Source organism: Salvia splendens, chromosome 8 (genome assembly GCF_004379255.2).
Source record: "Salvia splendens isolate huo1 chromosome 8, SspV2, whole genome shotgun sequence".
NCBI classification, from domain to species: Eukaryota; Viridiplantae; Streptophyta; class Magnoliopsida; order Lamiales; family Lamiaceae; genus Salvia; species Salvia splendens.
Window position 1 is genome coordinate 13,574,075 of NC_056039.1, and position 72,089 is coordinate 13,646,163.

Sequence of the window (72,089 nt, forward strand, 5' to 3'; positions counted from 1 at the left end):
TCGGTCTCGATGTCGCGGAAAACCTTCCACGGGAAGTTCTCGCCGTACATCTGCTTCTCGACGACGCCTTCCCACTGGATCTTCTGTCCCTTCTCCCACGGCAACAGGTAGCCTTCCATCGGTTTGAACCCAATTCCGATAGGAAACATGTTTGCGCTCTCATCCATAACCGTGGCTCTTTCTTCTCTTTCTCTATCAATGTTTTGTTATACATATATTTATATATAACTTAGTTTTAATATTTTTAAAATTATAGACTCTCTGTACTTCCTTCCTCTTGTCCCTTATTACAATTTTCGTTCATCCCAATAAATTTCGTTCATTCGAGTAACTTATTCGTACTCGCATTTTATTACTTCCTTCGAATCCCACTAATTGACGCCGATTCACTTGGCACAGGTTTTAACGCATAATTGGAAAAGGAAGAGAGACATAACAAGAAAAAGTACTCAAAGTATTAATATATTATACTTTAATTAAATTTTTAGTCAACTTTGTTTTTGTTTCAAAATATCCTTTAAAAGAAATCGACGAAAGGAAGGAAATCCAATAACAATAGAGCACCATCACAAGAAATCATTCAAACATTATATCGAACACGTCTGAATCGTAGTTTCATGAGTGCCATAAAAAGCTTTCATTCAGTCAATTCATCAAACACTTCTATTTTATTGGGATTTGGAGTTTGGACAATAAAGGGGTTTTGCTGAGATTTAACAAATTTAATATGATAAAGAATAGAATTATAAGATAACTTAAAACATACAATATGTATAATTAAATAGACATTAGAGACGATCAAGAATTTGTTAATTTAAAATATACAGAGTTTCCAAAATTGTGAAATCACCCTTGAAAAGAGGTTGGGAGATTGTAATAAGAAAATATATGTATATTTAAAGAGGATCGATAATGGTTCCCCATTTCCCCCTTGGTGACTCAAAGCCGATGCTCTTCATCGTCACAAAAATTTCTGGTCTACAGTTACACGTACTACATAATTGTTTTTCAGTGCGAATGCTTTAATTAAAACTAAATAGCAGGACCCGGGTGTAAGTCGAAGTCGATGTCAAGGTCGATGTCGAAGTCGACGTCAAGGCCATCAAAACTCAAAGGCGTCGGTTCACCGGCTTCATAACCATCGCATTTCTGTCTTTTCAAATCTTGTCCATTTCGAAGAAGATCGACCTCCGCCGCCCTCATCATCGGGGAAGCCAGAACCGGAACCGGAGCTTCGTAACCTCCGCAGTACGGCTGAACAATCGAAGAAAGCGAACCATCGCTAATCCTCGGATAACTCATCTCCGGCTGAACAACTGGAACTTCATAACCACCGTAGTATGGCTCCGAAATCGAAACAATGCCGGGGTTTGCGAATTGAACTTCATTTGCCGGAAACATCAACTGCACGGCAGACGCAGGAAAAAAATATTAGAAATAATTTACGTTAAATTTTGGATAAAAAAAATTGAAAACCCTTAAAAATAAAATTATGAACAAAATTTAAACACCTTATATGCGTCCGGCTGTAGCGGCGCACCGGATTGCTGCACAGTCGAAACAACACCGGGTTGCACAATTGGAACTTCGTATGCCGGTAACAAAAACTGCAGGAAAAAAATAAATTAGATAACAATTTACGTAGTATAAATTTGAAAAACTCTCAAAGAAAATACTACCTCCGTCCCTGAAAGTTTGACACAGTTTACCATTTCGGTCCATCCCTGAAAGTTTGACACACCACTTTTTACCATTTTTGGTAGTGGACCCCATATTTCACTAACTCATTCCTACTCACATTTTATTATAAAAGTTACTTTAAAAGTAGGACCCACATTCCACCAACTTTTTCAACTCACTTTCCATTACATTTCTTAAAACACGTGCCGGGTCAAAGTGTGCCAATATTTGGGATGTGAGATGGAAGCTCCTCCTTGTTCAATTCCTAACCAAGTAAGACAAAATACAACGGCAAGTGTGAAATGGAGAAAGCAATTTCTGCAGAGTTTAAATGCACGTACCAGCTCCACGGATTATGTATAGACCACACCACAGGGGGATATCGCAATAAAGCTGGCCTACAATAGCACGCTCACACGCGGACAGCATGAGATATCAAGATTAGTTAGAGACGGCTTAATCATAACAAATTGCAGGCAGATTCTATGGTGAATTCACAGCCGTACCAAACTGGTCAAAGGAGCGAGGATCCCTAATAGAAGTAATACAACAAGTTTCTCTGTGGAAAGAAAAATTTCAAGTCAAAAGGTAAGATTAATCTAAACAAGCGTGACATTATACCTTTCTTTTACCATTAGACAGATAATATAGCTAAGGATTTCCGTACTCAATGAGAAATCATGAATTATCGGACTATATATATCACAAGGACTGTTATGAAAATGAAATCAATGTAAAACATGGCATATACAAACTCATGTATATGATTTTCACAACTTGGTAAGTGACACAGCTTGTTAGTTGTTTTTAGCTATAAAATAACCTCTCACAGACTCACATGTTTTCCAACCTATCACACACTTGCCTTTTCAATCTCATTATATTCTGAGTCTTCGAAAATACTTACTACTTAAATCAAACATTGTAATTGCATATACTCATAAATCAAACTGCTTTCTCTGTACATTCGAAAGAACTAGCACTACTATCTTTCGTCTTCAGGCATTGCATATTTCAAGTTCTCGTGCACCAACCAATTCCGCTAAATGCTAGTAACTACGTTCACAGGGGCAAATTACCTAAGAAACCGTTCGTTGACACGTGGGAACACACCAGGGATCCTCCGTTCCCCACATAGACCCGAAACCGGCGAATTGGTGTCAGTGACAGCCGAAGGCGTTCCGCTATGCGCGGGTGGAGGAAGTCGTGTGTGCTTCCCGTGTCGATTAATATCATGACCTCCGTCGACCCGATATCCCCCATTACTTGGAAAGGTTTAGAACGGCTATTCCCACTCAAAGCATGTAGATGTGATATATCTGCAGTAATCACCTCATCAACTTGCTGGTGTAAGTCGAGGTGACCCTCCTCTTCGTCGTCCCCCACATAACAGAGGAGCTTCACTGCACAAACGTGGCCAGGAGCGTATTTTTCAGGGCAGTGCCAGCACAACCCTTTACGTGAACGCTCTGATTTTTCCGCATTAGAGACCCGAATCGGAGTAACTTTAGGGCGCTCCAGATCGCGGCCATGCTGTCCCCCCGCAGGTTGCTGTGTAACGCCGGTAATTTGGCTGGGAGTGGTTAGTAGTGGTGGTCGAGATTCACGGCCTGACCACTGCTTCTTCGAGAATGATGAAGCTTGCTGATTTCTGTGTTCCTGATTAGCCCCCAATCTTAGTGCAAGTGCCATCGCCTCAGCTAAAGATCGAGGCTGTTGCAATTATATTTTCTCTTGAAGTGGCTGTTTCAGACCTTCAATAAATATCGGAATTAGAGCATAATCTGACAGACCTTCCACCCGATTCAAGTATTTTTCAAAAGTATCGTGATAGTCTGCCACGGAACCCGTCTGGACCAGCTTGGCAAGAGGGCCAATGTAGTTTCGAAAACTCTGCAGGTCGAAACGGTGGCGAACATCCTCCATAAACTCCGGCCACGTAACGAACCTGTTATTATTCCGATAGTTAAAAATCCACTCCACAACCGGTGGTTCGAACAACATCACCGCATAATGAAGGCGGTCTTCCTCTGGGATCATGACATGGTCGAAGTAGTATTCGACACGGGAGATCCAGTTAGTAGCGTCCGACCAGTCAAAGTGAGGAGCATGCATCTTCACTCCATGACGTTTATCGTCTTGATGTTGATAAGAGAAACGATCACGAGACGGTGGGGGGTCCCAACAGGACGCACGGCGGCGGTCACGCCCTCCACGTTGGCGGGCCGCTAGTGGGTCCCAACTGGAAACCCTGCGCGATTTACGAAGCGCCAATCTATGATCGGGGGCATCATCTTGTTGCCAGCCCCCATCCCGACAGTAATCACCGCGAGCAGTATAAACGCCACCACGCCGGCCTCGCCTCGGTGGTCGGCTATCTTGAAACCCTAATTGGCGTTGTCGAGGGATCGAGTTACTCCGGAGAGGGGCGGAATCACGATACTCCTCAAACGCCGCTTCATCCGATTCATAATCGTCATCCAGAGGATCTGTATCCGGGTTTTCCAACGCCTCCACCCTCCGATCGGAATTATCCATCCGAAACTCTAACTGATCAAATCGGGTCATGATTCGATCAAAACTGTGTCAAAGGATTGGTAGATGTACCCTTCTGACGACTGGGGATCACCCCGCGGCGGTGGTCGCGGCTGCCCGCTAGGGTCCCGACGATTTCCCCCTTGGTTGCGACGGGTAGACCCCAACACCAATTCTTGAGCGTTGCCTCCAGTCAACACCACTGGAGGGTTATTCGATTCAGGCTGAATATCCATGAGTTCAAGGATGAAAAAGCACCAGTTGTTAAGAGGCACCTATCTTAACGAAGAATTCCTGTCACGAAATGAACAACACACGAATCCGGCGTCCCTGAGTTTGGGATCGGCGGCTGATAAGCGGAAGGCTGGCGCGGAAGAGATTTCCGTCGGCAGCGAGTAGTTTAGTTTGTGTATTGCACAAGTAATGTTGGCAAAATATTTCTTCCTTAATTTCGTACGAAATTAATGAGAAGCCCTATTTATATTATCTAGGACCTAGGGTTGGTTCGACCAAATCCTATATATCGGGAAAAAATCAACAAAGAAAACCCGACGGAGCTTATAAACCGGTCGATACAATAACCGTTCATAAAAATAAAATAAACAAAAGAAAATAAACTAAAGAAAAAATAAAGTCATTTAGACAATTCATCAAACAGCTGGCGTCGGCTATTTGGCGACGAAGTCCTGGTAGCAATCCGGCGGTTTGAGCTGCGTCCTCGGCCTTAGCATCCTTGCAATGATCGCCTCTAAATCCTCCTTTGATCGTTCCACCTGTTCATCATCGCTCGGCGCCGATTCTTCCCCGCTCCAGCCGGCGTCGACGTGGGACTTGCTTCTGCCGTATCTCCACTTGTTGACTCTGCCACCAGCGAGTTTGTTGGGGTCGTAACACAATTCTTCCCAACCAATCACCTCTTAAACTGTGGAAAATAATGCCACTATATTTACATACAAAATCTACAACCTTTAAATTAGAGATAAACTACATTAATGCAAATCAATCTCTTATATCTCCCAAGATTTCACACACTATTTACAACTCAAATTTCATAGAATAATGCTACAAAGAATCTCCTCAACTATTCCATTACAAAACAGAAAATTCAAGAGCTCAACCAATACAAAAATAAACCCAAATTCAGATTCAAACAAGTCACACAATTTCACTCGAATTAAAACACAGTTAACCCATAAATCACACTACATTCAAACCATCAAATTCCCAATTAAATATTTTTCTGAAAAACAAAAGCAAAAGAAGAAAACTCACTGTCAAGATAGCTAGCTAGGGAAGTCGAGAGCCCAAGACATTGATAAAAGCTTGAGTCTTTTCGGTATTAACAAAAGAAACCACCGAAAAAACCCAAGAATCCCGACGAAATAAATCGCATTGGTCACTCGAATTACTCTCTTCACCACCCTCAATTGAGTGAAAATCCCAAATTTGACAGCTGCGATGAACCCTAATTCAAGAAATTTGACAAAAGAGGGGGAAGATTTGAAATTGAAGCGGTGTAAAGTTGGCTATTTGTTGAAGATCGGATATGGGTAGGGGTGCTTAAACGGTTCTCCGGTTCTCGGTTAACCGAAATCGGAACCGGAACTGGCCGGTTAATTGAGAAACCGGAATCTGAAAAATCGGTTCCGGTTCCGGTACCGGTTCCAACTTTTTAAATAAAGTCGGTTCCGGTTCGGAATCGAAACCGACCGGTTCCTAATCGGGAACCGAATTATAATTCAATTTTATTTTTTATAATATAATATACTAATAAGTATATTTTAATTGAATTAATTTTGAATTAAATTAAAATAATTTGAAACAATGAGTGATTTTTAGATATAAACAGAGTTAGATTTGTGAGCTCTGTTTTCTGAAGCATTTATAATGTTTCAATCGTGACTTTGAATCTATAATTATTTTTCCAATCCATTTTTTACGAACTAATTACAATGAGTATGACATCATAAGTTTGTTTTTAATTTCCAAAAGAACTTATACAAATACAATATCATTTCATATGACATGAAATTAACTTTATAACAAAGATATGTAACAATTGATTTAATATACATTAACCGTTTGTGAATAATCTATTAACTATTCCATTATAAACAAAAAAGTCACAACATGATCAATTAGTATTGGAAATTCCATTGAATATTTGTTCCATCATAATGCTCACAAATATGCTAGCAGACACCGAGCAAAAACGACCCATTTATGAAGTTGGTACAGTACGAAGGGTTTTGCGAGCACAAATATAATGTTCGAAAATTTGCTAGCAAAAAGTGCTAGCAAAATGGTGCAAAAATACATGTGCTCGCAAATCAGCTAGTAGGAATAAGTGCCAGCAAATTACGGCGCAGAAGTAGGTGCTAGGAAATACTTTATTTCTTATCCAAATGATAACTACAGTTAATTATTGTTAATCAAATTATAAAATGTAAAATATAGACTTAATTGTATTGGGAGAAGTAATTGTGAAGTCCAATTGTATTGAAAATGAATTAGAGTTAAATTCTTTCATAAATTCCTTGTTAATCAGTATTGAAAATGAAATATAGTTAAATGAATAAGACTTAGATACTCATAATTCTCTCGATATAATTCTCACCGATTCTCCTCCCCCAATTCTCACCGCCTCCCCCTAATTCTCACCGATTCTCTGCAGTTTTCCAGCAGATTTTCCAGCATATTTTCCAACAGTTTTTACAGCAGATTTCACTGACCTCGTTTCCCTGCTCGAGCGTCTGCAATAGGCGATTCCTGACGACGCGGTTTTTCCAGCAGAAGACAAATTTTCCAGCAGTTTTTCCTCTCACTGACTTCGTTTCCCTGCTCGATCATCTGCAATAGGTGATTCCTCTCTTCCTTTTCACGGCTTGCTTACAAAATTCTTCACATTTTTCTGCTTTAATTGTTACAATTTCCGGCAAAATGTTGGTCGGCATTTGCTTGCTTATTTTCTATGTGCAACTGTTTTACTTAAAAGAGGTTATTGATTCTCTCACCGATTCTCACCAATACATAATGGTTGCTGAATTTGATGTTTCACTTCATTGATTATGTGTTCCTGATTCTATGATCATCATTGTTTAGAGACAATTTTGGTATTTTCAAGCTCGATTTCACCTCTTATTTCTGCATATGAGTTCCAGATTTTGGGAACTTTTATTCTTATCTGTATTCATCAACTTGAATTTCAATGTGTTGGTTATATGTGAGTGTGCTATACAAATTTGGTTCTTGATTACTCTTGAAATAAGAGGTGTTGTGGTTTGGAAATCTCAGCATCTTCTCATTTCATGTATTAAACTGTGTTCTTGGCTCTTTTGATTTATGAGAGTAGCAGATAAAATCCTTTAGCACCCTTTCAGATTGGGGTTCTGTATATAAATATGCATAATATCTGTATCTTTTAGCTCGGAGAGGAGAATATGCATTGGGGTTCTAATGCCTTCTGTTTTCTTCTTTTAGTTCTGATGCTTACTGTTCTCATGATGCAAACTGTTATCTTTTAGTTACTGCATTGGTTTGAAGTCTTATTATACATGTTTATAGGAGCAAGTTAAAGGCAAGAGCCAATGAATTACGGGCTGCAGGGGAAGTAGATCCAGATTTTGATCGCATTTTCCTTGACCTTTTTTGTGAAGAATATGAAGAGAAAGCAAATTCTCGGAGCTGGACAGGCAACAAACATTTATTTCCCTAATGCTGCTAGCAGTTCGTCCATTAGGGGCTTAGCCATTAGCACGGAAGAGTTACAAGCAATGCGAGAGCAAATCACTATTGAGATGCACGCGGAGCTGGAGCAGCAAAATGCGGCATCCGCGCAGAGCAACATGCCGAGCTGGAGATGCAAAATGCAGCGTTGCACGAGGAGCTGGGGAGTCAAAGTGCGCGGCAAAAAATGGAGTTACGCGAGGAATTTGAGAAGAAAAATGAGAGGATATTAGCACAATTGTTGAATTTTAGTGAAAAGGTTAACCGAATGAGTAATAACTAAAAGTGTAAAACAATCTTATTAATTTTATGTAAGCTTTGAATTTTGTTCTTTTTTAATTGTCATTTCATTATAATTGTTTTGAATTTTGTTGTTTTTTAATTGTCATTTCATTATAATTTTTATTTAATAAATTATCCAAATAATAATTAGTAAAATAATATTAATATTTTGTTCTTTCTGCTAGCACAATGTTGCTAGCAGAAATAGCTGAATTCGATAACGTGCACAATGGAGGTGCTAGAAAAATTGCGAGCAAAATGGAGTTGCTAGGAATATTGCGAGCACATACATAGTTTGGTCGACACCGTCGATTAGCGAGCAAAAAGGTGGTCGCAAAAGAACTTCTGCTCGCAAAACTGCTATCAAATTTGCTACAAGCGCTATAGCTAGCAGAGTTGGTGCTCGTAATCTGCTAGCAAAACATACCTATGTGAGCACTTTCATTACAGTTTTGCTAGCACCATTGTGCTCACAAATGGCCGCTTTTTTGTAGTGTTTCTCTCTCAGTCTTTTCTCTCTCTTCCAATCGGTAACACGTTTATATAGGTTTTATGTGTTAGTTTTAAATTATAGATTTTCGTGCGTAACTGATAGGAACTCGCCAACGGAGGAAGAGGATCATACCGCCGAGGATGAATCCGCACCAACTCGCAGGGACCAAACCCAGCAGCCCAAGCCCAGAACCGTGAAGAAGTCAGCCCAACCAAGACGAGAGCAACCCAAGCGCAGTGTGTCTCGACCCAGCAAGTACAAAGATTACGTATCAAGATGATCAGCAAGAGTTTATTCGCTTTCCTTTATTTTGAGAGATATTATTTGGTTTCCTTAATTATCGTTATTTTTCTTAGATAGATCGAGTCAAATCTTTTCGGGTTTTCTTCTTGATTCTTTCCCGAATCGTAAGTCCGAATCAAGCAGGGGGAATTCTATATATTATAGAATTCTCGTAGATCGAGTCTTGAGAAATAAGTAATACAAATTGCCTATTGTCTCATCCCTAGTTCTCGCACAAAATTCCCAGCACCTCCACTGGGGCAATTCATCAAACATATTGCATACGATCAACGATAGGACCTTAAATCCTATCAACTGGCGCTTCATTGAGCCTCTCTTCCCCCGCTGTGTTTATTTCATCTACCAGCCATGGCGTCCGCCGACGTCGTCACCGGTGGCGACCCCAAACTCGACTACACCCTCCAAGAAATAGGACAGAGCATGTTCGACATTAAAGTTCGCATCGCCGCTGATGAGAAAAAGATACAGTCGAATCGCTTCGCGCAGGAGGCTTTTGAACGACAACAAACTCAATGGAATACGAGCATGGATGGCCATATGACTCGTCTGATAAAGGCGGTCGAAAATCTGGGCAAAAAGCCACCCGACGCGGCAGCATCGGCCTCAACAATGGCGACCCCCCGTGGTTGGAATTTACCACCCTCGACCACGATCAAACCGATACGGTTTAACCAAGATTCTTGGCCGAAATTGAAGATGGATCCACCCTGTTTTAATGGCGATGGGGTAGTTATGTGGATCAAGAAAATTCAGAAATTTTACAACCATAGTTTCACCCTGCTTTCTGACCGTTTATATCTAACGGAATTTCTATTGGATGAGGCGGCAGAGGAATGGTTCGAGTGGTGGGAGTCTAATAACACCTACCGAGGATGGGACGATTTCTTACTCGACATTAAGCGGCGCTTCGATCCGGATTTGTATGAGGATTACGTTGGGTGTCTGGCTACTCTGCGACAGACAGGATCCTTGGAGTCGTATCTCGCTGAATTCGAGCCCATATTGAGGAAGGTGACACACGTAGGCGACGACCCTTTAACATCGCTCTTTGTCGCAGGGCTTTCGGCTTCACTCAAGCACGAGCTTTTGATTCATCGCCCCGCTTCTCTCAGCGATGCAATCGCGCTCGCCCAACAATTAGCAGCTTGTTAGGCGGCTACTAGTTTTGATCAATCACTGCGACCTCGCCCGGCATGGCAGTCTCGTGAATTCAAGCAGCCACAGAAAGTTGCGAGCGCTGCACCGAAACCGACCGACTTTGTTCGCCTGCAGAGTTCCCAATCCCGTTAGCAGCGCGAGTCATGAGGCCCTACGGATTACCCCGTCATCCATATTTCGGCTGCAGAGCGAGCGGAACGCACAAAAAGGGGTTGTGCTGGTGGTGCCTGGAGAAATACTCGAGATCACATATTTGCAGCAAGAAGTTTTATGCTTTTATGAGTGACGATGAGGACAGTGCCTCTGCCCATGGTGACGAGGAAACATTTGCAGACGAGGAAGCCGAGAATATGGTGATTTCGGATGACATATCTCGTGTCCTTGTTATTGGACCCAAGCTCAAACCACGCTCGATTCGTGTCACGGGCATGATTCATGATGTTCCGGTATCAGTGTTGATTGACGGTGGTAGCACGCATAATTTCATAAAACCCGCCGTCGCTGAATAGCTAAGTCTTTCGTTGCACACTATTTCTCCTTTTCGAGTATTTGTTGGCAACAGAGCCTCATTACGTTGTGATTATGTGAGCCTTAAGACACCGGTCTTTCTGCAGGGCACTCGTTTCGACATCGACCTTTTCCTCTTACAGGTGGAACGCCCTGATGTTATATTGGGAGTGCAGTGGCTTCAGGATTTGGGAAAGGTGCTGTTGGATTTCCAAGACTTGACTATGGAATTCTTATGGAATCAGTCGCTGATTATTTTGAAGGGAGAGGATAAACCACCAAAGCAGGTATCTTATAACAGCCTCTTTTCGCTCATCGGCCGGGACCATGAATCAGAAAATTTTGAAATTATTCCTATGGGGTCGGACTCCAATACCGCCACTGCAGCCCCGGCTGATTTAGATCCAACTTTGGCGTATGCTATTGAAGAATTTGGGGCGGGTTTTGAGACCCCTTTCTGGCCTACCCCCATCTCGCTGCTGGGACCATCGCATTCATCTACCTCCGGCAACCAAACCGATTAATGTGCGCCCATATCGCTATCCTCATTTTCAGAAAGCGGAGATTGAAAAAAAACATGTTAAAGAGATGCTATCTCAAGGTGTCATTCAACACAGCACTAGCCCATTTTCATCTCCGGTTCTCCTAGTCCGTAAGAAGGATGGTACATTCCGGTTTTGTGTGGACTACCGGGCATTAAATGCCGCAACAACGCCGGATCATTTCCCCATACCGATGGCCGACGAGTTGTTTGACGAGCTACACGCAGCGATGATTTTCTCAAAATTGGACCTTCGTTCAGGTTATCACCAAATTAGAATGAACGTGGATGATATTCATAAGACGACATTTCGTACCCACGATGGCCACTTTGAATTCTTGGTGATGCCGTTTGGCCTAACCAACGCTCCGTCCACATTTCAAGCAGCCATGAACGGAATCTTCAAACCTTTCCTCCGCAAATTCGTCATAGTCTTTTTCGACGACATCTTGGTTTATAGTAAATCAGGAGAGGACCACCTTGGCCATCTCCGCGAGGTACTGACGATCCTCCAGTCGAACTCTTTCTTCATCAAGAGAACGAAGTGTGCTTTCAGTGTATCGACAATTGATTACCTGGGGCACATTATCTCTGCAGGGGGCCTGCGTGTCGACCCCACCAAAATTGAAGCTATGTTGGCTTGGCCACCTCCTACCAATATCAAGCGTCTCCGTGGATTTTTGGGGCTTACAGGATACTATCGCAGATTTGTGCAGAATTACTCGGTCATTGCAGCACCGCTCACGGAACTACTTAAGAAGGACTCCTTTATTTGGAGTGAAGCAGCGGTTGCCAGTTTTCAGGCCCTTAAGGAGGCGATGAGCTCTACTCCGGTACTTCGCCTCCCTGATTTTTCTTTACCATTTGTGATCGAAACCGATGCCTCCGACTTCGGAATAGGGGTTGTCCTAATGCAGCAGGGACATCCGGTGGCGTACTTCAGCAAGAAATTAGGCCATCGCCGGCGCGTCGCCTACACTTACCATAAAGAGCTGTACGCCATCGTGGAAGCGGTTCAAAAATGGCGACAGTATTTGTTGGGACGGGAGTTCATGATAAGGATTGACCAGCGCAGTCTTAAAGACCTCATCTCCCAAGTAATTCAAACACCGGATCAACAGTTTTATGTGCGAAAACTAATGGGGTACAAGTTTTTGATTGAATATAAATCCGATGCTTCGAATAAGGTGGCGGATGCCTTGTCCCGCCGCGATGATGACAGTCCTGACTCCAAGGCAATGATGTTCGCACTTTATGCTCGCCCAAATCCGGCCGTGATCGAGACAATTCGCCACGAGAACGCCCTGCTGCCAGATCTGATCGCACTTCATCGGGCAGCAGAGGAGGGAAATGCCCCACCTCACATATCGGTCTCAGATGGTCTTCTCTATTTCAAACGAAGTGTGTATATTAGTCGGGACTCACTCACTCGCTCAACTATTCTTGGGGAGTGTCACGACTCGCCCACTGCGGGCCACCCCGGCGAGCGCAGAATGCTTGCGCGTGTATCGGCGGTTTTCTATTGGCCTGGGCTTCGCCAGGATGTCCGCGACTATGTTGCAGCATGTTTTACCTGCCAATCCATGAAGTATGTGCGTGATAAACCCAACGGATTAATCCAGCCCCTTCCGATTCCGGGTATGGTATGGGAGGCTGCCTCCATGGACTTCATAGTGGGCCTCCCTCCGTCGCACGGATACACAGCGGTGATGGTTGTGGTTGACCGCTTGTCGATGTATGCCCATTTTGGGGCGCTGAAACCCGGGTTTGATGCTCCTCGTGTGGCCCGGCTGTTCGTCGATACCGTTGTGAAGCTGCATGGGTTTCCAGCCAAGCTATTATCCGATCGCGATTCCATCTTCATGAGTGATTTTGGGGATGAGCTCTTGAAGCTCAGCGGAACAAAACTCCAGTTTACGACGGCCTATCACCCGAGACGGACGGGCAATCGGAGGTTACTAACAGAGTGTTAGAACAATATCTGCGGGCATTTACCTTTGACCACCCGTCGCGATGGTTGGATTTGCTGTCATGGGCGGAACTAGCCCTCAATTGCAGCATCAATGCTAGTATTGGCATGTCTCCTTTCCAGGCATTGTATGGTCGTGAGCCCCTGAATATTTTCGCGACATATCCTCAGCCATCCCATAATCAAGCCGTGGAGGAGTTGTTGTCTGAGCGCCAAGAGACTTTGCGCACGCTAAAGCAGCGCATTGCGCGATCGCAGGATTCTATGGAGGAGTTCGCCAATCGCCATCGCCATCGCCGCGACGTGGAATTCAACGTCGGCGACAAGGTCCTCTTGAAGCTGCAGCCTTACCGCCAAGTCTCAGTGAGTAAGCCAACTTCTAATAAATTGGCGAGGAGATATTTTGGCCCTTATGAGATCACCGAACGTATGGGAAAGGTAGCTTATCGCCTTTTGTTACCAGCAGAAAGCAGAATTCATAATGTCTTTCATTGAAAAGTAAAATGCGGAAAATAAAAAACCGAAGAACTCTTGAAGACTACATTTTGATAGATTTGAATTATTCATTGAGATACCTTCTACATGGCTATTTATAGGACTCTAGATATAAATATACCTAGAAACCATACTCATTGAAACTCTACATTGTCAATGTTATTCTCTTCCCAACATACTTGGGACTCACATGTTCTCTTTCCAACACTCCCCCTCAAGTTAAGTATCGAGTTTTTCGACACTTAACTTGCACGATCTTCACTTTGATTAATAGTTTATACTCATATTCAGGAGTCCTTCACTTTTCATTGACAGTTTATGCTCGTATCATAGAGCTTCTTCAAATCATCATTGATAGTTTATACTCATATCAAGGAGGCTTTTTTTCATTGAAAGTTTAGACTCATTTCAAGGAGTTTCTTCAATTTTTCTGTTGACAGTTTTAACTCGTGTCATAGAGCTCTTCAATTTTTTATTGACAGTTTTAACTCGTGCCAAGGAGCTAATCTAGACAGTTTTTACTCATGTCCGGGAGCCTTCTTAGACAGTTTTTACTCATATCCGGGAGCCATCTTAGACAGTTTTAGCTCGTATTTAGGAGCCAAATCATTTTTTTCTGACTGACAGTTTTTACTCGTGTCGAGGAGCTTTTTTTTGACTGACAGTTTTTACTCGTGTCGAAGAGCTTTTTCTGACTGACAGTTTTTACTCGTGTCGAGGAGCTTTTTTCTGACTGACAGTTTTTTACTCTTGTCGATGAGCTTTTTTCTGACTGGTAGTTTTTACTCGTGTCGAGGAGCTAATTCTGACAGTTTTTGCTCTTGTCTTAGGAGCCTTTTTCTTCTTTGGACTGAATTTAATTTGCAGCCCAAAGCTTAATTTGTGTGGCCATGCTCAGCCCATTCCTTTTCATCCTTGAGCCTATGGACACTAGGCCCAGATTTGCTTTCACATTTTGGAAACCCTAACAATGAAGAAGACGTAGTGTCTCCTTCCTCTTATCGTCCCCGAGGAAAATTGTCCTCAGGCGGCATCCTCTCGTCCCTCCGACGCCTATTCACTTCCTAATGGTGAGACTTCTCCAGTCACTAATTGATTCATCTTCCCGACGAATTGGCAGCGGGTTCTCAATATCTTATCGACGACATCTCATTCCTACCAACTCTTCACAGCGGCTTGCTCCGCCTTCGTCCTCAGCAATTATCTCCTTGATTCGGAGATTGAATCGTTTGGTCGTGTTGGCCTCTGTCAAGCTTCATACCCTCAACTACTTCCAACTCATTGAACAGTGTCTTCCCATCTTGAATTGTGATGACACCCACTTTTCCAACTTTTCCCGACCTTTGCAATCAGCTCATCAATTTCCCTTTCTCCATTAGCAGAAATAGTTCCAACCTGAGCATTCTCCTCCTATGTGCTTTTCAATCATCCTTGCTCTGCTTTTCAAGTTTGTAACAACATCAACAGCCATGGTTATGCCACGTCTTAGATCCATAGCGTTCATGCCAGCTACCACTGACTTGCAACCTTTTCATCACAGCAGATTTCCTCGTTGATTTCTGCCAAGCCTCGAATCACGGCTGCACGCACCACTATGGCTGGTAGAATTGGAGACAATCTTCCGGTAGTGTATTTCCTCTCCCCCTCTACCGGATAATTCTTCGACTGCTTCGACTCCTTTAATCTTCTCTTCTTGGTGACAACCTGTACATCGACGCCAATACACTTCCGAAGGCGTAAACATCAGTCATCTCTCCTCCTTCCGACGAGCTGCCTCCTTCTGGTTTCTCCGGCTGTGGTAGTCCTCTCCCCCTCGGATGGACAAACCGAGGATTACTCCTCTATTTTCTTCTCTTGACTGCTGTAGTTTTATATTCGGCTACAATCACCCTTCTTCTCCGGGCATGGTTGCTCATGGTTGGCCGCTGGCTGGATGATTCCTTAAACTTGTATTTCGTACTTCAGAATCTGATTCCGCCTTCTTCTTTAATGCTGGATCAGGGGCAGTCTCATCCTTTTTATCATTTTCCTCAGCAACTCTACTAGTTCCAACGCCTTGGCAGGGTCAGAGTTCTCCTTAGAACCGTCATGCGCTCCGCCATCGGCATCCAATCGACTTTTTATTGCTAGTTCTCCGTTGGCTCCTCTGCAGCTTTGACAAGAGATCTAGGCCATCATCATGTTGCCGCTGCGGGGTCGCCATTGCTTGCGGTCTGCGCCGTCGTCTATCCCTGCTACTGTTCGCCATCGGCTGGAGCTGAGCAGCCGCTGCTGGAGCTTGCCCGGGTAACCCCGTTGCTGCTGTCCGGATTAGTTCAGGCAGCCGCTGGAATGGGCCGCGAATTCCTTGGCATAGTCCTTAGCCCTTTGTAGATCAGCTTCCTGTTTGCAGACTTCTTTTCCTTGAGTGCTGCGGCCTCCTGCTTTTTAACCAAGGCCCATTCCTCAGCTCTCTTCTGTTTCTTCAAAACAGACTCCGGAACAATTTGTCCTCCCTTTTCGACCATCCTACCTTGAGAATGATGGAGCGGCGCTGCTGCTGATGGATGAATATCAATGATATTTTTTTTTGTGTGTGGTTTTTTTGGTTTTGAACAAACTAACAAAGGATCGTTAGTTGCTCTTGCTCCCTTGACGTCCTCATCATGCAGATGACTTTTGAACCCAAAATTTTTCATAGCTGTTTGGTATACTTGGGCAGATTCTCGGCTGTAAATTTGGGAGGGTTTTGGATATTTTTTTTTTACTATAGAGACAGATTGATCCATACGAGGGATTGAACCTGCTCTGATACCATGTTGAAAAGTAAAATGCTGAAAATAAAACTCGAGAACTCTTGAAGACTACATTTTGATTGATTTGAATTGTTTTGTTGATACATAGTACATCCCTATTTATAGGACTCTAGATATAAATATACCTAGAAACCATACTCATTGAAACTCTACATTGTCAATGTTATTCTCTTCCCAACATACTTGGGACTCACATGTTCTCTTTCCAACATTTCACGTCTCACTTTTGAAGAAGTTTGTGCCGTTTATTTCGGCCACAATGGACCTTCTGGCTGCCTTTCACCGCAGCAACCCATATGATTCCCCAATAGGGGCGTCGGCCTCGCGTACGGTGCTTGTGGGCGGAGTTCCGCAAGAGCAATGGTTGGTGAGGTGGTCATCTGACGTCGGCGCTGAACCGACGTGGGAATTAGCATCTCTTTTGAAGACTCACTTTCCTGATCTTCACCTTGAGGACAAGGTGGCTTTCGTCGATGGGGGAGTTGATAGGAACTCGCCAACGGAGAAAGAGGATCATACTGCCGAGGATGAATCCGCACCAACTCGCAGGGACCAAACCCAGCAGCCCAAGCCCAGAACCGTGAAGAAGTCAGCCCAACCAAGACGAGAGCAACCCAAGCGCAGTGTGTCTCGACCCAGCAAGTACAAAGATTACGTATCAAGATGATCAGCAAGAGTTTATTCGCTTTCCTTTATTTTGAGAGATATTATTTGGTTTCCTTAATTATCGTTATTTTTGCTTAGATAGATTGAGCCAAATCTTTTCTGGTTTTCTTCTTGATTCTTTCCCGAATCGTAAGTCCGAATCAACCAGGGTTATAGAATTCCCGTAGATCGAGTCTTGAGAAATAAGTAGTACAAATTGCCTATTGTCTCATCCCTAGTTCTCGCATAAAATTCCCAGCACCTCCACTGGGGCAATTCATCAAACATATTGCATACAATCAACGATAGGACCTTAAATCCTATCAGTAACCCCTAATTTTACAGATAATAAATTTCCTTTTTTTTGGATTCTAGTAGTATTTTTTGTTATTTGGATAAGATTATTATTTTAAATAAATATTTTAATTTAATAATGATCACGACATAATTATTAATTTGTTCGATGGTTTGCTAATTAATGTATGGAGTCAACAAGTACCTTAACAATTTCGCTCCATTGATCTTCGCTTACGTCGATCTTATAGTCACAGTGAACATTGAATTCGACACCACTTCGATCTAGTATCTTTAACAGAGCATAGAAGCTCTTCTTCCAGGTGTGAATTCTCTATTGGATGTGAGGGTTCGCTTTCAAATCAGTCCCCGGAAACTCTCGGTGCATTGCCTCTTCCGCTTTCATTTGATACCCAGATCTGAAGCCGTTATCGGACTTCCAGCCAGTAGCTACCAACTCCTTCATTATTCCCAGCAAGAAGAGTTCCTCTCCGTCGCTCCACGCACGACGCGTCCTATGTGCATTGTGTTACATCTATTATAGATAAGTACTCATTCACACGTGAAATTAAAACCAATTTCGTCATACGTAATTGAATAACAACCTTTGCTTCCAGATGGAGCTTGCTGACTGCCATTGTTACGCATGGAACATGACATCTACATGAATAAAACACAAAAATTTAGTTTTCAAACTCAGAATCTGATCGACGATTCGCGGAGATGAATTACCTACGTGAATCGAAGCTGATGAAGGATGACTTGTTTTTGCGGGAGTTCTAGGGCTGATGGCGGGAGGAGATGTGTCGCCGTATATATAGAGTGAGAGATATTAGCGGGAAATTTGCATCGATTCATCTTCCATGGGCATATTTGGTATTTTCTCTGTGAATAGTAGGGACATATTAGGGGCAAATTCCACGAATGTACGTCATGGGAGCTCTTATCAGCCATTTGTACCCGAAAAAAAATTCAGGGAAAGACGCGAGCGCCTCTCGCGTGTTTAACAAATGAAACATGCGTCTCTCTCTCGTGTATAAAAATCGCCGTCTCGCGTCTTTTAAGAAACACGCATGAGTCTCATGCGTGTTTGCCTTTGATATTATCATACCACACAATCATTGTTTGCAATTTGTCCGAAGTCTGTTCACTTCTCTCTACATCAACAATCACGCAAATTTTCTCAAAAACAATTCATCAAACATCTTATCCACTATTCGAATTCGGTTCTAATGGGCCCTCTCTCGTCGACTCGATTTCGATTGGTAACCAATAGAAGTTACAATGAAAGAGAGGAAGACATCTCGTTGCTGCCTCTTGGAATGGATTGAACTTTGAAGCCCTCCTCTTCGCAATTGGGTAATTTATCTTTATCAATAGCTGCTGAATTTATCTTTTACTCAGGTTAGTATGCATCTTTTGGTGATTGTGTGTATGTGGAGAAGGCAAAGACGCATGAGACTCATGCGTGTTTTATAAAAGACGCGAGACGCTGCTGCGTCTTTATTTATACACGCGAGAGAGAGACGCGTGTTTCATTTAAACACGCGCTCGCGTCTTTCCCTTCATTGGAAATTTTTTTTTTGCGGGTACAAATGGCGGATAAGAGCTCTCATGACGTACATTCGTGGAATTTACCCGACATATTAGTCAATTACATGGAAGCCAGCTGGAGTCACGCCAAATAAAACAGGGGACCGGAAAAAGAGCAATTTTGTCCAAGTTACAAAATACTCCCTCTGTCCCCGATTAAGAGTCACACTTTGACTGGACACGGGTTTTAAGAAATGCAAAGAAAAGTTAGTTGAAAAAGTTAGTGGAATGTGGGACCTACTTATGCCTTTATGGTAAAAATGAAGTGTGAATCTTAATTGGAGACAGACCGAAATGGAAAAGTGTGACTCTTAATCGGGAACATAGGGAGGGAGTATATGTTTAATTGGATCTTATAAATTGAAACAAAATAATGGGAAAATAGTGCAAAAGCACGACAGAGATATTATGAAACATCCATTTGAAAATAGAATGCAACGTACAAAACCATAGATAGAAACATTTGGAGATGAAGATAAATATCAAACTTAGTCCCAAATTAACATTAAACTAAAGGAGAGAGGAGTAAGTTTGATGGCAGCATAGTTAAACCTGGATCAGTTGTAAAGAAATGATTCCTTATATTTCCCTACAAACTCCAACAAGTCTTTTTCGTCCCCAGTATACTCCCAAGTCACTACATCACCGCCATCGGAATCATGATCCTAGTTCATCCAACGTCCCATAATATTCTGGGATTTTCGAGTCGCACATCCAAGAATTGTCTGATTCAGTGAACCTGGTTGTGCTTCTTTCAACTTGTTTCACAATACAAGAAGATTTATATTGCTCACAAATACTCTCCCTACTTTCTTGCGATTTGTGATGGTGACATTTGATGAGCAAACATAGCACAAGTAACCAAATGCTGCAACATTCAAAGAGAAACAATGTGTTGTTGCACATTCCTTCGTCTGCTGGTGCAACGTCGTCATCGGATGAAGATGAAGAAGCCTGCCCGGGAACATAAGCTGGTAGTTCCATAAAAAGTTCCACCAAGGCTGAATTTCACCCTCACTTTCCAATGTGAGGAATTACGAGGACATGCCAAGTCCAACGAAATAGATCTGAGTTCCGAGAAGAACCCCAACTCCTTAATCGGTGATGACTTGATGAATTCAATCATTTCTTCTCTAGGGAGAAGTTCACAGATTTCATCCACTGATTCAGTAGAGCGTATTGTACTTGGAAGACTCAAATGAACACATCTCAATTCATAAATAGCCAAAGCAAAACGCTTCGAGACAAGGGAGTATCCCTCGCAAATGCTTTAGGTCTTCAAACTGGCTTCATATCAATAAGAGTAGTTCCTCTGGGATGTAAGCAAAGTGATCCACCCCATTTGCTTCTTCCATTTTTGCTTGTTTCATTTTTTTCAAATAACAGCCTAAAAGGATAGATTGCAAGGTCAAAATCTCATCAATTAACATGTCATGTAAGGAGTTAGGCCATCTCCAACCATTTACATCAAACTCAAACTAATTTTGAATATACGTCATACCAAAAAGTAGTTTTACTCCAACCATTTTCACCAAATTCAAAATTCAATTTTTGCAGTAACACCATATTTGGTGTAGTTTCACAAAAAAACACCAAAAATGGGTTTGAGTTTGGTATGTGGTTGGAGAAGATTTCTACACCAAAACTCATTTTTGGAGTATGGTTGGAGATGGTATGACATATTTCAACCAGAAAAAAACACATTAGACTTGTGCACGAATTGTGCATGAATTCGGTACTAATTAAGTTTAGTATAACATTAGACAGTGCAAATCGTGCATGAATTGGGTACTAATAACTTGCCTTTTTTTGCAGGCACGATAGCAAGAACTATACATGACAAACCACACACTACTAATAATAATAACAATTCCTTTTTCAAATGACCTTTTTCAACCCCTAATTTGTTAGGAATATTGGCTTACTCAAATTGATGCGAAGATAGCCGTTGGAAAGGGTGATCAACTAAGCTCGGAGGAAGCTTAGTGTGAGCTAGCCGTTGGCAGTTATAACTAACTGCCACGAGTATATAAGCAAGAGGCAGCAACATGAAGAGAGGAGAAGAAAATAGAGTTTCAACCGTGAGACTTAGCTTAGAGAGAAGTGTAACTGAGAGTTGAATGTTCTTCATCATTCTTGAGACAGAGTTGTACATTGTAGTTCATCTTCTTCGCATCACCTTCAATTATACTTGAGACCGAACCACGTTAAACCCTTGCATTCTTTGCATATTGTGTTGTGTGTTTTCATTTGAGTTTTTGATTCACATAATTCATTACAAACGCAAACTAAAATCGACATGTTTTCCTCTGTAGTCAATACTAAAATCAGTTCACTTTGTCTCCGACGTCAACAACAACGACTAAGATCCGGTTATCCGCAGCAACAAGGATGAAGAGGGCACCGGCATTGAAGCCACGAAACTAGAGAGCGTGCTAACAATACAAAGATTACACAGGCTCACATACATAGAACCCAAAAGCTACACCACAAAGAAACCTTACACACGAACACACATTAGGACTAAAATTATGAACTAATAAAAGATCACATTCTTGAATCCAAAATTCTTGAGTTAGAAAAGGCTAGGAGTGAAAATCAGGACGGTAAGGTAACCCGCAGCTGCCACATACCGACTCGTTGAAAAATGTCACCATCCTTAAAATGTTTGATTGGATGATCACATATATAATCCAAATCAAAAGCAAAACCAATAGTACGAAACTTGTACTCTATGATAAGGCCAAAAGCGAACACTACATAGCAAAAAAACATTAGAGCCCAATCACTACACGACAAAGAAACTTTACAGCAACAAAAAATGTAAACTAAAACGAGATCGCATTTTCAATTCCAAAACTCTTGAGTGAGAAAAGGCCAGGAGTGAAAATCTTGATATCGGTAGAGTAACCCATCCTATCAGTATTATAGAAGATACAAACTTCCTGAGTAGTTCTTGTCTTGTTGGATTAGTAGACGAGTCCATTTTCCAACAAGATCAAAATGTCACCATCTTTGAAAATTTTGATAGGTTTGTGTGCTATGCTTTGACTTAATCAAAGGAAAACGCTTCTCTCTGTTTTCCTCTTTATAAGGTACTATAATCACCTCACTACGCCTCTAACGTCAACAACAACAATGAAGTTCACTGTTTCCGTGATTCCCGGAGGTGGACTACGAGAGTCTGGCTATCTTCAGTGATGAGGTCAACGAAGAGGGCAATAAACAAAGTCTAATAAAAAAACATTAACAGTCCAAATAAAAGAGGCATTCGAATTTGATGACAAATACTAGTAACACATTACAGATGCATCTACGATGGTTTATGTCAAGATGGATACGATAAGACCAAACACGAACACTACAAGACAAAGAAACCTTAGAACCCCAAACATTACATGACAAACAAACCTTAGATTCCGAACACTAGACAACAGACAAACATTAGAACCTGGACTAAAACGAGATCACATTCTTGAATCCGAAATTCTTGAGTGAGAAACGGCTAGGAGTGAAAGTCAGGGCGCTAAGGCAACCCGCAGATCCATCCCCAAACATACCGACTTGTTGAAAACTTCTTGTCTTGTTGGAGTAGTAGATGAGATCATCTTCATCCAGCAACATCAAAATATCACCGTCTTTAAAATGTTTAATCGGATGAACATACACATAATCCACATCAAAATAAAAAACCAGAGTACTCAACTTGTAATCCATGGTCCAAGAATCCTCGACTTGGTATTCCAGATGACAATTTCATATTTACGTGTGTAATAATAACACAGACAATCCCTTAAAACACACAAATACCCATTTAGATATCCACCATCTTCCACGGGAGGAATTGAGAAGAGTCTAAAACATTCCGTTTCAACATCAAAACCACAAATCGACATGTCACCACCCAAATCAAATGCTCTCCAGTGAATGTTGCCATTAAATTCAATGCGCCGGCTTCAACACGCCTCCATGTTCCTGTTCCGAGGGTGTATACATGATGAGAGTCGGTGCAGTTATTGATGCAGACGACCTTACATTGCCCACTTATTTTGCTCATACCGAATCCAAAATTCAACGAATTACCCGGGGGATGTAGTCCGCAGGCAAACAGAGCTTCGTATATTCACGAGTTATCAGATTGCATATGTAAACAGGAATACCTTTAGTTGATAGTGAGTAGAGAAGAAGTAATCCATTAGCAGTGATACCTTTCATTGTTGCTCTGTTTCCGTGAGGGATTTCCAAATCCATGAGCAGAATGTGGTGAAAATCATGGCTCTTCTCCGCATCGACTCCGTCTTCGTCTTCAATTTCGAAAATCGCGCACCAAGTTGAATCCATCGTCTTCTCTGTCAAGAGGACTAGGGCGGGTGGGGTTTTGATTTCGGATTTGCGGAAATCGTCGGAATCGATTAAATTGAGCCATGGTTTGCAAACGGACTTGCTGATTACGAGGCTTCGGAAGGGCAGGCGTGAGAGGATGTCGGTGGTGATTTCTGATAGTAGATATTTGAAGAAATCACGCTCCATTGATGGACTGAATCACTGCTCAATCACACTGATGCCATCCACAACGTTGTTCCTATACCGTTCTTATATCATTCCTTAAACCACTATTTGAGGCCTTCACTGTACTTTTTTATTACATTCCTTAACTAAGCAACGGAACCTGCAACCCTCCGTTCCTTAACCGTTCCTTAAATTACTATTCATTCAATTTCATTTTTTTTATTTCCAACCCAATTCAATTTAAATAAACACACTTTAATAAAAAAAAACAAACACACTTTATTAAAAAACACAGAACATTAAAAAAAATTCAACTTAAACTTAAAAAAAATAAAAAAAAGCACACAATTAAAATCCTAAAAAAATAAAAAACACAAAATAAAAAACACACAATTAAACGTGGGAAAATAAAATAACTACTCCGCCGGCGAATCACCCTGCGGAGGCGGTCGAAGTTTAGGGGGAGGAGGAAGACCAAGTAGTCCTGCCATATGCACAATTCCGTTCCACCAGGCCGTGAATTGGGCGTACGAGAAGCGGGAAGTGTCCGCCATTGTGGCGGTTATGTACGCCACCATAGGTGTGTCCGAGCCTCCCCGCGAGCCCGATCCCGAGGCCGACTGGCTTGATTCGCCTCGGCCCTTCCTCGCTCTAGCCGCCTTCGTCCCTTGCGGCCGACGGCGCCCAAGGCTGGATCCCCCGTATTCGTCGGGCGTTGGATCCCCCGTATTCGTCGGGCGTTGGATCCCCCGTACCCCCAAACACCTGCGGTTCACCCTCGCTGGCCTCACCGGTGTCACCAGACGAGTAGTTGCCGCTCGCCGTGTGCTTCGTGCGCTTTGAGGTTGAGCCCGAGCTCGAGCGGACACCGCTGGCCCACCTTTCCTCGTCCTTGACGAGCTGCCAAATATCAACATATTTGAACTGTAGACCGGTGTCCTGGTAGAAGACGCGCAAAGCCGCCCTCAGAATGTCGGCGCCCGAAGCTCCGCTTTGGTAGTTCGCCGCTTCGGCCGAGTAGATGCCACAAAATTTTTTGACCTGTACGTCGACTCGGCCAAAGTGAGCACGGAGCATTGTATATTTGCGCTTCCGGGCCCCCCTTTCGGCTTAGTCTGGTGGTAGACATCACGGACCTTTTCCCAGAAGCACTTGGCGGCTTGTTGGTTCCCGACGATGGGATCGTACGAGACGGTGAGCCAGGCAGTGTACACCGCCTTAGTTTCTTCGTTGTTGTACGGATGCCGGCCCAGATCCTCCAGTTCCTCCTCCTCCTCCTCCTCGGGTGCCTCAGACGCAGCCTTAGAGCTTCCACCGCCTCAGCCTCCTCCCTGGGTGGGTTCAACGGGGATATCCTCCCGAATCTGGGACAAACCCTGAGAAAGCCGCGAGCCGGGTGGTCGAGCGTAGGCATCCACATCGAAAGTGGTTGGTTGGTACCCACCCGGCGTCGCCGACCCTTGGGTGCCCGGCGTCGACGACCCGGAACCACCAAGTGTGTTGTACATGGTCTCCCAATCGCCGAACGCGTTGAGATCCCACCCACCGGAGCCGCCACCGCCGTAATTCCCGTCGCCGGACATTTTGTGAAGGAGATTGAAATAGAAAATTGGAGAGGAATTGATGTTGATTTAGGAAGAGTAGATGTGTAGTTGTGTGTGAAATGTAATAAATTAGGTGTATTTATAGAATAAGAAAATAAAAATAAAAATAAAAAAATTTAAAAAAGTTTAAAAAACGGTAATATTACCGTTAAAAATTAAAAATCAATTATTTTAAAAAAAATTAATTATTGCGTCATCGCTGACGTGTCCCACTCGCGGGCCGGCGAGTGGGAAGCACGCACGAAGCGGGGAGCGCCACGTCGCCCCAGCGCGTGGCGGCACAAGCCGTGCCGCGTTACGTGCCGTCGGCACCCGGCACGGAATGGGAACGGAATGGGAGCGGAATGGTGCGCCGCAACGCGTTCCGCGGCGAAACCGTTCAGGCGAAACGGCACGCCGAACGCCGGCGGCACGCGTTGCGGGTGCTCTGAGAAGAAGAAAAGAGACAAGGGCAGGGAATTGGGGATAAATTGGAGACTGAAGTCTTTGGTGAATATTTTATGTATTAATTTATAAAATAATAACGCAATTAAATTTTACTTTGTTCATTTTAAGTTTATTGGAAAATGAGGAGTTATTTTGATATTTTTCCTTTTTTATATATTTGCAGGGATATATTTTGTAATTCAGGTCCTTAGAAGGTAAAAATAAAATACATTTTGGACTAATTTTAAAGTTCACTCTATAAAATATTATTGATAAAACCAGAAGGATCATACTCTTAAATTTCAAAATTTGTCACTAATTAATTAGGATTTAGATTAAAAAAAATATAGTACCTAGTGTGCAATACAAATACAATAATGAGTATTTTCTAGAACTTGGTGATTATTTCGGCAGGGTGGAACTCCAAATCAATTTGAACCACTAAAAGCTTAGTTTTGAACAAATGATTTTAAGTAGTATCAATTCAAAAGCCAAGCTGACAGGCTAAGACCACACCATGAACACCATACTATAAAGAAATCTTCAACAATTACACGACCAGATAGTGATAAAACACATATGCAAATTAACATTATGAACTAGAACAAGATTATAGGCATCATCCCACATTATATATATTAGCTAGGATCGGCATATAGTTCGTGCCAGGTTGGCAAGATAATGTCAAATCCAAACACAACACGATAAAGATACTTTCAACACGTACAAGGCCAAATAACGAAAAAACACAAATGTATACTAACATTATGAACTAAAACAAGATCACATTCTTAATTACGAAACTCTTGAGTGATAAAAAGCTAGGAGTGAAAAGCAAGGCAAAGGTAAAGTTAGTCCTCGCAGAAGCATCCTTAAACATACGGACTTCTTGAATAGTTCTTGTCTTGTTGGAATAGTAGATGAGCCGTTTCTCTTCCACCAACATCAAAACATCACCGTCTTTGAAAACTTTGATTGGATTAACAAGCATATAAGGCCAATCATAACCACAATCTCAATGAAAATCAAAACCAATAGTACTAATTAATCTTGTACTCTATGGTCCAAGATTCCTCGACTTGGTATTCCTTCATCATCCAGATGAACATATCATTGCCGTCCATGTAAGAATAACACATGCACTCCCTCAAAACATTAAAAAACCCATCTATGCCATATACACAGGGACAAGGGGAGCAGAGAAGATGCTAAAACAGAATGTTTCAACATCAAAAGCACAAATCTATAAAGGTTGACCCAGATCAGATACAGTCAAATGGAGGTTGCCATTACATACTGTGTGTAGATCTGAATAGAATCTGCAACCAGAAGCGGCGCCAGCTTCAATGAGCCTCTATGTTCTTGTTCCGAGGGTGTGTACATGTGGACCAGAGTCGGATTCAGGGTTCCGATTAATACATACCACTTTATATTGCTTGCTTATTTTGCTTACACCAAATCCATAAACTGAGCTGCATTTCTTAGGACGACAAAGCCCGATGTATTTACGAGTAATCGGATTGCATATGTAAACAGGAGTTTTAAACACATAGTAACTCCATCTCTCGGTAAAGAAGAAGCAAACCATTAGCGGTAATACCTTTCATTGATGGTCTTGGGATTCTGTGAGGGATATCGATATCTGCGAGTGGAATTGTTAAGGAAGAAGTTCCTCAACGTTAGATTTCGCGTCGAACGTCGCGGGATCCTTGCCCGTCGATCAGCTCCGGCGTCGAAAGATAGGGTTTTGTGCGTTGGGCACAAGTAAGAAAGAGATAGTGTGAAAATATTTTATTTCTTAAGAGAAGAAATAAAATACACACATTTATATATCTAAGGACCCTATGGTTGATTCGACCTACGATCCGGGAAAGAATCAACGAAGAAAACCCGGAAAGGAGCTTAACGAGCAGTCAACGAAATATAATAATAAACTATAATATTCTGAATTAATTACAATAATTAAATGACTAAAAATAAATACTCTCTGCCTCCTAACGAGGAACAAAGTCTCCATATCGTGTTGGCCGCCTCGGCTGCCGACGCTCTGATCTGTCTCGTCGCGCCGGCTCCACTTGTTGCACTTCCGCCGGCACTCTAGTGTCGGCGTCGAGTTCCTCTTCCTGCCGCTCCTCGCGCTCTTTCAGTCTAGACGATGGAGGACACGTAACAACTCCCCCCTCCTTAGAATGCTCCTTGTCCTCAAGGAGAGCAAGAAACTTGCGCTGCACCAATTCCGCCGGCTCCCACGTCGGGCTCTCCCCCGCATCATCAGACTAGCCTAACTGCACTTCCTTGCTTGCTGCCCCATCGTGCCACACCGTGCGGCGATCCAAAATCTTAACCGGCCGTGCCACAGGTTTACCCCGCGGGAACAAAGCCGGAAGCTCCGGGTTCACCCAGCTAGTGTTCTCCACAAACGGCTTCAACAACCCATCATGGAACACATTATGTATACGACTCCCCTTTGGCAACTGCAAACGATACGCCACCTGACCAATTCTCTCCAACAGCTCAAAAGGCCCATAAAAACGCCTCGACAACTTCGACGACAAGGGCTCACTGAATGTTGTCTGTATTGCTGCAACTTAAGTAACACCTTGTCCCCCACACTGAATTCCACCTCTCGACGATGCAAGTTCGCCGACTTCCGCATCCGCTGTTGCGCCCTCTCCAAGTTCCGGCGGAGCAGCAGAATTGTTTCCCCGCGTTGGCGTATCAGAGACGCCACATCTGGAGGAGACGACGCGGAAGTTAGCGACGCGATCAGTGGCGGAGGTTCCCGCCCGTACAAAGCCTCGAACGGCAATGTTCCCAAACCCTAATGTTGGAAAAAATTCAAAGCGAGCTCGGCCCAGGGTAAAAAATTCACCTATTTCGTCGGTCTATCCGCGGTAAAGGCTCACATATATTGCTCAAGGCCACGGTTCCTAACTTCTGTGTGTCCGTCTGATTGAGGATGACAAACCGTGGAAAATGGAGTTTAGTACCACTCAAACGGAGCATATCCTCCCATACATCGTTCAAGAACACCAGATCCCTATCTGACACCTATGTTTTAGGAAACCCATGATGTTTAACCACCATCTCGATGAACAGATTCGCAATCTTCAAAGCATTATAGCGAATTGGTAACAAGGTGAAGTGAGCATATTTTGACAGGCGATCAACTACCACCATGACCCCGTGTGACCTCGCGATGGCGGAAGCCCTGTGATGAAGTCCATCGAAACATCCTCCCACACCTGCGAGGGAATAGTGAGCGGTTGAAGTAAGCCCGCTAGTTTTTTAGTGGAGTACTTGGTCGTATGGCACTGAGAACAGGACTCCACAAACTCTTTCACCTCCTTGCGCATCCCTTTCCAATAAAACGAGGCTGCCAACCTCCTAAAAGTTCTATCCACGCCCAGATGGCCTGCTGCAGGCGAAGCATGATGCTCGTGTAAGAGCGCCTCCTTAGCCTCTGAATCCCGACTCACGTAGACTCGCCGATTAAAGTATAACAACCCGTCGACCATAAAAACCGCTGGGTCCGCATTCTCGTGCTACAGAGCAGCCTGCAGTTCAATCAGATCTGGAGTTGACTGCGTCTCTTTCCTCATAATTTCCCAGATATCCGGAATCGGATGCGCCACCGCCATCAGCGCCTGCCCGATCTCCTGCGCCGCCATCACCGCGGTGCTTGCCCCATCACATACCGCCGAAGGGCAGCCCTCTGTCGAGGCGATCGGTTCCCCCTCCAGCACCTCCATATCTCGCCTAGACAGCTTATCAGCCACTTTATTGGAGGCCCCGGTCTTATACTCAATGCAAAATTTGTAGCCCATCAATTTCCGTGCATAAAACTGTTGATCCGGAGTCTGAATTATCTGTTGCAACAACTCCTTAAGGCTTTTCTGATCACTGCAGATTACAAACTCCCTGCCCAATAAGTACTGACACCATTTCTGCACCGCTTCGACAATGGCGTACAACTCCTTGTGGTAAGTAGATGAGACCCGCCGCCTCGGACCCAATTTCTTATTGAAGAATGCCAACGGATGACCGTTCTTAAAGATGGTAATTGAGAGAGGCGATAAGTAGAAGAAGATTCATGGTGGCTAGAGTTTGAAGAGAAAAGAATTGTTTTGTAATTTTCTGTTATGTATTGTTTGACGTAGAACATTCCCTTTTATAGGGATATTACAACTCTTAGGAACTCCCACTAATTTATTGTTTGTCTAGGTAAATACCACATATTAAATGCAGTAACAATTACCAAGTAGTTGGTACTTGGAATGTGGCTAACTAGCCGTTTTGCCTCTTCATTTGACACTCCCCCTCAAGTTGAGCGACGGTATCTCCGATGTTCAACTTGGTCAATATTTCTCTAAAACTCTTTGGATTCACTGGCTTAGCTAGAATATCAGCCAACTGTTCTTCTGATGGAACAAACGGGAACTCTATAATTCCTCCTTCCAATTTTTCTTTAATGAAGTGGCGATCGACCTCGACATGTTTGGTTCTGTCATGTTGTACTGGATTTTCTGATATGCTGATTGTTGTTTTATTGTCGCAGAATAGCCTACTTTTACGGTTTGGGGAAAAACCGATCTCTGTAAGCAATCTTCTTAGCCACATAATCTCCATGAGCCCAATTTTAATTCCTCGGAACTCTGCTTCAGCACTTGATAGGGCAACGACTTTTTGCTTCTTACTTCTCCAAGTGACCAGGTTGCCTCCAATAAATGTGAAGTATCCGCCGGTTGATTTTCTATCGACTGGATTACTTGCCCAATCAGCATCTGTATAGCCATCTACTTCAAGATCCTTCCCCCTTTTAAAGAATATTCCAAAGTTTGATGTTCCCTTGAGGTACCTCACTACTCGTAAGGCTGCATTCATATGTTCTTCTTGGGGTTGGTGCATGAATTGACTAACAACTCCAACTGCATAAGCAATGTCTGGTCTGGTATGTGAGAGATAAAGCAATTTTCCAACCAGCCTTTGATATTTCTCTCGATCTTCAGGCTCAGCTCCTTCAATAATTTTAAGCCCATGGTTTGGTACCATTGGTGTGTCGGCCGGCTTGCAGTCTAAAAGTCCTGTTTCTGCCAGTAGATTGAGAACATATTTCCTCTGTCTTAGAAATATTCCATGCCTTGGTCTCAATACCTCTATTCCCAAGACGTACTTTAGGGGGCCGAGATCTTTCATGTCAAATTCTTTGAACAGATTGGTCTTGAGGTTATTGATTTCTTCTGTATCATCTCCTGTGATGATCATATCGTCAACATAGATGATAAGGCATGTAACCTTATCCCCTCTCCTCTTTGTGAAGAGTGTATGATCAGAAAGGCTCTGTTTGAATCCATGTTTGATCATTGCTTGGCAAAACCTTCCAAACCATATCCTCGGGGATTGTTTTAAGCCGTATAAGGTCTTCTTCAGTCTGCACACCTGTCCAGGACCAAACTCGCCATCAAATCCTGGTGGAACTGTCATATAGACTTCCTTGTCTTTTTTCAATTCTCCATGGAAAAGGCATTAGTCACATCCAACTAATGTAGCGACCAATCCTTACAAGCTGCAACTTACAACAATGCTCGGATGGTGTCAAGTTTGGCAACTGGGGAGAAAGTTTCATCGTAGTCAATCCCATAAACTTGAGTGTATCCTTTAGCCACCAATCGCTCCTTGTATCTCTCGATTGATCCATCTGCACGTCTTTTGATGGTGAAAACCCACCTACATCCGACTGGTTTTTTTCCTTCTGAAAGAGTACACTTTTCCCATGTTCTATTCTTAATCAGAGCATCAACCTCCTTCTTCATGGCTTCCTTCCAATATTTGTGCTTGACTACTTCTTGGAAAGACTAGGGAATTTCTTCTTCTTCATATAGGGCTACCTCGAATGCTCGGGCTATTTCTGTGAGGTGTCCTTGAGTGATGTTTTCCACTGAATATCTTGTTTTTCTCCCTTTCCAGTCTGGAGAGTATCTCTTGGGAGGAATGCCCCTTGTACTTCTTTGGGGCAATCTGTCGTGCTCTGTCTCTTGTTCCATCGGTGGCTCATTTGTGTCACTTCTGTTTTCCCTGTCACTGTTAGTGGTTTCAGGTAGGGTACCAATATTAGGATCAGAAGTGTTTACCTCAAGATTCAAAGACTGGTCAGATAGCTCGGTGGGATCCTAAAGCGACACATCATGTTCTTGGGGATTTGACTGTCAGATGGTACTGCTAACTTCCTCTGTTGGACCAACTTCTGTGATAGGATTTTGGTCTGACTCATTTGTTTGGTTGTTCTCTCCCTCCCCCTGAATGGTTTCTCCCCAAAGAGGTAGCCAATTTAGTTAGTCACTACTCGAGTTTTCTAACTTACTCTCCCCCTGACCGCTAGATTGGCTATAGAAATATTCGCTTTCAACAAAATCGCAGTTCATAGTTGTGTACATACGATCTGTCGAAGGGTCATAGCATCGATAACCTTTTTGATTTTTTCCATAACCCAAGAAGACACATTTGACTGCACAAGGTGAGAATTTGTCACGGTCATGTTTGGGGATGTGGACAAACACGATACAACCAAAAATTTTGGGGTCGAGATGGAGGGACAATGGTACCGAGTTTTGGGAAGAGAAGACCTCTAGAGGAGTTTTGAAGTTAAGGATCCTTGTGGGAAGGCGATTTAAGAGATATACGGAAGTTGCGATGGCTTCTGGCCAGAAGGATTTTGGGATGTTTGAATCCATGAGGAGGGCACGGGTGATTTCTAGGATATATCGATTTTTCCGCTCGGCTACCCCATTTTGTTATGTTGTATAGGCAAATGAAGTTTGGTGGATAAAGCCATTTTCGGTGAAGAAAGATGTCATCTTAGAGTTCACGTATTCTCTCCCATTATCAGATCTAAGGATTTGAATTCTAGAATTATATTGGGTTTGGACAAGACGATAGAACTCAGTAAATTTCTCAAAAACTTCTGATTTTGTTTTCAAAAAATAAATCCAAGTCATACGTGAAAAATCATCAATAAACAACAAAAAATATCGAAAACCTTGTCCTCCAGTAACCGGAGCAGGGCCCCACACATCAGAGTGAACCAAAGCAAAAGGTGATTTTTCTCTAGTGTTGTTTAATTTAAAAGAAAGTCTGTGACTTTTTGCTAAAACACACGTTTCACAATTCAAAACATGCGTAGAAGAAACTAACTCAGGAAAGAGTAGGCGAAGATAACTTATGGGTGGGTGCCCTAACCGGCGATGCAAGAGCCAAATCTGTCTGTCAGTTAGTCCGTGAGTTAGCATCGCAGTACTCTGTTGGGCTATCTCATCCACATAGTACAATCCATGTCGCCCAGTGCCACGCCCAACTACCGTTCCCGTCTTGATATCCTGTAACATACAAAAATGAGGCTGCATTAGCAATTTGCAGTTGAGATCTCTTGTTACATGACTAACAGACAAAAGTTTGTGGGACAATGAAGGAACATAAAGACAGTTCGAGAGGCGAAGGGTTGGTGAGATAGTGACAGTTCCCGCCCCCTCTACTTGTGCTAACTCCCCACTAGCTGTTTGGACAAAAATTTTTGTGCATTGGGAAATATCGAGGAAGTCCGATGCATCAAAGGACATGGTATCGCTTGCCCCACAGTCAAAGATCCAATGGTAGTCTTTAGGTCCTATGTTTGAGGAAGATGAGTACGCTAAAGCTTGGAATGTATTTGTACAAGTAATGGAAGGCTGAAATTCAAAATGTCGGGGTGTGTTTTCATTTTTTTCGAAAGTTTGGGGTGTATTCTCGGAAATTTGGAAAAAAAGGGGTTTTTTGTGTAATTTTTCGGTCAATAGAGGTGGCTTTGGTAATATCAGAATGGACTGGGGGGAAATTTGGGAGGAATTTTTGTGGTGGGGTTTATTTTGGGATTTAACCAAACTTTGTGGGCTCATTTGCAAAATGGACATAGGGAGGCGGCCATTCCTCCCTAACCGCCTCCAATACTCTCTCCTTCACTTCTTCCTTCTTCATCATCGCAAAGCCCGAGCCGCCAAAGCTTTTTTTGGATTTGTGACTATTAGAATGCTGCGGTGGATCGGTGTAATCCGTCGGAGCGCTGGCTCCGTGCCTCCTCTGCTTCTTCCTCCTTCTCCACCGCAAAGCTGTCGTCGCTCCTTCACTCCCCGAGAGCTCTAGCGCCGACGAACCATTACGGTTTGGGCACTGGGTGAAGGGGCGACTGATGCTACTACTTCCGCTGCTGATGCCAACGTTGCTGTCTGTGATGGGGGCGCTTGGTCGCTTGGTGTGTTTTCACCAGCCATCCAGCCTTCCTTGTTTTCTCCGGCGTTGGTGAGTGGTGTTGTTGCCACAAGTGACTTTAAACCACTGAATACCCTTTCTCCGCCATCAACGAGGGCACTTGCGTACGTTTTCTTCAGTGCGGGATGTCTTTCCTTGTTCTCCTGCAGTGGTGTATGGCTACTCTCCGGCAAAATCTTTTCAGTGCATAGATTTATGTTTGAGGCGGTACTCTTTCGGCTGTTCACCGGTGTCGTTGCTGCAGTAGGGTGGTTGGACCCTATGCCGAGGTTCTTCGGCTGATAGGAATTTTGACTTTGGTATGTGTTGGTTTTGTACAAATCAATTAGATTTGAGATTGTCTCGATCAATTGTTCGAGAGTGTGTATTTGGCTTACCTCATTTGGAGGTTTTTTGTTGATTTCCTGCTCTGATACCATCTTAAAGATGGTAATCGAGAGAGGCGATAAGTAGAAGAAGATTCATGTTGGCTAGAGTTTGAAGAGAAGAGAATTGTTTTGTGATTTTCTGTTATGTATTGTTTGACGTAGAACGTTTCCTTTTATAGGGATATTACAACTCTTAGTGTCACGACCGCCCTTTAGGGTTAATAAATACGGGCGATCGTGAATAAAAGAACTTAATAAACAGAAAAGGAAACAAGGGTTTCAATAAAGAGTTTGACCAATAATTAATATTTAGAAAAAAAAGGTCAAGAGGTTGACATTATCCAAATAGTTAGGTTCAAAGCTAAATGAATGATGAGTAAAAACAATGTCTCAGCGGAAGCGTTCAAGAGAAAGAGTGACGTCATGTGTGGATACACAACGACACTCGTAGTTCACAACTAACCAAACAATGCTTCAATTTTAAGTTGCTGAACACCACCAATTGCTCGTCGCCGCTCAACCTGCACATAGGGAAAACACATGCATGGCTGAGTACTATAAAATATACTCAGTGGGCTCTTGCCGAAAACATTTTCAATAAAAAAAAAATTATTTATCATGCCATCCATAAGTAACCATCGGGTTTTAGCTTTAGAAAGGCCCGAGGCACTAAAAATCATTTCTCATTCTAAAAGTCGACTGATCAGTCATTTTCCCATAGACGTTTGCCATATCTGCTCATACATGACTTGGAATGTGGCCATAAACCAAGTCACTAGACCGGCCAGCCCGTATGCTAGCACACGATCTACCATAGGTGTACACTAATCCAAGTAGGGTTTGCGGCCCTACGTGGACCCGAATTCGATTTAAATAATAGTGGCATAAGCCACATCAGATAGGCACGTTAAAAATCAAATCACGGCATGATAAACACAGTTTCACTCCCATCGATAAAATATTTATGACATCGTCCTTATTTAAAAGAAAGCTCACCTCGACTGCTTAATCCTCAAGCACTTTCTTCCCCTTTGTATCACGTTTCACTTGCAATGATTCACCTTTAACATTTAGATAATACATAAATCAACACACTCTTCAAATAAGTAAATAAAAATGCATGCATCCTAAGTAAAATCTTTTATCTCGTTTTCTCAATTTTTCGCATATTTTCGATTATTCGGCGGCCGCTTGTGCCCATAATTCCTTCGTTGGCTCCTCGCATTTCCTTCCACGATATCGAATTAAAAATTCCAAAATTATTTAAGCGCATAAATTAATCATCGAAATTATTTCCCCTCGAACGTATATTTATTTAGGACTTGGGATAGATTATTCAACCTTCACATTATCCGGAAATTAATTAAATAATTCTCCACAATTAATTTATCAGTCTAAGAATTTAAATAATTTGGCCCAAGAATTAGAAAGTGGCCCACAACAAATCACCCACCTTCTCCTTAATAATTGAAAGCCCATTTTTTTCTCCAATTAGAATTTGAGCCCAAACAAAATAAAAGTGTGACCCAAAGCAAAAGAGATAATAAAAATAAAAGGAGATATAAATAATAGTAATGCATATACTCCCAGATAAACCACACGTATACCCCTACCCTTTAGAAAACATCAATTTATTTAGAGAAATAAAAATAAGAAAAACATGACAAAAACTCTCATCCCAAACCCGTCGCCTACTACCTTCTATGTGTCTCTTTTCTTCTCAAGCAGGAACTCCCCCAAACTTGAAATTTGAAACCCAAATTGATATCTTGCAGTGGCACACTCCACCCACGAATAAATTTTCCGTCGTAGCCACCCCAATCGACTTGTTCGGGCAGCAGCTGTAGCCGTTTCCGAATCTGCCGCTGCCACTGTTGTCTCCATCGCGAACAGCCGCTGCTATCAGCACTGCACTCCGCGCCGCCGTCTCGCGGTTGGCTGCTGCTCGAGCAGTTATGAGTTGCTGTTCGGTAGCTCCGGATCGCTACTCGGCAGCCCCGAAGGTTAAGTCTTTTACTTCACTTTTTTTTATTTCAATTCATTATCAGGTTATTCTTTGATTCGGTTTCCGCTCGGGTTGTGCGATTTACTCGATTAAAAGGTTGATTACAGATTATGGTAACAATAGTGCAGTGAACATGAATGCTTGTAAAAACGATTGGAATTTGGTGTTGGTGTGAGAGGTATATACCTTAGATTTGGCAGATTGCGAGAGAACAAATAAAACTCCCTCTCTTTAGCTCTTGGTTTCTTGAATCTGTTCCGACTGGAATAGGAAGAAAGGCAGCCTTGTTCTTGTGAATTCTTGCAGGGGTGGAACTTGATTTGGGAAGGAATTGTGGAAGCGGCGTGGTAGATTAGGGTAGAAAGACTAAGATTTATAAGAGAATTTGTGGTAATTGATTCTCAATTAATTGGAATTAAAGGTTGATTGGTGGTTTAATTTTGGAAAAGGATTTGCAGATGATGGGAGGAGAGGAAGACGCTTGAACATGGAGGATGAGGAATCCTTTGCTAAATTTTATTTAATTATTTTCTTCTATCCTCAATTGTAATCAAGTAAAAGATTTAGGGAAAGGAGAAACGGTTTTTAACGTGGGTTGAGGGAAGTTTTCGAATTCTCCATTTTTTTTGAATTATTTGCAGATCACGGTGGAGGAAAATCTCTGAGAATCTTTAATTAAATTGAATTATCGACTTGGTGACCAAGTCAACAGGAAGAGGATTTAATTTGATTTGTTTAATTCACGGTCCTTTGTATTTTAATTAAATTGTGCCGCACACAGTTTAATTATCACGGACTAAATTTTTATATTATTTATTCAATTTATCGGATCGGAATTGAGTCCAATAAATATTCCTCACGTAAGGGAATTATTTAAATTCGCATTGTGATGTACTTCACAATTTCTAGCTCTAATAACAAATTTTCATTTATTCAAAAACAATTAAATTCACCACACATCAATTATTCAAAAACAGTCACGTCACATATTGAACAAAGTTGACCCAGTCAAAATTCCAACTCAAAATTAGGTCACGAAAAGTATCCAACAATAATTCCACTCGACAATTAATTCACGGAGTTCGCAACATTAAAAGAATTAAATGCAAGTACTTTAGGGTTCGAAAATTAGGGTTCAAAAAGTGGGGCATTACACTTAGGAACTCCCAGTAATTTATTGTTTGTTTAGGTAAATACTACCTATTAAATGCAGTAACAATTACCAAGTAGTTGGTACTTGGAATGTGGCTAACTAGCCGTTTTGCCTCTTCATTTGACAACCGTCCTGGAGCAACACCGCCCCGATCCCAAAATCCGACGCGTCTGTCTCAAGGTAAAAAGTCTGCTCAAAATTTGGAAGGCGAAGGACTGGGGCGGACGACATTCCCTCCTTCAAAGCCACGAAACTGTCGGCTGCCGCGGAAGACCACGCAAAACTGTCCTTCTTTAGTAACTTAGTCAACGGGCCCGCAATGGACGCATAATGCTGAATGGAATAACTAAGTTGTTAATTAATCGGTCGAAAGAAAATAAATATCGATATTTGATTACTAAGAATTTAATTATTCTGTCCAAAACATGTACACCGCATAAAAATATACTACAGTAATGTTATTACAAATTCAAATCAAAATGGTGAAAACTCATTGCTAAGTTTAGAATCGAACATATCTTCTAATTTCTTCAACTCATCAAGAGCATCAGAAAATTCGTTGCCCTCGCATTTTTGTATTTTGAAACAATCGCTTTCTGAATCTTCTTCATTTCGAAGATCGACCTCAGCCGCCCTCTTCGTTGACACAGTCGGAGAGGCCGGAACTGGAATTGGAACTGGAGCTTCATTACCACCGTAGTACGGCTGCAAAATCGGAACAACGTCGGGGGTTGCAAATGGAACTTCATTTGCCGGTGACAACAACTGCAGGGACATACGCAGAAAAAAAAATTAGAAAGCAATTTATGTAAAATTTGGGTAAAATCGAAAACCCTTAAAAGAAAATTATAAAAAATATATATAAAAAATTTGAATACATTTCACGAACTTTTTCATCTCACTTTTCATTACGTTTCTTAAAATCCGTACCCGGTCAAAGTGAGACAATCTTTGTGGGACGGAGGGAGTAGTAGTTAAAACTAACCACTTTCTCGCTCTTCAAAATCAGGAAAAATTCTTTTTTTGGTAAAGTATGTTAATTGAATTCCATTTTAATGAAGAGCATTAGTTGTATTCCGACTCAGGGAGTGACACACAAGCGTTATGCGTTGTTAACAGAGAGACGCATAACCATTATGCATCGTTAGCTAGTGACGCATAAGTATTATGCGTCGTTATTTAGTGACGCATAATCATTGTGCGTCGTTCACTAGCGACGCATAATGCTTATGCGTCTTTCGCTAGCGACGCATAACGCTTATGCGTCTTTCGCTTGCGACGCATAACGCTTATGCGTCTTTCGTTAGCGATGCATAACGCTTATGAGTCGTCCGTCGCGTTTTAAAACGCACATAAGGCAGAACCATCTCACAAACGAACGAGCAGAAGCAGCAGCCGAAACCAAACGACGAAACCATAGCAATTTTGGACGAATCCCAGCAAATTCCAGCGAATTTCCACCATTTTGCAACCATATTCCGGTAATTGTTCTTCAATTTGGCTAAATACATCCTTTAATGCTTAATTTGAGCAGGTTTTCCGTAATTTAGCAAAAGTAGAGTTTATGATGAAATTGATGGATTTTTGGTAGATTTTTGTTGTTTTGTTGCCTATAATTAGGGATTATGATGAAAGTAGGGGTTATGATGAAATTGATGGAATTTTTGGTCGAATTTCCGTAATTTGTGTATTTCATATGGATATAATTTAGCAAAATTAGGGTTTATGATGAAATTGATGGATCTGTTGGTCGATTTTCCGTAATTTGGGTATTTCATATGCATATAATTGAATGGGTAGAAGTAATTGTTTAAGTTTTTTGTAATTGTGCCCCTTATGTTGCCTAATTTGAATCTTGATTATGTCTGCAAATTGGAATATAGCTTGTCGTTGTCAATTGAAGTTGCAATTTAGTTAGATTGTTGAGTTGTTATGAAAAAAAATTGAAACTTGGGTGAATGTTTTGAAGTAGATGACATCTGCAAGTTCCGAACAACAGTTATGCTATGGACCTGAGGATCCATCATTACTATTTCATCAGAACGAACACATTTCAGTCTCATTGTTGGCGAATGGCACAGCAAATGTGTTGAGAGTTCGTAGGACGGAGAGTAAGGTTTGGGCATTGCCAATACATGAAAATGTGATGTATTGGCTTGATGTATGGGGGTTCAGAGGCGTGGTTGAATGTGGAAGGCCGATGAGGATGGACAATGAGCTAATAATTGCCTTGATCGAGCGCTGGAGGCCTGAGACACACTGTTTCCACCTTCCAGTTGGTGAAGTTACTGTAACCTTACAGGATGTGCAAATCTTATTGGATTTGAGAGCAGACTCTCTTGTTTTCACCGGCCGTGACTACCCTGTTGGATATGAAGATTGGCCCAGCAAGTGTAGAGATGTGTTGGGATGGATACCTGACGCAGAAACAGAAACGAAGCACGGTGGTTTGTTGATGATATCTCTGATCCACCAAGCGACGATGTCATTGGGTGATGGGCTGCATGATTATGTATATATCCAAAGAGCACGTATATATGCTCTGATCTTGTTAGGGGGGCTAATTTTACCAGACACCACAGGGTGCAAGGTCCCCTTCATGTGGTTAAATACCTTTGACGATCCGGCAGAAGTGGCTAATATCAGTTGGTGTAGTGCAGCTTTAACATATCTGTATCATTATTTGTGTGAGGCTTCTGTAGGCAGACAGAGAATAGGTGTGGGTGGACCTATGGTTCTCTTGCAGCTGTGGGCGTGGGAAAGAATGCCTACATTGAGGCCAGCCTTCTTGATATCGCCTATGCACACGCCGTATACCCCGTGTGGAGCCAAGTAATGTTTTTTTTAAAATTAACTCACTTAATTATGTATTTTGTTGATAACTTTTGACATTAATATTATGTATAGGTGGCACTGAGTTACTGAAATTGGAAATGCTCCCGGACATTCAGTTGCTCATTATCGTGATCAGTTATCACTGATTCGTCCCGGCCAGGTGAAATTTATTTTTGTTGTCTTAGTTAATGAATTTATTTACTATAGTATGAAATTAATCGTGGTTTTTATTTTATTTATTTGTAGTTTCTGTGGACACCGTATGCAGACTGTATCCTGCCTGAGCAATGCATTGATTCGACTGCATCCTACTTGTGCGACACTTATTTGGTGTGCTGGTCATTTGTCGAGGCACACGAGGCTAGACATGCCCACCGGTTCCGAACCGGAACCGTGGCCATTTTCCCGAACCGGCGGTTCCGGAAGGTTCGGAACCGGCGGTTAACCGGTGGAACCGCCGGTTCGGGCACGTATTTCAAGGCGTGTGGATGGGGCAGACCGGCGGCAGCTTTTCAGCTGAAAAACCGGCCGGTTCCGGCGATTTTTGGGTCGTGAACCGGCGGTTAACCGTGAAAACCGGCGGTTAACCGCCGGTTCAGGGGGTTCCGATTGCGGCGCGAGAAACGAGGCGACATGACGCAGCTTTTGCAGACGGTTTCGTTGACCGAACCGGCGGTTTTGTCCCGGAAACCGGCGGTTTTGCCCGAAAACCGGCGGTTCCGGCGGTTTTCCGCCAAAAACCGCCGGTTTTGCCAAAAATTCAAATTGTTTTTTTTTTCAAATTTCAAATTCGAATTCTTCCATTTCCCCCCCCCCCCCATTTTTATCTATAAATACCCCCCTTCTATCATCATTTACATTCACCCTACTCTTGTGTTAATAAGAGTTTCTCTCTTCAATCTCCCAATTCTCTCTCTTTGTCTCCAATTTCTCATTTGTGCTATTGTGTTTCCATTTAATTACGCAAGTGCTACTCTTATTACGCATTGTTATACACTTATACTTGTTCCCGTAGTTCTATAAGTTGTCTTCCTTTCTCAATTGCTAAAACAAAAAAAATATTATTCCATATTTCTACATTTCTACACTGCAATATGTCTTCATCCCGAGAAGGTCGTGTTGATAAGGGAAAGGGAAAGGCCGAGAGGCCATCTCGGAGATCTGTTATTGATGAAATTTCTCAAATGAACATGGATGAAATTTCTCAAAATCAATAAAATTTATTTCATTTTCTCCTTATTCGTCTTATTTGTGCTTGAATTATGCATTGTCTTGTTCCGATTTATTGTATAAAGCCAAATTTCAAATTTAAAAAAAAAATAATTGAACCGGCAAAACTGCCGGTTCGAAAACCGGAACCGCCAAAACCGCCGGAAAACCGGCAGTTCCGAACCGGAACCGCCGGTTTTTGAACCGGAACCGGAACCGGAACCGTGAAATAGCCTCACGGTTCGGTTCCGGTTCCGCCATCGACCGAACCGGAACAGGCGGTTCCGAACCGGAACCGCCGGTTCATGAACCGTGGGCAACACTACACGAGGCTGGACGTGTTTGCCGACAATTTAACCGCTACCAGCGTATTCCTCAGTACTATGATAGGATGCTACATAGCTCCGACCATTTGAGTAAAAGTCACCGCCGTGGGAGGAAGGGCGCTGATTGGGCTAAGGTACATAAGTTCTTCATTGATGAATGGGACTTGAGACACGATAGGTTCCAATCAACTATTGACCATGCAACAGCGACAATGGATGGTCGCATTAATCCGGGCTATATGGCGTGGTACAATAGGATCACCGTGTCGTACCTAGTTCAACCTGGGACATAGTCAACTGAAGGGATGAACGAGGCAGCCTCTTCTAATTTATTGGCGGTATGTTATGTTTTTGTATATAAAAATGTCTTTAGTTTGAAGTTTGTATTGTTCACCGTGGAATGATGTTGTATTTGTGTTATCTAGGTTGAGACCCTTCAAGGGATATGGCATTTGACCTCTGAACATGACACAGACCCTCGGTTACGGCAGATTCGAAAAATGGCTGCTTCGGCCCTTCGTGTGATGAACCATGCTGATGTGATGGAGTATCCAACTTCTCAACAGCGAAAGGTGGTCATGCCGCCACGCCCACCAATTTCTCTTCGTCATGGACTGCCGGGTGTCCGGACAGGTGGGCACGGGATTACACGACAGCATAGGTTGTCGCAGCAGCAGCCGCAACCTGAGTATGCAGTACCAGAGCCCTTGAGTCCGGAGTACGATCCACCAGGATGGTCTCAGTTGAGTGGTGCAAGCCACGAGCCCTCGCAATGGGGAGCACGCGCGTCATGTGATTCATTCTTTGGCGGTGTGTCTGATTGGGATGCAGCTCAACCAGGACGTGATACGTACTTTCAGAATTATCAATTTATGGATCCTGTGGGGGAAGAAGAGGGCGGGGAAGAAGATGACCAAGTAATATTCCGACCACCGACCGAGGGATCCTCATGGCCAACTGTGAAGAGTTCATCAAGTACGATTGGGAGGGCTATGCACAATGTATTCAGGGGATTTTCAACAAGAAAGAACAAATGGAAAGCTCCATCAAAGTTCACGCCTCCATCTAAATAGGTTTTGGTCATATGTTGGTATTTTTGTTTATTAAAACAGGTTGTGGTCGTATGTTGATTTTTGAACATTTTTTATAGCCTTTGGAGTACAGAACACCCGGTCGGGTGAAATTTCGATAGCATTTGGAGTACAGAAACTTCGCCCGGTCGGGCGATTTTATGTTACAAAATGCCCGTCCGGGCGTTTTCATTTAACCATTAGGAGTCCAGAAACTTCACCCGGTTGGGCAATTCAACATTTCTAAAACACCCGGTCGGGCGTTTTGTATTATGAAGCCCAGATAGAATTCGCCCGGTCGGGCGATTTTAACTATCAAAACGCCCGGTCGATTATTCAAACAGTTCATCATCTATTTCTTCATGGTTTCTATGGTTTCAAATCTCTTATTCATAATAATTGTCATAATAAAAATCATAATAACTATCATAATAAAAATCATAATAACTGTCGACAACATATCACAAATGTTGATACATAAACATAGTAGCTGTCACATATACCACGACTTTACTGAACGGCACCGGCTGAGGAATTTCTTCGGTCATGCCCCTCTATCCCGCAATTTCTGCAACGGCGGGAAGCTCTCGGTTCGTCTTCCTCACGGACATCCATTTTATTAAGTATCCTCCTTCTTCTAACTCGGCCACGCGTTCTAGGAATCAACTGCTGAGGGGTGATGCGCAATTTCCATGAAGGTTCAACCCAATAATCTTCGTGTCTTGGTGCATCAAATGAAACTTGATCATAGTACTATGTTCTCCATGTACCTAGATAGTAGCTCTCATCTAGGAGGTCAATCATAACATGGCCTCTGTCTCTAGCAACCGCACAAGCATGCGAACAAGGGATTCTCCACATCTGCCACTTACCACAACTGCAACTCGATTCCAAATACCTGACTATTTGAACATTGTTGCCCTTTGACACTCCTTTTTCTATTCTTCCTCGAGTTCGGACATGGTACTTCCCTGTATCTCGGTCAATGACAGTGATGTAATGTTTTCGCCCCTTTGAGTCATTCTTAGCAAGTCTGTCCCTCGCCCATGGGGTTAATTCACCTTCGGTGTGTTCTATTGTTGTCTTCTTCTCCACCCACCATTTTACCGTTCTCCAAAATGTCAAATCAACCAACGCTCTAATCGGCAACTCTCTCACACCCCTCAAGACGTTATTGTAGCACTCCGACATGTTTGTTGTGGCCACCCCCCATTTAGTGCTCGACGTCTTCTGGCAAATTTACGTTCCTGAGTACTGACCCCCAAATTCCATATAATGGCCTTCACATTGGGGCCCTTGTGCTTCTTCAACACATTTGCCCTCACATGAAGCAAACAAAATTTGTGGTGTATCTGCGGTGCCCTTGTCATGATTTCAGACTCCGTTGCATTCAAGATTCCTTTATGCCTATCTGATATAATGCACACCTCCCTCTCGTATTTCACCACATGAGTTCTGACATGATCCAAAAACCACGACCAACTGTCGTTGGTTTCTTCATCCACCACAGCATATGCAATAGGCAAGCATGTCTTGTTAGCATCAAAACCACAATCAACAAGCAACTTACCTTTAATTCTTCCTCGTAGGTGAGTCCCGTCCACTGTTAACACCGGTGCGGCCTTCTGGAACGCATGTATTGCAGGCCTAAATGCCCAGAAAATGTAGTTGAACACCATTGTACGCCTCTGACTCAACGGCTCGTTATGCTTCCACTCAACAATTGTGCCCATATTCTGTGACTGGAGTTCAAACATGTAGCTTGGCAACTGCCTAAATGATTCCTCCCATCTACCGTATACAAACTCTATAGCATTTCTCTTTGCATACCATGCCTTCTTATAACTGATTAACACACCAAATCTGTCTTGAACATCAGCTATTATTGAGAAGACCTTGAAATCGGCACATTGTCGCACATGATGTCGAATCAACAGAGCAATCATTGCCGATGAAAAGTTAGCATGATCTCTGTTAGCATGATGGCCTACATAAGTATATCGATCCTTCCACTTCCTAACTTCCCACATATCGTCATGCGACCTTTGTGTAACTGAAACCTCCCACTTACATTCCCTCACCTTTTCAGCGTCGGTGGTGCTGATGATACCTGCCCCTGTTACTGTCGTTCCTACTGGAAATTTGCATACGGCATGCCACCTTCTTAATTTGCTCTCGACGACCTTAAACTGTTTTTCATTCCACAAACTCCACATAGTTATAGCAGTCTTCACGTGTAGCTTGGAATCAAATTTTGTTCCAACACAATCCGATGCGGCTCATTCTCATTCCAATACAAAATGTTGTGTTCATTACCACCAACATCATCCGATACTCCAGACGGACGACTCGGTAATTCACGAAAGAATCTAAACCCCCTAGGATTGTACTCGGGAAGTGGTTGTTCACCTTGCATAACAGGTTTACATGGTACTATCTCATCATCAGAACTGCCATCAACATCATCAACACCATCACCATCACTGAGATCGGGGTCTGGCTCTGTCTCAGATAGTGGCCTTGGCTCACCAAGATCATCTGCAACATCTACCTCATCATTCAATCCAACACCAACATCAGCAACATCTATATCAGCAACATCTACAACATCTCTCTGCTCATTCATACTACGATCAAAGCTCATATGCTCCATCCTCGCAGATGACCCAATACCACAATCAAAGCTCATTTGTTCAACCCTCGCAGATGATCCAATACCATAATCAACAAATGGTGGGATTTCTGAACTCCTCACATGTGAATACTCAACAAATAATTCAATACACCCACTTGAATTTTGAGCATTGTTGAACATAAACATCACACTTTCATCATTGCAAATCACAGAACATGTATAACTCATACCGGAAGCAAAGACTACACATTGTCTCCATAATAATTCAATTGTGTGTTGGTTCATGTCTATTCTCATCGCATCACAAATCATTGCTACCAATTCAGCATACGAAACACATGAATTTAATATGATGGAGCTCCTCGCACGAAGTGGTTCATAACCAATACCCATATGTTGTAGTTGAACTACTCTACCACCCCAATACAAACTCACAAATACTTGCATGATTTCTGCATCAAAAATATTTAAAACAACAACAATTATGGGCATTTTTCCTACAAGCCCTAATTTAATAAATTGGGTAAAACTAACAAATTTAAGCAAAATAAACATGAATAATGATGCATGTAGCTAAATTGATGAACAAATTACCGTATCTTATGAAGAAAACGTTGAAATCGCCGGAAATCGTCGGAAATCGTCGGAACTCGAGAGAGAAATTGAAAGTGTAAGTCTGTGTTCTGCTACTGTCTTTGGGGCGTTAAAAGTTGACTTAACGACGCACAACCATTATGCGTCATTAAGGAGTGACGCATAAGGGTTATGCGTCTCTTAACGACGCATAATGGTTGTGCGTCTTACTTTAACGATGCATAAGCGTTGTGCGTTTCATTAATAACGACGCACAACCGTTATGCGTCACTCCCCCATTCAGAATAAATCTAATCTCCTTCATTAAAATGGAATTCCATTACTCGGCTAGAACAAAAGACGAAAGAGCTCATCAGTAGAGAGTGTGGTCTTTGATAAATCATTTTACTCATAAAAAGCAAAAATTAAAGAAAAACAGTTACTACTATCCATTACATTGAGGAGATGACCATACTAAAATGAGTTTGAATTTATTGTAAATAGTTGAAGTAAAATCTGATGTGACATTTTTACTAAAATGAGTTTAGTATAGATAATTAGAGATGACACGAGAAAACCATATCACCAATGGGATCACTCCTAAACGGAATAGACTCTTTCTATCTTCTTCTATTCCTAAAGTAAAAAAAGTTGACATTTAGAATGAACTTATTCACTTTTAGTAGGACATCTTCTATAATCTCTCTCAGTTTGACAATTGAGTGATTAGTCCATTGGAGTCAAACGGGAATCGAACCATATAATCTTTTCTATTTTCAAATTTTATGTGCATTGAAAAAATGACAATGGAACTCTGTTTTTTCAAAATTGAGAAGGAGATAGATTTGGTAATTTTTCAAAATCTTTAATAAACATAAAAAAGTAACTACAATAATGAATAATATGAAATGATCACATTTGTCATCTCATCAATTGAGAGGTTACATAATTTGTTGAACATGGCAAATCATGGTAGTATAATTTTGTTAATTTGCAGAATTGTGTATAATAAAGAAACAAAATGAGATGAAGGATTAGGGCAACAAAAGAGAATTTGCTGGTGGCAAGAGAGCAACAGCTTCCCTATCTGAGCCCTGGTATTTCCGGTAGATCCCACGCATATTCCCGTCCAACAACATCGAATGGAACGTTGCCAGCATCTTAGCACATTCCCTAAACCATAAAAACACAATCAACAACCAATCCAACTCTCATGAAAACTAAAAAGGCCAAGAAAAAATCACACTCACATGAGCTGCTCTTCTGAGAAGCCGGTGTGCTGCCTAAGCGTCTCGTTCCAAGCCGGTGCAATGCTCAAGGCGCAGCGCGCTGCGTAGACTGCTGAGGCAGCAATCAACGAGGGGCTGTACCTTATTGCTGTGCTGTAGTTCATCATTGCAAGCTCACCCAACAGATACACCATGTTCTCCACTTTTGCATCGGTCATGGATGCTTTAATGAACCGGGCAAGGAACACGTATGGAGTGGGGACTGTCAAGCTCCATTCCAGCTGTCCTAGGATCTTCTTCTCCATGGCCAAGATGTCTCCACAGGAGTAGGTTCTGTCTGAGATGAAGACCAGGTCATTCACCTCAGGCGCCCAAATCTCCTCATATTTCGAGGCTATCAGCATTGCCCCTAACCCCACTAACTGCAATTCCTTTCTCTCAGTCTTCTTCCATGCAAGATATCGATCCACGAGGTTGATGGTGAGGTAGAGGGTCTCTGGAGAGAGATCAAATTTGCTGTGGACCTGCACCAACCAATCAACCAAGATTGCCCTCATCTTTGCATTGATCTCGGGCTGCGAATCCATATAGTCCCCCACCATGCCCTCGTGCTGCACCCACAAACCCGAATTAGGATGTCGCATTCCACCACACAACACAAGCAAATCGCATAAATAGTACTACTAGTATATAGTATACCTCAGCTGATTTGTAGAATTGGTAAATTTCATCTATGTATTCAACAACTGCTAAATGGTTATTGGCATCTGCAGCATCAATGTCCACTTTCGGCCCACAAGCAGCCTAACATAACATATCACACACTCAATGTCACTCACTCAACCTACCAAATTGATTAATGAAATGTATTCAAGAATTGAAAATACAGTAACCTTGCTCCTAGCAGAGAGTGTTGATGTAAGGGTCAAAGATCTCTTTTTCAATGACATTTCTCCAGCCTTAGCCTTAGCCTTAGCCTTGGGCTTATCTTCATTGGAGTCAGGGCTAATTACTATAATCTCCTCTGGCTTTGGCTTTGCTGCAGCTCTCTTTTGAGGTTTCTTGGCTGGCTGAGCCTGAGCTCCATCCACCACATTGGCATTCACTGCCAAGCACTATCAAAGACTAAAACTATCAACAAAAGTTGGTCAAACCAATACAAGAAAAATTGGAATTTGAAGAAATGAAACCTTGCTATTCTCAGCAGCAGCTGCAGCCTGTGCATTAGCCAGTAACTGAGCACAGAAACTCCTGAGAGATACAATTCGACAATGATATATAATAAAGAAACCAACATTGAAATAGTATCAAACATATACACAAGTAATAGAATTTGTTTAGTAGTACCTTGTAACAGGTCGAGAAACCTGAGGAAGCGGCTTGCCATTGACGTCACGAATAGTCACCATATTTCCTATATCACCGAGTGCGCGGCGATTCTTCCTCTCCGCTGCCATGTTTTTCTGTTTGTTGACGCCAGGAACACCTTCCTCCACTCCTACAATCACAATCAAAAACACAAAATCAAACTTCAATCGACAACACTTTAATCCTATTGTTTATTTAGCAAGATCGTGGGAAGCTCCAAATCTAATCATTGATTTAGCCCTAAAACTAGAATCCCTTCCGAGCACGGTCACAAAATGCATAATAATCAGAGATCGCTGCGATACCTCTGTTCTGCTGTTGAATCACCTGTCTTGACGCCATTCTTGAAAACCCCTTTGTGAATCTGAAACACTCGATAGGTAAATCTTCTTCTTCTTCTTCTTCTTCTTCTTCTTCTTCTTCTTCTTCTTCTTCCGCTCTCTCTCAATCTAGGTCGCCTCTTTTAAGATGAATTTCGCACACATACGAACCTCAACGGTCTTATTTTTTGGGAATTTTCTACCGTCCGATGCAGAGTGGATCAACGGTGCTAATTTAATTCAGGTGCGCTGTTTAATTTAATTACATTTGTTTATTTTTATTAAATTCCCAGCCTATTTAATTTTCTTTTTTATGTACACATTATTTATGGCAATCAACAAATTATTTGTTACAAATATGTTCGTTACATTCGTGATATTTGATTTGACCGTGATGTCGGTACATTTTGCAATACCCATTTTCATAAACTGAATCAAAATATTTACCAATTTTAAAGAGTCAAAGACCTGACAAATAACCAATTTTTCATTGACAATAAATTTCAGCTTATTAAAAATAACATGAAAGACGAGTTCATTTTTAATTTATGAATTGAACATCATCACTTAATACTATTTATTCTAGAAAACAAATGACATCTCATGAATAATTAAGAATTTTGTTTTCCATTCTCTTTCATCTCCATCTCTGTATCCTCTTTCTCTCTGTTCAATGTAGTTATCCATAGTTCACATTAACTTCCCGACTAGACCTAACAAGTGACCTACGCAAAATTTTGCCACATGTAACGGGTGGTAAATTGACACTCTGGTCAAAATTCATGATATAATTTGTTAACTTTGGAGTTCATGAAAATCAAAATTTTTAAAAATATCATGAGCCAATAATCCTAATTTTGATATTGGCCATTCTATTTTAAGAATCTTAAATTGCTGCTTTTTAAATTCATGGATTTGTATAACTATTTTTTTATCTAATTACAATTAATAATTATCACGAAGACTATTCAACCATATTTCTTGTTGTTCCTTATTTCTTAACTTTTCTTACTACTTTAACAATTTCAAAATTCTTTTTATATTTTTATTAAATACAATAGAATAATACTATCGTCATATCTATTAATAATAATAATAATAATAATAATGTTGTTTTTGCTAGTATTATTTAATTATGTTATTAATTAAGAATTTATCGAGTAAGTTTTAATAATTCAATTATGGACTATATTCAATTAATAATTTAATTAAGAAATTGAATATTGTAGGAGTATTTATTAGATAATTGAATTTAACTAATCAATATGAATTTTTTATATTCCGAACACATGATACTCCCTCCGTCCTCAAAGAATATGCACTTTGGGTTCTGCATGAGTTTTAATGTAAATTTGGTAAAGTATGAGAGATGTAGAGAGAAAAGTAATTAAAATAATGTTAGTGAGAAATGGGTCCCACCTCATAAGAGAGAAAATAGTTTCCAAATTTGAATAGTGCATATTCTTGTGGGACGGACTAAAAATGAAGGAATGCATATTCTTGTAAGACGGAGAGAGTACAACATAGCACTCCTATTTCTTAATAATGTTATTTTTCTTAACAAATAAATAAACCCCAACTGTTTTACTCTTTTATCAGTAATTGAGTTTTCAAACTCTTATACGTGTTATTCCATTTTTTGATTGAGTTTCAAAATTTGCACTAGATTTTAAACTTATGTTACTGTTGTTACATAATTAATGACCGTTCACCATTAAATAATGATAGATTCATGCGCTCATCAATTCATGATTTTATTTTATATATATGGTACAAAAGATAACTCTGGATTTCTAGTTAACTATTATTTGAAATAAATGGACACTTTTGTGAACTCAGACAGTGGAGTTGCATGGTAGTATTACTTTAATTTTTTGTAAAAATTAGTAAGCATACTAGATTAAGATTTGAGTGTTTTTATAAAGGTTGAATGAGATAGCAATAAAATTTAGAGAAGTAGTACTAGTATATTCAGCAATGCATGTAGGATTTTATAGCAAAGAAATGGTATCACCAACACAAAAATGACAAAGTTGAATAAAGGCTCCTAGAATGGAAAACAAGAATGTGGCACTCTATACTCTTATTAGCAATACATTACAAGTGAAGAATAAGAATCATCACCCCAAAAATGATTTACTGGTCCACTGGAATTTTGTGAGAAAAAACTCTTTCTCTTGCCTCCCTTGCCTGTATATTTAGCAAGTACAGCATCAACAAAATATTGGTAAATGGTAATGGTAATGGCAATTAGGGATGTCAATGTAGCCCGTAACCCGTGGGCTGACCCGAATAGCCCGCTAAATTTATAGGGTTAGGGCGGGAAATTTCTAGCCCGATAAAATTAAAACCCGATTAGCCCGCACCCGATTAACCCGCGACCCGTTAGGGCTAGACCCGAAAACCCGATGGGCTGGCCCGAAAACCCGATAAAATTTTTATTATTCTATTTTTTACTTATAATTCGACATTTTATTGATTAATTTTATAATATAGATAACTAAAAAAATAACTTTCAATTTTATATTAAATATACAAATTATATATTGAATTTTTATTAATATAATAATTGATAAATAAATTAAAAACTTCAAATTCACTTAAAAAAATATTTAAATTTCTACAGCATGCATTAAAATTTCTCGAAATATCTCAAATATTAGTATTTGATCATGTTTATGATTGAGTTTGACCATATATCTCAAATGTATCATAATTAAATATTTTACATTTTATGAATATAACTAATTTTCATTGTTATTTATTGGATTGATTGCATGTAAATCTTATCGGTAGCAACCCGATTAACCCGCCGGGCTAGCCCGAAACCCGAGCTTTTAGGGTTAGGGTTGAACTTTTACAACCCGAAAAAATTCACAACCCGATTAGCCCGCACCCGATTGACCCGCAACCCGAGTAGGGCCGGCCCGAAACCCGATGGGCCGACCCGATTGACATCCCTAATGGCAATGGTAATGAAGGTAAAGGGAAAAATGATTTAGTACCTGTTTTTCCCAATTTGTGAGAGATGTAATGAGAGAAAGTGAGATAGACTGCACAGTTGCCCCTGCCACCAATCCACTCCAAAGACCCTTCCCCTTAAGGTCCAACACAAACCCCAGCACCAACGCCACCGGGATCCCAACTATATAGTATGACCCGAGATTCACGTACGCCCCTATGTGCTGCCATCCGCTCCCTCTCGCCACTCCCGAGAGCACTGCCTGCGTGCTATCCATGATGATGGACAGGCAAAGCAGAGGAACCATTGCTTTCACCCCGGCAACCACTTCTTCCTCCCCACTAAATGCGTACCCTAAAATACCCCGACACAAGTACAGAGTCGTGCTGGCTATCAGGAACTCTGCTGCCGCCAACACCACCACTGCGTACACAGCGACTCGAGCCCCCTCTGGCTTCCCTGCTCCAAGCTCGTTCGACACCAACGTGCTATGTTTCACCATTCATCAAACACAACCCCATCATTATTTCTATTTTAGCATTCCCTTAGTAAATAAGTACTAATAGTATAGCTCAACCAACCTCGCAGCAGCACCAAAAGAGTAGGGTATGTGATAGTGCAGTGAAGTAACCGTGAAGCTGCCACACCACCAACAACAATTAGCCCAACATTATATGAAAATCATTAGTATGATATTATCCGCTCTCTAATTCTTCGACGTGGAATTATTTGAACCCCACCACACAGAAAAATATACTACTACTCTTCGTCTCAACTAAGATGACACATTTCTATTTTTGGGAACTTTGTCTCTCCAATTAATGCATTCTACCGCTTTTTCTTTTTTCAATTAAATATTTAACTCTGTTTCTCTTTCCATTTAATACTTAGAAATTTGGCATCTTAGCCGGGACGGGAGGGAGTGGGACGATAACATACCCTATAGAAAGAATAGACGTGGCGAGCTGTGGATTCGGCAATAGTCCTGAGAGCAATATGACCAGCTCGAACGACCACCACTCCAAACTGCGACAATCACAATCACAAAATAAAACTAGCCGAGAAAAAGCAGTGAAATTAGTGTTACTGACATTAGTGTTATTGGATTGCGAGGCCCATTTTCTATTTTAAGGAAACGAAGGAAGTATTACCAGACCATTACAGCGGACGGGACAGCAAAGCGAAAGAACTCCCACATGGAGAGAAGAACATCCATGGAAAAAAAGGAAGCACGAGTCTTCTCACAGGCAGGCGAATACTTGACATAAATGACTAGCATAACCACATTAACCCAATACGAAACGGCAATGGACAGCGCGGCCCCGGGGTTCCCGAGCCCGAGCTTGAACACAAAAGCCCAGCAGAGGAGCAGCTGCGAGACGAGCGAGAGCAACGAGGTCCAGAGCATGGGGAAGATCAAGCTCTGCGCCTGCAAGTAGCGCACGAGCGACTGCAGAATCGCGTAAGGAAAGAGCGTCGGAATTAGATAAATAGTGAACTTGCCGGCCTCCGCTGAAATCAACGGATCCTGCCCCACGAACACCAGCAACTCCTCCGTGTAAATCCAGAGCACGCAAACCGGGAGGCAAACAATAAACAGGCACAGAATCGCGGCGTACGTGAACGTCCCGACTCTGTGCAGCTGCTTCGCGCCGTGCGCCTGCCCGCACAGCGTCTCCAGCGCGCTCGACATTCCGAACTGCGCAGAATACAATACAAATCGATCAGTGGTTTTTTTTTTAAGCTCACAAAATAAAATTGGAGAGAGAGTTGAGTTGAGTATATGGATTACGAGTAAACTGAAGCCGGTGACGTTGGAGAGGGAGGTGGCGATGGAGGCGCTGGAGAGGGAGAGTTCGCCTAAGTGGCCGAGCATGAAGATGGGGGAAGTGCGCTGGAGGTACTGAGAGAGCGTGACGACTATCATGGGCAGCGCGATTAGGTTCACGCGGTTTAGATCTGCTGCGAGCTTGCGCCAAGGGTTGGTGGGATTGAGGTGGAGGAGAGGTACCTCGGCCGCCTCCATTGGCATTTTGATATTGGATGCAAAGGTAGTGAAGAGAGTTGATTGAACATATAATAAAGGGAGTGAGGAGAGAGAGATCAGCAGTGCACGCCAAGCCAATGGATTGACTAGCCAATCTAGCGTCCGCCACGTCCCCTTCCTGGAACGCTTCTTAATTTGTCCTTTTCTTCTATGTCATGTGCTCTTGTCTAAATTTGAAACACACATCTCAATAAAATTTTATATTTTTATTTAGTACTTAACCCGACATTAAAATAAATATCCTATACTATTTCTTTATTTATAATTATTTTCAATTTTGACTTTTTTGGCTCTCTATAATTTGAAATCTAATTACTTTATTTTATTCTAGGTAATTAGATCCACATATGGGGTTTATCAATGTTTTAAAAACCGGACCGGCAAGTGAACCGGCGACGTTACTGGTTCACGGTTCAACCGGTCCAACCGATCGAACCACCTGTTGCAAATATATATAAAAATATATTAAATTTAGTAAATGATTTACAATTAATAATATATCACAAAACATTAAACCTTATAGATAATTAGTGATGTATAAATATAAATAATATTAAAATTTAGTAAATATATTTAGATATATATTTAATATTAGTTAGTCTAGATAAAAAATTTAATATTTCATGTATTAAAATAGATAATGTTTATATTAATTTAAAAAAATTTATTTCAAAAAATAATATATAATTAAATACGAATTAAGTACTTATTAATTAGTTTAGATAAGATTATTCATTAATGTCAATAGCTATGGTATATAAATTAAGTATGTAATATAAAAAATTTATTTATAGTAAATAATGAATCTTATATGGTACTAATAATAATATAGGTGGTAAGTAGAGCATCATTAAAATATAAAGGATGATAATTATATATATTATAATTAACAATTATATTAAAGAATAATAAAATTAAAATGAATTATTAGTTTTTTAGATAAAATTAATGGTTAATGTATAAAAATATTTAATGTTCATATTGTTCAATGAGCCCATGTTCAAATTATCTCAGTGAGCCCATTTTTTTCTTTTTTTTATTAATTATATCTCAAATTCTATCGACTCATTTACTCACAATTGTTATAAAATTAGGACTCGTTTAGTAAACTATCCATGTTACTATTAGCTAAGATAATGATCATGATATGTATTATGGTCCTTGCTAGTTATATTTCTAATTGGTATATTTGATGCAAAATATAGAATATCATGTTAATTTTATGTAGACTAAAATAACCTAAATAATATATATGCACAAATTGAGAATTGAAAAGATGGAGGACAATTTAGTAACTTTGTTCCACTATCTTGGTTCAACTTCCAAAATTGTTAGAGCATCTCCAAGGGGAGAGGTATATGGAGAGGTAACCTAATATAAATATCATATTTACCTTTTTTCATTAAAATCATTCTCCAATTGGAGAGGTATTTGAGAATGTATTATACTTTTTCTCATTTTGAATAGATAACTTTACTTCCCCATCAATGGAGAGATAAAATTTTGTAAGTACCATATAAAATTTTGTAACTATCATATTTGCTTCTTTTCATAAAAAATCCTTCTCCAAGGGGAAAGGTATTTGAGAACGTATTACATTTTATGTTTTTAATGCATTTTGTACTATTATTTTATTTTTTAAATATAATTTACCTTTCTATATACCTTTTCCCTTTGGAATATGTTACTCCCTCCGTCCAGCAATAGAAGTCCCGTTTTTTCCGCTTTTGTCCGTCCGGCAATAGGAGTCCCGGTTCTACTTACCATATTTGGACAATTTAATTACCCTCACCCTTCTTAATAAATTACACTATATGCCATTAAAAAACACCCCCACCCAAAATCTATTTTTTTCTCTCACTCTCTTTCAATCTAACTCTCACTCAATTTCAACCTCATTTTCTCTCTCTCTTTCTCGCTCGGGCTCTCACCCTAATTCGCTCTATTCCAAAACCCTAGTTCTAGCCGCCTCCTCTCCCTTCTCACCATCGCCGCCTCCTCTTCTTCACTCTAGCCTAAATGGAGTATGTACCCCTCTGAAACCCTATCCCCCATCAATGGGTTCGATTCGTTCGATTCGATGTCCACTGTAGTTGATGAAACTCCGATGGTGGAATCAAAGCTCGATTCGACCGATTCTAAGCCATCTATGTCCATTGAAACCCCAGATCTGGAATGTAAACTCGATTCAGAGCTTATCATCAACTGGAGCATATCCTTGAAGCTCCAGTTGTGAATTGAATTGTTGGATGTATATTTTTAGGAGCAAATTTTGAATTTTGGAAGCATATTTAATGCAATTGAATTGAATTTTGGAAGCATATTTAATGCATATTTTTTGGCAGCAATTTTCAAATTTTTTGGAAGCATATTTAATGCAATTGAATTGAATTTTGTAAGCATATTTAATGCATATTTTTGGCAGCAATTTTCGAATTTTTGGAAGCCAAAAATTTAACACACTTGAGGTGGGTCCCAAATTCCACTACCACACACCATTTATTACACACTCCAACAACTTTCTTAAAACTCGTGCCATGGAGAAATGGGACTTCTATTGCTGGACGGAGGGAGTACTTTTTAAAAGGGTATATTTCACTTTTTAAGAAGGTAAATACTCCATCTGTCCCAGTTTAAGAGTAAGATTTAGTTATTGAACGAGTTTTAAGAAATTGGTGGAGTGTGTAATAAATGAAGTGAGGTAGTGGTTGTTGGAGTGTGTAATAATTGAAGTGATGTAGTGGAAAGTGAGACCCTTTTGACTTTTTGTATGTTTAGAAGTTTGTTTTGTTTTATTTTTTCGAAAGTTATGGCATTTGAGTGTAAATTTGATGAATAATGAGGTTAAATTTTATGTCCAAATATGGTAGCTTCTAAATATGACTCTTAAACTCGGACGGAATTCAATGGCAAAATGTGGCTCTTAAACTCGGACGGAGAAAGTACATAATATACCTTTTCTATATACATACTCCCCTTGGAGATGCTCTTAGGTAATCCAGTGAAGTTATGGTCTAATAATCTAGGTGAAATATAAGGCCACCCGCAACGCGTTACGCGGGAGGCCCGAATCTCGTTACTCCGTGACGGAACGGTGGCGGGATGTGTTGCAGCGTCTCGTCCCGTCACCGTCTCGCCGGATCGCCCATCACGCCGAGACGCGGCACGGGACGGCTCGCCACGCGCTCCCGCGATGTGGCGCGCTCCCGGGCCATGTATGACGCCCACTCGCCGGCCCGCGAGTGGGATTCGTCACGCTGACGTAATAAATAATTTTTTTAAAAAAATTTGAAATAAAATAAAAATAAAATTAAAAAGTGGAGTCGTTTTCCATTTTTTTATTTTTTTTATTTTTTTACTCTATAAATACTCATAATTCATCCTCATTTCACACACAACTACACATCTATTCTTCCCAAATCATCTTCATTTCCTCTCCAATTTTCATCTCAAATCATCTCTCTTTTATTCTTCCCCCAAATTTAATCGATCTCATGGATCCATATGAGCAAATGCGTCAAATAATGGAAGAATCACTTGAAGAAGATCGACGCCGGGAAGCGGAGGAAGCCGCGTCGCCCCAAAGACGCTCCCGGACTTACATCCATCGTAACCGGGAGGAAGCCACCTCAAGGTTAGTCTGCGACTACTTCTGCGATAACCCGGTGTGGGGAGATACCTACTTCCGTCGCCGTTTCCGCATACGACGACCTCTATTTCTCCACATCGCAAATACATTGGCGGCACGGGAAGAGTTCTTCCAAGAAAGGTTCGACGCCGTCGGCCGTCCCAGCCACATGACGCTGCAGAAATGTACTGCAGCAATTCGTCAGTTTGCGACTGGACAAACGACGGATGTGTTCGACGAATACCTCCACATTGGAGACATCACTGGAAGAATGTGCTTGCTCCAATTCTGCAAAGGCGTCCGGGCAGCCTTCACCGACGAATTTCTCCGGAAGCCAAGCACGACAGATTGCCAGTTCCTGCTCCGCCTTCACGAAGAAGTGCACGGATTCCCCAGGATGCTTGGCAGCGTCGATTGCATGCACTGGCAATGGAAGAATTTCCCGGTGGCGTGGAGGGGGTCATACACGAGCGGCCACAAAGGCACCCACCCCACCGTTATACTCGAGGCCGTCACCGACTACCGGCTATGGATCTGGCATGCGTACTTCGGGGTCCCCGGCTCGAACAACGACATAAACGTGTTCCACCAATCCGACCTCTTCGCCGAAGTTTTGAATGGTAAAGCGCAACCCATCAACTTCACCGCTAACAACCGACGCTATAAAATGGGGTACTATCTAGCCAACCTTCGTGAAGACGTGCACTAGGCCTGTGAACGCAAAGCAGACGTTTTTTGGGCAGAAGCAGGAGGCTGCTCGGAAGGATGTGGAGCGGGCGTTCAGGGTTCTCCAAGCGCGCTTCAACATTATCAAAGCCCCGGCTCGTACGTGGTTCATGGAGAGCATGGTCGACATCATGTATACGTGCATAATCTTGCACAACATAATTGTCCAAGACGATGGACCCGAGGCGGGAAATTGGTTCGACCCTGAAGCCCCTGGAAGCTCAACCGCAAGTAGTCCGCCTCGAAGTGGAATGCATCCGTCTATACAAGAACGGTTGTATATTCGGGCAAGGACACGTGACTTTACCGCCCACGCCCAACTCCAAGATGATCTAATGGAGCACATTTGGGCAAACTTTGGAGGAGGAAATTAAATTATATATTTTTAATTTTTTTAGGATTTTTAATTATGTTTTTTTAATTTTTTTTTAATTTTATGTTGTAATGTTATTTTATTTTTATTGAAGTGTGTTTTTTATTAATTGAATTTATGGAAAAATAAATAAAAAATTGAAATTGAATGAATAGTAATTTAAGGGACAGTTAAGAGACGGCTAAGGGACGGAGGGTTGCAGGTTCCGTCCCTTAGTTAAGGGATGAAGTAAAAAAGTATAGTGGGACCCATGAATAGTAATTTAAGGAACGGTTTAGTGACAGCGTTGTGGATGGCCTAAACTTCAAGACGGACTTCATCAGTCCATAAAAATAACTTCAATAATATATATGCAAATTCCACTAATTTTGTCACCCATTTTTCTTCATAAAATAAAATAATTTCTAAAAATCTACAACAATAAATATTTGACATTTAATTTAATTAAAAATACTACTTTTTTTCCTCAAAATTAAATCTCATTTCTATTTATAGAAGTTTTGTTACTACTACTTTTCTTTTTTTATATTTTATCAATTTTTTTCCATCTCCTATTTTTCTAATTAAATATTCAAAAATATATTTCAAAATTGAAAATAATTTTTATAGACTAACAGAGTACCATAAATAGCATATTTATTTTCATAATTAATGCATTGGATTAGTACAAATGCTAAATTAATTGCACTCAAGTGAGTGTTGACTAGTCTCCACAATCCACTTTTGCCAAAACACACGTTCCTTAGAGCATCTCCAGTGACGGCCTTCCGGTAGGACATCCGGTCGGACACGCGGAAGGGCTACCGGGACGTCCGCCGTTGGGGGGTCGAAGGTCGGATACGGACGTCCCGTGAGGACGTCGGGTGTCCTCGGACGTCCCGGCGATGGGCGGGCGGACGTCCGCCACTATGGCGAGGGTCGGACGTCCGATAATTTTTATTTTTTTAAAAAAAATTCTATATATACGGCTCGTTGAACTTCATTTCATTTGGTTTCCCGTAATTTTTCCCGTATTTTGCTTTCCCGTACTTTTTGTTTATATTAAAATTAAATTATTGTGATTTTTTTTATTGCGGGATGTCCTAGTGGGAATGGCGATGGGAAGGGCGGATTATGCAGGGGATGTCCTAGTGATGTGGCAATGGGGTGGGATGTCCTAGTGACGTGGCAGGAGGTGTTTTTGGGATGTCCTAGTGGATGTCCGAGTGGGACATCCGCCCACTGGAGATGATCTTAGAACATCTCCAGTGGGCGGATGTCCCACTCGGACATCCACTAGGACATCTCGAAAACACCTCCCGCCACGTCACTAGGACTTTCTATCCCACTGCCACGTCACTAGGACACCCCCTCACAATCCGCCCTTCCCATCGCCCTTCCCACTAGGACTTCCCGCAATAAAAAAAATCACAAATTCACAAATAAAACAATTTACGTTTACGGAAATAAAATTTCAACACGAATACGGACGAGAAAAATTAATAACTTCATTTAAAAAAAAACATACATGATTTGAAAAAAAAATTACATAGTAATAAAACAAAAAAAAGTACTAACATCAACGTCAACCCTTCCGCGTCCAAACCTCTTCGATAATATCGTTCTGAAGTCGAACATGGGCATCTGTTTGCCGCATGTCGGCAAATGCACGCATCCGCTCAACCTCTCCATGAGGTACTCCCATATTCACATTCGCGGTGGCCACGCCGTGACTTGGACCTGCACCCGTATCATCTTCATTGGTCCACTGAGTCAGTTCCGCACCTTCATTTTCGACAATCATGTTGTGCATTATGATACATGCGTACATGACATCGCCGATGTTGGGAATATACCACTGCCGTGCAGGACCCTTGAGTACCGCCCATCGACTCTGGAGCACACCAAATGCCCGCTCCACATCCTTGCGCATTGCTTCCTGACGGCTCGCAAAGTATGACTTCTTTTGTCAGAGCGGATGCTTGATTGTCTTCACAAAGACGGGCCAGTTTGGGTATATCTCATCCGCCAAATAGTATCCCATATTGTGCTGGTTGCCGTTGGCGACGAAACTGATGGCGGGACCAACGCCCGCGCACTGAGCATTGAACAGGGGCAACGACTGGATAACGTTGATGTCGTTGTTCGACCCGGCGACTCCAAAATAAGCATGCCATATCCACAGCCGGTAGTCAGCTACAGCTTCTAGGATCATCGTGGGATGCTTGGCTTTGAAGCCAGTAGTGTACATCCCCTTCCAGGCGGCGGGGCAGTTCTTCCACTCCCAATGCATACAATCTATGCTGCCCAACATCCTAGGGAACCCGTGGACCGACCCATGCATATCTACCAGACTCTTGCAGTCTTCGGGGCTCGGACTCCGAAGATACCGCTCACCGAATATCGCTCTCACGCCCGCGCAAAAATTCTGCAGACACTCGACGGCTGTCGACTCGCCAATGTGGAGGTACTCGTCGAACATGTCGGCCGCGCCTCCATACGCCAGTTGTCTGATTGCGACAGTGCACTTCTGCAAGGGCGTGAGTCCGGGTTTGCCAGCTGCATCCTCCCTGATCCTAAAATACAGGTATCTTCTCTCTAAAGCACCCACGATGTGCAGAAACAGCGGACGATGCATCCTAAAGCATCGCCGGAATAAGGCTTCCCCAAAATGAGTTGCGGAGCGAAGTAGTCTGCATACAACCGAATATGTGCAGCAATGTGGTCACGGGGTACTGTAGTTCGACGATGGATCGGCCGAGGTACCACAGCCTACTGCCGCCGCTGCGCCCTCTGCTGTAGCTGCCTATCTATCGCACCTTCCACAGCGACCTCCAATTCATTCTCGCTATCACTGGCACTAGACATTCTAGATATACTTGAAACTAGAGATGAAGAGAGAGAAACTTGTTAACACAAGTGGTGCGAATGAAATAAAATTCAACGAGCCGTATATATAGAGTTTAAAAAAAATTAAAAAAAATTTAAAAATCGGACGTCCGACCCACGCCACAATGGCGGACGTCCGCCCGCCCGTCGCGCCGACGTCCGAGGACACCCGACGTCCTCACGGGACGTCCGTATCCGACCTCCCCTGCCACAATGGTGGACGTCCCGGTCGCCCGTCGCGCACGTCCGACCGGACATCCGCCATTGGAGATGCTCTTTTTAATTTCATTTTAATTAGAATTCTAAGTTTTCAATTTTCATGTTGACTAGTCTCACCTCAATCAAAATATCATTAGTTGGTTCCATCACAAAATTTTCTATCTTTCACTTTTGTTTTAATCCTATTTTTTCGATTTTAATGTTGACTAGTCTCACCTCAATCAAAGTACTATTAATTTAATAATAAAATCCTTATTTGCGATATTCTCTCATTTAATTTATTTTTCTCCATTTTAACTATTTATTATTATTTTTAAATGAGTGTAGAAAATAAAATGCATCTATTAACATGGAACGGATAGAATATCTAGTCGATGTATTTGATAATTTAGCTATAAATTTATCATATATTCATTTCATGTGTTTTAGTGGAAAATATAGAATACTCCCTCAGTTTCATAGTAGTAGAATAATTTCTACACTCGTTGTGAAAAATGATACAATAATAAATAGTTAAAGTGAAAAAAGAGTATAATAAAAAAAATAATTAGAAAAGAATCTTCTCTACATTATTCTCTCTTACTTTACTCTTTATTCACTTTAACTATTTATCATTTTACCAAAATAATGACACTATCACAACCTTTAATTTAAATTGATTGTTTTATTTTGATTTTTATTTATGTTGTGGTTGATCCAGATGAAAGTCTCCTTTCTAACTATTATTGAGGAAAAGCATGAAAATCTGAAGATTTTATGTGATTCTAAAACTAAGAAGAGAAAAATATAAAAAGTTAAGAATCATTAAGAGGAAAATTTTGATTACGAGGAGTATTGTTTTTGTAAGTTTTTTGACTCGGAATAGTCTGATGGGATAGCCCGAAACTCGATGGATTAGGATTAGGATTAAAAATTTATAACACGAATAGACCGTACCCAAATAGTCTGACAACCCGAGTGGGTTGGCTCGAACCTGAACGAGCTCAATTCATTTTCCCTACTCAATTCTATTATTTTCCATTTTCTGTTTTATTCAAAGTTCAAGTGATGTCTCTTTTGGGCCAAGTTTGGAATAGAATAATTAGTGAGAACTGATCGATCATGTATATATATGTTGAGGTTTGTGAAAAACTATAGTATTAAAAATTAACTAATGTGATTGTTCATGTATTGAACTCTCTCCGTCTAAAACATTCCCTCTCTTTTTATTATTATTTTTTTCATCTCTGATCTCTTATTTTATCAATTGCATATTATAATTCGTGTCATATACAAGTTCGTCTATTTTTTTAGGACGGATAGAGTATATAGTAGTAGTTCATTTTGGTGATTTCTTGTCCATAAATAGTCTGAATTTGTGTCGTGTTCTTTCTTACAATTCTCACGAAAGTTAGCCAGAGTCATTATCACCTAATTGAGAAATAAAAAGGAGTTAGCTGAAAATGTTAATATTCTAATGCACAAACCGATTGATTCTATGAGAAGAATATTTAACATGAGAACACTATATTAACATCATTAGAATTATTGTAAATCCTACTATTAGTATAATTTTTATTAAAATTTTCATTTACAAAGTGAGAAGTTTTTTTAATTTTAAACTTAGAAAATGATTGAAACCGAGCAGTTATATACGTAAGCTCATAACAAAAATTATACTTGCAAAACCTTTCCAAATTCCCTTTTACAAACCTCTAGGGGGGGCAATAGATTAATTAACTTTTGAAACGGTTAATTAGTCATTCATAGAGGTGATTTTTTTAATTATTGTCGTAATTGGAGAAGTGAATGATATTAGAGGAGGGAAAATGAAAAGGTTTTGGGAAAACAATTTCTAATAAAAGTTTCATTGATCAATTAAGCACATTTTCCGAATTCATTGTATGTGGTAAGTTTTCTCTCCCGTGCAATGAGATTTGTTTTTTTTTTTTATTTATGTTATCAATTGAGCACCTTCTGAACTGATTGTGTTATTTATCGCTATTGCAACAATCAATTATCGATCATAGCAAATTGAAAAAAAAAAGAACCTATGATGACGTTATATACGTTGTTTCACTATTGAACTATATAGGTTTTTATTTATATGTTGTTGATGTGTGTTTTCCATTTTTGTATTAGATATTTAAAAGATTTTTAATCAATATTTCTCGATTAATTTTAATAAATGTTTTTTTATTTCATATTTTTGATGCATAATAATTTGATACTCCATCCATCCCATAAAAATATGGGCAATGGATATGACACGAGAATTAAGACAAAATTGGTAAAGTAAGAGAGATGGAGGAGAATGGTATGGTAAAGTAAGATAGAGGAGGAGGATGATAGTTAAAGTAGTGTTAGTGGATAGTGAGACCTACATTATTAAATTGATATAACTTTCCAAAAATGGAATGCACATATTTTTGTGGGACGGACGAAAATGGAAAGTGTATCTATTTTTATGGGATGGAGTGAGGATTATATACCTTTTAAAGAAAATATAATATGCTTACAGGTGAGATGGAAACCTAATATACCGTGCATTGCACGGGAGAAATACTAGCTATGGACTATGGTAGAGGAGTTAATTTAATTTGAAACAAAATGTCTCATATACGAGTTAACCTAATTAGATGACTTTTAAAAGTTTTACTTATTTACATGTATAGCAAAATTACTCCATTCAATTAATAATAATTCACTCGTGCAAGATAAATCCAACCACCTATAAAGGGGAGGGAAAACACTTGAAATGAATATAAGCAAGACAACCTTTGATTAATGTGGGAGTCAAATTTTAGAGTAACTACTTTTCAACCAAACCAAGGGCGTTTGCCTCTGAAACAAGCTTCATAAATCATAAACGCCCTTTAAACTGTACAAGGTTTATAAAATTAGGCCAAGTTGACATGCATGATGTGCTGAGGTGGATGATACCAATTCCAAACATGCATGACAAATAATAGGACAACAATTGGAATAATGTAGATTTGCCTTTTAATATTAAGTTCCAAAGCCTGATCTACTCGAAAATACAAAAACATTAATTTAAAAAGAAATGCGATAGCTTACAATTACTATAATAAGGCCAATTAATCCAACTTGTGATTAGGAGGCGCTTAAACTATGAAAAAGCGATTCACGAACTTCCCATATGAAGAATATCATCTTCATTCCTTGTCCAAAACCACTTGATCCAACTACATTAAATAGTGCTCTAATCTCAACCACCTCATACACCAATGTTCAATTATATGATCTCTTTTCGATTCAAATAGGACTTTGGATATTATATCCTATTTTTGGTGTTCTATTTGTGTACCACTTAAAAAAATTACTCCCTCCATCCCACTTCTAAATGGAGCAGTTCTATTTCAGCAAGAGATTTTATGTAGTATTGTTGTGTGAGTTAACTAGAGAGAATAGAGTAAGAGAGAGGGAAAAAGTAGAGAGAATGATGTTTCTATTTTTAGATATGTGTCATTTAGAATTAGACATCCGAAAAAGGAAAATGATTCACTTAGAGTGAAATATTTTTTTTGTTCCCAAGATATCCCTCATGTAGACAACTAGAGGACTAAATCCCTTATCCCAACGGCCAGCGCGCACTAATAAGCGTACATGTCTACTGATAAGTCGTATTCTAGGCCTTGGTTACAGGTCAGTATGATGTGCTTAATTGATTATATTTGCAAAACAGTTGTTTAAAGTGTGCAGGTTAAGCATTCTAGCCAGTAGGGAAGTTTCGGAATGTTCAGGTGAAGGAGGCGCCAGCATGATCTCATACTGATCAGTATTCGTGCTAAAACGGTTTGAGATGGAAAAGACGGATAGCTGGGACGGATTACCCACAATTAAGGGCAAAGAAGTCAAATTGCAACGAGGATTTACCCTAAAATCAAGGGTAGCCTCCCTATAAAAGGAAGCCAAATTGGAGAGAGAGACACATTCACTCATTCACCACCATCTTTAGGTAGAAAGTTTTCTCGGTGGTTTCAGTCTTTCAGCCGTGTCCCGCTTCTTGCCTCGCCGTAGCCATGATCACTTGACGTTCAGATGTTCCCAGAATTCCAGTCATCGTCCATTCCAGCCAGCAAGATCGTAGTTTAGAGTCTCATCGCCCGGAGTGGCAAAACACTTTTACATTGCTTTCGTAGTTTTAAATTTCTCGCTTTCCTTACGTTGGATCTTGTTTGCCTTTGGATATTTTCTGCTTTTGAAGTACTTTGTTGAAGATCCGAACGTGTTTATGCTATGAAGTTGATTTCCGTTTCGTTTATTGTGGTGTTTCTTTATTTCCGTTGCCTAGTTAGCTTAGATCTAAAGTTTCTCGGTGTTTAAAGTGCTGAATCTCTCAATTCCGTTTACGTAACAAATTTCTTTAGGATAGATAAACAAGTACTGTTTGATCGGAAAGTAGATCGTTGCATGCAAAGCTTAGTTTTAATTTCTGAATCGTTCTTTCATGTTGACCAGTATGCAGAAGTCCAGTTTCAGTGTTTGATTTCAGATTTGATTTCTTAGTTTTGGATCTGTGTTTGTGAGTTGTTAATCTGAGTTTTCCGTGTTGAATCTGGAATTGTTATCTGAATTTTGGAAGTGTTTGTTGAAGAAGATGATGTCTATTTCAATTGGAGGGGACCACTTACTTTTCGAGATGCTTTTGCTTTTGTCCTTCACTTTTAGTTAAGTCCTGTCAGCCTAGTCACCAAACTTCCACTACACTCTGAATATTCTGTTTAGCCCAAAATAGAAACCCGTACCTTCCAAATATTTTCTGTTACAAAATTGTCTCCCCATTCCACGTACACAGTTACATTCCAAATGTTTTCCTTACCGTCTGACTAGTAGAACACCTCCTTTAAGTTCCAGCCTAGGTAGAAACTCAACCCAAGCGTGGTAGCTAACCAAATCTTCCAATTGTCACCGCGGTAGTTTAAGAACGCACCATCTCTGTGGGATTCGACCCTTACCACCACTATACTGATCAGTAGAAGTGGGTTGAGGAATCTTTGAAACCAAGGTCTAGGTTAGTTAGGATCTCTATCCTGATCAGTAGGATATATCCTTGCTTGAACGACACCTACGCACCCAGGTCCTTTCAAATGGCGCCGCTGCCGGGGATGGATAGCGTTATTTGCAATTACTGTGAGTGATACTTCGGTGTATATATTGTGCATAACCTTTCCTTTTTTTCTTTTCTTTTCAGTTTATGAGAAGCAGTTCGGCTCCTGACCAGTGGAGGCCGAAGATACTTCAGCGATGATCGATACTCGTAACCACTCGATCCGGGTTGTCGACGGCTTTATCTGACTTAGGTTCGAGTAGCGACGAAGAGCAATACAACATAGAAGGACCAATACCAGAGGAGATACAACTGTTGGAAGGCATTCCAGTTCAGATGGCCGCCAACGGAGATGAGGATCCAGAGATCGGTACCCTTAACGCGCATACCGAGGGAGAACCATCGCAAGCCATAGTCGTCACTCCAGGGCAAACCGCCTGCGATGTGAAGCCTCATGTGATCGCGATTCTGCCTACATACTGTGGGAAGAGCTATGAAGGGCCGTATGAGTTTCTGCATGAGTTTTGTAAAATTTGTAGGGCGCAGAGGAGACCAGCAGGAGCGAATGAGGATGATTATAGGTTGAAGGCCTTGCCATTTGTGCTCAAGGGGGAAGCCAACACCTGGTTCATGCGCCTGCCCCCCAACTCCATTGAGACTTGGGCCGATTTCAAGTCAGCATTCCTAGGCGAGTTTTTCCCGTCATCAAAGACAAGCGCGCTGAAAAGGGAAATAACTAATGTGAAGCAAGGGTATGATGAACCCTTGAGCGATTATTGGGCAAGATACATGGGTCTTTTGGAATCATGTCCCAACCATCGCATGGCGGACATTGAAGTGCATCATACTTTCTACGAAGGTATGAACGCGGTAACCAAGGATCTAGCAAATTCATCGTCAGGAGGAAGCTTCACACAATTACGGGTCAGCGAAGCGAAGAGAGTCCTAAGGAAGCTACTGAATGCAAAGAAAGAGTATGACCATTCAAGGGAAGGATACAACCGAGAGCGGGCTGCTGTTGTCTCGTCTACTGATCAGGAAAATAAACTGGAGCAGAGAATGGACTTGAAGATGGATGAGCTGAAGAAGTCACTTCTGAGTGCGATCGAGAAAAGCACCCCACCACCTCCCCCAGCTGGGAATTACAAAGGTGCAGAACAGGGAAATCAAGGACCGAACTATGAACAGCCTAGTGACTACGTGAATATGGAACAGGTCAATGCTGCGGGGTACTTCAATTCCAGTGGGCATTGGATTCAGGGTAGACAACGGGATGCACCATGGAGGGATCATCCAAACTTTCGATGGGGAGACGGGGGCCAAAATCAGAACCAAGGACAGAACCAGTATAACCCCAATCCAAACTAAAACCCTAACCGTGGACTAGCAAACCCAGACTACCAGCCCAACTGGTCAGGAAGAAACCAACAAACCCAAAATCAAAGCCCACAAAGCCAAAACCCGAATCCTGTTTATGTACCACCCCACCAGAGAAACTTCCACAGTTTCCAAAATCAGCCAAATCATGCACCCCAACACCATCAGAACCAAAATCAGTTTCAAGCCCAGCACCAGAATCAATATCCTCAAGATCAGTACGTCCCTCCTGCCCAGTATAACCAATACCCGCCTAATCAAGGCCAGCAAAACTTCCAGAACTATCAACACCAAGGGCCGAATCATTTCCAAAATCCGAACAGGCCAAGGAGGTCCTTTGAGGACATGATGGGTGAAATGCTAGCGTCACAACAGAGCATCAAAGGAGACTTGCAATCCCATAACGAGGTCGTGCAGGGGATGCAAAATGCCCAGAAAGAACATAAGGCGAACATGGATATGATGAATAGGCAGTTAGCCCAACTGGCCAGTTCGGTGGGGGATTTGAAGGGAAATGCAGGTAAACTCCCATCTACAGTCCAAATGCCCGACAAGGCAAATGTGAGTGAGGTTACGTTGCGGACCGGAACTACTTATGACGCGCCTCAACCCAAACGACCTAGTGGAGGATCTAACGGAACGAAGATAGGAGGCGATACCGTTTCAGCGGAAGAACTAGGGAGGCCTATGCCTCAGATGCAGGATCCATTCTTCTTGGATGCTACACCAATTGTAGGAGATGAACCCGAAACCCTACTGACCAGGAAGGAACCTCATCGAGAGGAAGAGCCCAGAATGGAAGCCCAGACTCAGGAACTACCCCGGAAAGACTCCAAGAAGGTTGCTAAGGGACAAGTAGATGAGAAAAAAAGGGAGAAACCATTCCCATTCCGATTTGTTACAAAGAGGAAGAAAGAGAACCCGGTTGACTATTTGTCGATTTTTGGGAAGTTGGATGTCACCATACCATTTCTCCAAGCCGTGAAACTACCCCCTCTTGGGAAATTCATAAAGGACTTCATAGCCGGGAGAGCCCAGAAAGATGGCAAGATTATGGTGGAAGGGATAGCGTCAGCATTAGTGCAAGAGACGTTACCACCCAAGAGAGCCGACCCAGGTATGTTTACCTTACCAATAACTGTTGGAGATGTGAAGGTCGAACATGCAATGTGTGATTTGGGGGCGTCTATAAATGTCATGCCATTGTCTATCTATAACCGGTTGAAGGGAGTGAGGCTGTCAAGTACTAGAGTATTGATCCAACTGGCTGATAGGTCGTGCATAAGTCCGGAGGGAGTTTTAGAGAATGTATTAGTTAGAGTGCATGATTTTACATACCCTGCTGATTTTTATGTGATCAAAATGAGTGAGCATGAAGCGAGGGAGTCTAGTGGAGTCTTGTTAGGAAGACCATTTTTGAGAACGGCCAAGACGATCGTGGATATGGCTAAGGGGACTATTTGCATTGATTTTCATGGGGAGAAGTTTACCTTTGATATAAATGATGCCATGAAGAAACCTATTGATTCTGAAAATCTATGCTATGTTGATGTGATTGACCCTTTAGTCCAAGATTTTCTTGAGACCGAACTATTGCATGAGAGACTCCAGGCTTTAGATGTTTATGAACAGGCTGACGTAGAAGCTGCTGCATGGTGTGATCTGATCAGTAGCCAGGGGTTGACCGATGAAGAAATTGAAGGAGCAATCAAGGATTTTTGTCAAAAGTCGGAGTTCATAGGAGCCGCAGGGGCTCAGCTACCAGTCAGTATAGAAGAACCATCAGAAGGAGATTTAGAAAAAGGGGAAGAGTCCGAGAAAAACCCCCTAACCGAAGACACACTTCCACCCCAAGTTGAGCTGAAGAAGTTACCCTCGAATTTGAAGTATGCCTTTCTCGGAGGTGAGAACTCCTATCCAGTGATCATCAGCAGCAGCCTTACGAAGGAACAAGAAGCTAGGCTACTGACCGTGCTGAGCAAGAACAAGAAGGCGATTGGATGGAGTCTTACAGATTTAGTTGGAATTAGCCCCGACGTCTGCATGCACCATATTAGGCTGGAAGAGCGAGCAAAGGCACATCGAGATGCCCAAAGGAAAGTAAACCCTAACATGCGAGAGGAAATATTGAAGGAAATCTTGAAGTTGTTGTCGCTAGGGATTATCTATTCAGTGCCAGACAGTGAGTGGGTCAGCCCGATCCACATGGTTCCAAAGAAGTCGGGAATCCAAGTCGTCCAAAATGAGAGGAATGAGCTGATTCCAACGAGGCTAGTCACGGGTTGGCGAATGTGCATCGATTACCGCAAGCTGAACAATGCAACAAGGAAGGATCACTTCCCTCTGCCTTTTATCGACCAGATGTTGGAGCGACTCGCTGGGAAGAAGTACTTTTGCTTCTTGGATGGGTACAGCGGATATTTCCAAATCTACGTGGATCCTGAAGACCAGGATAAGACCACCTTCACTTGCCCATTCGGAACTTATGCATACCGGCGCATGCCTTTCGGCCTATGCAACGCTCCAGGTACGTTTCAACGTTGCATGATGAGCATATTTTCTGATTTGATTGAGGATTGCATAGATATATTCATGGATGACTTTACGGTCTACGGAGACTCGTTCGATTCTTGCCTTCATTATTTGGATATAGTTCTTGAGAGATGTCAAGCGAAGAGTTTGGTTTTGAACTTTGAGAAGTGCCATTTTATGGTCACCGAAGGGATTGTTCTGGGACACGTGGTCTCGAAAAGGGGAATCCAGGTGGATCGAGCAAAGGTGGACGTTATATCTAAATTACCGTTCCCTACTGATCAGAAGGGGATTAGGGGTTTTCTGGGGCATGCCGGATTTTATCGACGATTTATTAAGGATTTCTCCAAAATCGCCCAACCCCTTACCAGGCTACTTCAAAATGACGTGGAGTTCGTTTTTGATGAGCAATGCAAGGCTGCTTTCAATCTTCTCAAGGAAAAGCTGATATCCGCACCTATCATACGGGCTCCTGACTGGGACCATCCTTTCGAAGTAATGTGCGACGCCAGCGACTTTGCGGTAGGGGCCGTGCTGGGTCAGAAGATCGATGGGAAGAGGTACGTAATTTTTTATGCGTCCAAGACTTTGAATCAAGCCCAGCGGAATTACGATACCACTGAAAAGGAGATGCTGGCAGTGGTGTATTCTTTCGAGAAGTTCCGGCCATATTTGTTGGGATCCAAGGTCATAGTATATACTGACCATGCAGCCATTAAGTATCTGATTGCCAAGAAGGAATCCAAACCACGCTTGATCCGATGGGTACTCTTGTTACAAGAATTTGATTGGGAGGTGGAAGATAAGAGAGGAGTCGAGAACAAGGTGGCAGACCATTTGAGCAGAATAATGCAAGATGGAAACAGTGACGAAGTGCATGATAAGTTTCCAGAGGAACATTTATGTGAGGTGATTTTTGCGCCCAGGAAAATTGATTGGGAAGAAGTGTACAAACTTACTGGTCAGAATGATACAGCAAAAGGAAAGGAGAAGGTAGGGCAGGAGCCATGGTATGCGGACCTGGCCAACTACCTAGTAACTGGAGAACTTCCAGAAGCACCAAGTGTTACCAAGGCACAAAGAATGAAGATCAAGAGTGAAGCAAAATACTACTTTTGGGACGACCCCTACCTATGGAGGGTAGGATCCGATCAAGTGATAAGAAGGTGCATTCCTGACTGGGAGCAGCGGGATGTTCTAACCCACTGCCATTCGTTAGCATGCGGAGGACATTTCGGATCCAAGAAGACGGCAAGGAAGATTATGGATAGCGGCTTTTATTGGCCAACACTCAACAAAGATGCGTACGAGTTCTGCAGAAGTTGCGAGCGTTGCCAACTGACCGGTGGAATATCTGCCCGGG

At 41.6% G+C, this 72,089-nt stretch overlaps 3 protein-coding genes and 4 long non-coding RNA genes across 7 annotated transcripts; 1 reads left to right on the forward strand and 6 right to left on the reverse strand.

Annotated features, from left to right (window-relative positions):
• Nucleotides 1-4,793: 4,793 nt before the first annotated feature.
• Nucleotides 4,794-5,731, reverse strand: LOC121744152. Its single transcript, XR_006038497.1, has 2 exons — nucleotides 5,488-5,731; nucleotides 4,794-5,137 (listed from the first exon to the last, which is right to left on the reverse strand). It is a non-coding gene; the product is annotated as an uncharacterized LOC121744152 (long non-coding RNA).
• An 11,890-nt stretch (nucleotides 5,732-17,621) lies between these two features.
• On the reverse strand, nucleotides 17,622-18,194 carry LOC121744410. The gene is made up of 3 exons (XR_006038595.1): nucleotides 18,160-18,194; nucleotides 18,029-18,083; nucleotides 17,622-17,938 (listed from the first exon to the last, which is right to left on the reverse strand). It is a non-coding gene; the product is annotated as an uncharacterized LOC121744410 (long non-coding RNA).
• A 4,055-nt stretch (nucleotides 18,195-22,249) lies between these two features.
• Nucleotides 22,250-23,558, reverse strand: LOC121742978. Its single transcript, XM_042136139.1, has 2 exons — nucleotides 23,225-23,558; nucleotides 22,250-22,991 (listed from the first exon to the last, which is right to left on the reverse strand). The coding sequence occupies exons 1-2, from the start codon at nucleotides 23,544-23,546 to the stop codon at nucleotides 22,831-22,833; spliced, it is 483 nt and encodes a 160-aa protein (XP_041992073.1). The 5' UTR covers nucleotides 23,547-23,558; the 3' UTR covers nucleotides 22,250-22,830.
• Nucleotides 23,559-34,455: 10,897 nt separating this feature from the next.
• Nucleotides 34,456-36,692, reverse strand: LOC121743261. The gene is made up of 3 exons (XR_006038237.1): nucleotides 36,413-36,692; nucleotides 35,218-35,282; nucleotides 34,456-34,742 (listed from the first exon to the last, which is right to left on the reverse strand). It is a non-coding gene; the product is annotated as an uncharacterized LOC121743261 (long non-coding RNA).
• LOC121743260 lies at nucleotides 35,789-36,860 on the forward strand. The gene is made up of 2 exons (XR_006038236.1): nucleotides 35,789-36,224; nucleotides 36,685-36,860. It is a non-coding gene; the product is annotated as an uncharacterized LOC121743260 (long non-coding RNA).
• A 10,007-nt stretch (nucleotides 36,861-46,867) lies between these two features.
• Nucleotides 46,868-49,041, reverse strand: LOC121743299 (G2/mitotic-specific cyclin-1-like). The gene is made up of 7 exons (XM_042136559.1): nucleotides 48,930-49,041; nucleotides 48,604-48,754; nucleotides 48,447-48,507; nucleotides 48,150-48,371; nucleotides 47,956-48,060; nucleotides 47,278-47,867; nucleotides 46,868-47,200 (listed from the first exon to the last, which is right to left on the reverse strand). Exons 1-7 carry the CDS (start codon nucleotides 48,964-48,966, stop codon nucleotides 47,062-47,064), a joined length of 1,305 nt encoding a protein of 434 aa, XP_041992493.1. The 5' UTR covers nucleotides 48,967-49,041; the 3' UTR covers nucleotides 46,868-47,061.
• Nucleotides 49,042-50,914: 1,873 nt separating this feature from the next.
• LOC121744859 (protein DETOXIFICATION 14-like) lies at nucleotides 50,915-53,977 on the reverse strand. Its single transcript, XM_042138534.1, has 6 exons — nucleotides 53,699-53,977; nucleotides 53,058-53,605; nucleotides 52,846-52,932; nucleotides 52,488-52,544; nucleotides 51,950-52,394; nucleotides 50,915-51,134 (listed from the first exon to the last, which is right to left on the reverse strand). The coding sequence occupies exons 1-6, from the start codon at nucleotides 53,936-53,938 to the stop codon at nucleotides 51,081-51,083; spliced, it is 1,431 nt and encodes a 476-aa protein (XP_041994468.1). The 5' UTR covers nucleotides 53,939-53,977; the 3' UTR covers nucleotides 50,915-51,080.
• Between the last annotated feature and the right edge of the window lie 18,112 nt (nucleotides 53,978-72,089).

Excerpts from the sequence above, each read along its gene's own strand:
- LOC121744859 (XM_042138534.1), bottom strand. The coding sequence starts at position 53,938 with ATGCCAATGGAGGCGGCCGAGGTACCTCTCCTCCACCTCAATCCCACC. Across the intron at positions 53,606-53,698 it reads TCACCGGCTTCAGTTTACTC|TTCGGAATGTCGAGCGCGCT; the intron begins GTAATCCATATA and ends TATTCTGCGCAG. Across the intron at positions 52,933-53,057 it reads CCGTCCGCTGTAATGGTCTG|TTTGGAGTGGTGGTCGTTCG; the intron begins GTAATACTTCCT and ends TGATTGTCGCAG.
- LOC121742978 (XM_042136139.1), bottom strand. The coding sequence starts at position 23,546 with ATGGAGCGTGATTTCTTCAAATATCTACTATCAGAAATCACCACCGAC. Across the intron at positions 22,992-23,224 it reads AAACAGAGCAACAATGAAAG|GAACATGGAGGCGTGTTGAA; the intron begins GTATCACTGCTA and ends CCCTCGGAACAG.
- LOC121743299 (XM_042136559.1), bottom strand. The coding sequence starts at position 48,966 with ATGGCGTCAAGACAGGTGATTCAACAGCAGAACAGAG. Across the intron at positions 48,508-48,603 it reads GTTTCTCGACCTGTTACAAG|GAGTTTCTGTGCTCAGTTAC; the intron begins GTACTACTAAAC and ends TGTATCTCTCAG. Across the intron at positions 48,372-48,446 it reads CTGCTGCTGAGAATAGCAAG|TGCTTGGCAGTGAATGCCAA; the intron begins GTTTCATTTCTT and ends AGTCTTTGATAG.